This window comes from Crotalus tigris, unplaced genomic scaffold (genome assembly GCF_016545835.1).
Source record: "Crotalus tigris isolate CLP2741 ecotype Arizona unplaced genomic scaffold, ASM1654583v1 scf7180000021616.87939, whole genome shotgun sequence".
NCBI lineage: Eukaryota > Metazoa > Chordata > Lepidosauria > Squamata > Viperidae > Crotalus > Crotalus tigris.
In genome coordinates, this window is record NW_024098592.1 from 1 (window position 1) to 72,089 (window position 72,089).

Below are 72,089 nucleotides of genomic sequence, written 5' to 3' on the forward strand. Positions count from 1 at the left end.
GGATTTGCACTTCCAGCAGAGTGATGGCTGTTCATGAATGCTTTCAGGTTGAGAAGGAGGTCTTGAAGGCACAAATGATCCCAGGAGCTTCTGAATGGCTTTTGGCATGCCCCATCTATGCTCTGCCATTCTCCTCTTCAAGTGAGCTTCCAGTATGTCTTTGATCTTTTCACTGAGGAAGGAGAGGTTTGGGACAATCACCTTCACTTCTTGCCTATTCCATCCATGTGTCTTGACTATGCGCTTCCTAGTGCTCTCGATGCGTTTTTTCCTTTCAGAGGAAAATGGGGCAAAAGCTTGCAAAGACTTCAAAACCATGGAGGGCAAGCTCCATGCCCGCTGAATTTTCTTCTGCTGGATGTGGAATTCCAGATAATTCCTGACCTCATCTGAAAGAAAAGAAAGACTTGGCTCTGAGAACAACAAGAATTGCCTGCTAGATCTCCCAGGTGATGTAGACCTTCTCTGGTTCCTTGGCTGGAAATATTCCTTTTTCCGTCTCTTCCTTCTCCTATCTTTCTCTGACTGTTCCAGCAAGTCTTCATCTTTCTCCTCCTTCTCAGTTTGGGAATCATCGGTAGTCTGAAGGAGCAATTTGCACTGGCGACACAATGGAGTTTGTTGATCAATGTCCTTGGGTTGGAAATGGGGTTGGGGAGTAGATAATGTCCCCAGTGTCTGCTGAATGCGTTTGGGAATAGACCATTTATGTTCTGCAATCCTCCTCTTCATATGAGCTTCCAGAACCTCTTTGGTCTCCATACTAAGGAAGAATGTGAAGGGGACAACCACCTTTACTTCTTTGATAGCCCACTGGTTAGCCCTGAGCCTCTTCTTTCCTGTACTTTGGATCTTAATCGGAAATGGGAAGAAAGCATTCAAGGATCGGAGCACCACCAAAGGCACACCCCAAGCATGCTGGATTTTCTTCTGCTGAATGTGGAATTCCAAAAGATGCCGGTTGTCCTCTGTAAGGAACAGCAGCTTTGCCAAAGCTAAGCTTTGCCTTTGATGGCTTATAGTGTTGGGTATTTTTGAGGCTCCCTTCGTAGAGGCGACTTGCCGTTGTGATGTCTTTCTCTCATGGTGGGAAAAGATTTTATGTGGTTGGGTGGGTCTGCTATGCTGCCTGCGAGGCTGGTGCATTCCAGATTGGGATTCAGGTTGAGGAGGAACAATAGCCCTCAGTGAACTCCGAATTCGTTTGGGGAGCTCCCATTTGTGCTTCATGGTCCAATTCTTCAAGTGGGCTTCCAGGCTATCCTTGATCTCTGTACTCACAAAATGTAGATCCAAATGAGGGATTGTTGCCTCTACCATAGCAAGTGACCTATGAGTTGCTCCTTTCCTTCGGCTCTTGATAGAGATGCGCCCTCCTGATGTTGCAGTTGTGCTGTGCAGCTCTGGTGGATGGTGAGCAAAAGCATTAAGGGATTTCTTGACCATAGAGGGCAGTCCCCAATCATGTTGGATCTTTTTGCGTCTGATATGGAATTCTAGAGCATCCCAAGCTTCCTTTGTATAGAATGTTGCAGCCCAGCTCTCTTGGTGAAATTTAGGAGAAATGTTTCCACTTAAAGTTGGAATTTGGTTCATTATGTGTGGAGAGGGAGATTTGGGACGTCTTCCTGCTATCATTGGTAGTTGCCTGCCACCATATTCCTCTATCTGGCTCCTCCATTTTGGGGCTTTTCTAATTGTAGGCCGATGCCGAGCTCTAGCTTCTGAAAGCTCCTTAATTCTAGCTGGATAAACTTGATCATGGGTAACCAATGGGATTCGCTCTGTAAGATCTTCAGGTTGGCGAAAATATGTAGGGGGCAATAAAGTCTTCATTGATTCCTGTACTTGCTTGGGAAGACCCCATCGGTGTCTTGTGATTTGTCTTTTTGTATGCGCTTCCAAGTGTTCCTTTGTGACTGGATCCAGGAACAGCAGCTTGGGAGTTGTTGTGACTCTCACTTCACTTTGCAGACTTGAAGGGGCAGCAATGGCCAATCTGGCTGAAGCTTTTTGTGGATCTGGAGGCAAAGGAGCAAAAGCACGAAGGGACCTTTGAAGGACAGAGGGCAGCCCCCATTCATGCTGGAACTTTTTATGTTGGATGTGCCTTTCCAAAAGATCTGCACTTTCATCTGTGAGAAAGGCGGCCTTCTTTGGTTGACCATCTACAAAACTAGCCTGTGGCAATCTAGTGATACGTTGTGCTTTTTTGAACTTAGGTCCACTGACCAGAAAGTTTCTGAACTCCCTTAATTCTTCATGATCTCCTGGAGGGGTGGGACAAAAGCCACGCAGAAATTTATGTAATCTTTTTGGCAGCCCCCATTGGCTGTGAATGACCATCTTTTTAATGCTAGATGCTAAGTTCTGTTGAACAAACTTAGAAACAAATGGCAGATCCTGCACTGAAATTCTAATTTCCTGCCTTATTCTCTGTGGTGGATGGGGGACAATGGATAAATAGGTTGTAAAGGCTTGTAAAGAGCTTTGGATGATGAATGGCAAACCCCAAAGATGATGAAGTCTCTTTATCTGGATGTGATACTCCAACATTTCTCTTGCCTCTTTCTGAACAAAAGGGGCCTTCGGCTGTAGGAATGCAATGCTTGCCTTTTGGGTTCGTGCTGGGAAAGGTCTAACTGGGACCACTATAGTTAAGGATTCCATATATTTTTTGCTAACCCCCCACAAGAACGTCAAATGTTTATGTCTTAAATTCTGTTCCAACATATTTATATTACTTGGCGGCAGAAAAAGTAAGGACAATGGTCTGTTGGTGGGGGATTTCTTCCCAGCCTCAATCAACTTGGGAAGGTGCTTTGGTGAAATAGTACTGGATTCTTTGGAGGACTGTCTCACCAGTCTAGGGAGTGTCTCCAGCTGTACCTGAATGTATTTTCTTCTGATGTGTTCCTTGAGGAGATCCAATTTCTTTGGAGTCGAATGCGTGGACTCAACCGATTTGCAACAAGCCCTTTGATTTTCTCCAGCACCGAACCTTGCTTCTGTTAATTTAGTTTTCTTGTCACTTTGGGGGAGCTGAGCTTTTCCCAAAGGAGCAGAAGGGCGGAAATATTTCAGTGACTCAAGGATTCTCTTTGGTAAGCCCCAAAGCCGTTGTAGTTTCAGTTTTTGTACATGAAACTCTAAGTAGTTGCAAGTTGGCCAAGGGAGAAATGAAAGCTTTTGGGGCAAAGCATGGACATTGATTGTGGTCCTGTGGGTGGTGGAACTTGGGGGGAAACCTTGCATGAAGACCTTGAGAGAGCTCTGGATGAGTGCTGGGAAACCCCATTCATGATGCAACCTTTTTTTCCTGATATGCAGTTCAAAAATCTCTTGTTCTTGTGGTTGGAGAAATGGTATCTGCGTCTCTGAGAACATCACAATAGGAACACTCTTTCTCTGGAGGGGTGAGGCATATGATCTAGGAATCATTGCATCAACAGCTTCCACATATCTTTTGGCCAGACCCCAGAGGGAACTAAAATAGTGAAGCTGTACTGCCATCTCCAACCTTTTTGCTTCCTGCTTTTGCATAAAGGGTAGGAAGCTCCGTCGGGGCTGCAAAATCTTAGGACCATGGGAGATTAATTTGGGGAGTGGTTGCCTTGTTGCCAACACATTATGTTTCCAAGAATCCATAACAATGTCTGGGAAAACCTCCAACTGTATCTCCACGTATTTCTTAGACAGGTGAAGGCAAATCTTCTCCAGATAGTTGGATCCTTTTAAGGGAAGTTTGTGAGGAACATGTGGAGGAATCGCCACCATCCTCTGTTTGCAGCACATGGTGCATAGAACAGTCTTAGTTTGGAATAGAGGGAAGGTCTTATAGGTGGATATTGTTCTTCTTGTCTGGTACACCAGTGTTTTTGGCCTTGGAGCATGAATGTTTACTGCTGGCTGTAGCTTCTTCAGAGATGCAAGAACCCTTTGTGGCAACCCCCACTGGCGATATAATTTTGTCTTCTGCACATGAAGTTCAAGGTTTTTGCAGATATCCTGGGAAAGGAACGATAGCTCCTGAACCAGGGTATGGACACTGATTTTTGTCTTTGTTAAAGATGAGGATGAAGGTGGCTGATAGATGAAGCTCTTGATTGATTTTTGGATAAGGACCGGAAAACCCCATTCATGTTGGATTCTCTTCCTTTTAACGTGCAGCTCTAAAGTTTCCATGCTGAATCCTGGAGGAAGCACCCACTGAATTTTAGTGAATAAGAAGGCAGTCCTTTTCTGACCTCTTAGGGGCTGGGACAAAGGTTTGGGCATCAATTGTTCAAGTGCCTTGACATAATGAGTGGTCAGCTCCCACAAGGAAGCAAAATGATTACGTTGCACAGTCATTTCTATCCTATCAATGGCTTTCCTGCATGCAAAGGGCAACAAGGTTCTGCGGGGAAGCATTGGCTGGTGACTCAAAATGATCTTAGGGAGAGGGATTCTCAAAGAGAAAAGCATGTGCCTCCAGGAAGTTCTAACAGTTACCGGAAGAGCGTCCAAATAAATTTCCAAATGTTTCTTAGCCAAATGGAGCTGCAGTTTGAGATGAACCTCAACCTGGCTTCGGGCATGAATCCGTGGAGGTGCAGCAATCTCAATTTTGGAGAGTCTGCTACCTTGCTCTTTGTTAATTCCACCCACTTGCCAAGGAATGATGGGTTTTAGATAACTATAACTTGAGTAGAACAGCTTCATAGATTCCAAAATTCTTTTAGGTAGCAACCATCGCTGGTACACTACCCGTTTCTGCATGTTTCTTTCCAGTTCTCGCTTGATGGCATTACTAAGAAAGGAGACCTCTGATGGTAAAATAATCACCTCTCTGTGCAATTTCTTCTGGGGATGAGCAGAAGGGGTAGCTGGAAGAAGATACTGGACAGATCTCCAAATAAGACCTGGGAGACCCCAAATATGATGAAGAGTCTTCTTTCTCACATGCCATTCCAGTGCTTCTCGGACTTTGGGGCCAACAAATGGAGTGTCCTTTTCAGTGAAACTAAATCCAGCAGATTTTCTGGGTTGGTAGTGAATGAAAGCTGATGGGCTGATATTCTGAATCATCAGGATAAGTGACTTACTAATTAATGTGGGCATTTTCCACTTGTAGGCCAGGTCTTTGTGTATAATGTTTAATTTGATATGACTAAGAACTTCTTGGTCCACAAACAGAAGCTGCTGTGATCTTGGTTTCGGAGAACATGTTTGAGGTGGAATGATTTGAGGAAGCTTAACCCTTTGGTGCCGAGCTGTGGGAACAATAGGACTCAGATGTCTCTCAAGGACTCTCTTGGCCAAGTTTCTCTGCAGTACTTGACCCTTTGAACGTTGAACTGATCGATGCTTTTCTGGTTTCGTACTATAACTGACCATTGCTGTGGAAGGTATCCCCTTCTTAAATTCCCTTCCAAAGGACTTCCCATCTACTTTGGGACTCCTGATCAGCATGGAACCAGGTGGAACAAACATCTGCAGGGATTCAAATACTCGTTTGGGTAAGCCCCACTGCCTCTCTATGATTTTGCTCCTGAGGTGGGTCTCTAATTTCTGTTTTACCTCAGACGTGGTAAAAAGGAGTTGGCTAAAGCCAGTGAATATTTGAACTTCATACTGATCATAGGATTTGGTCTTAAGATGAGCCTGTGATGGTGGAGCTGGTAGAAGGAACTCTCTCAGGGACCTGAACACCAGGCGAGGCAATCCCCACTGGTGCTGAAGTCTCTTTTTCAGAACATGGGTCTCCAAGTTCGTTCCATCACTGGAGATCATCAAGGCAGGTGTTGTAAAACCAAATTCAATCAAGGAGTGTGCTATAGTGAAGGAAATTGGTTGAGAAGGAGGACTAGGGACAAACTTGCTCAGGGATTTCATATAAAGTGTTGGAAGCCCCCATAGGAAGTAGATGCATTTACTCTTAACATTCATCTCCACAGTATCTGCTTTCTTTCGAAGACTTAATCCCAGCTTGTTCCTCAGTTGAGGATGAATCTGACCAAGTGGAATAAGTTTAGGCAGAAGCCAATTTCTCGCCTTTGTGGTACTTATTTTCTGAGAAAGCCTCACGATTGAATGAAAAGTCTCCAACCTCATCTCTAGGGACTTCTTCGTAATGTGCACTTGTAGTTTTTCTTGGAGAGCTGGCGTGATTTTGGAGTCCAAGACCGCCACTGTGGCTGATTGCTTTGTGATAGGTTTTCCTATCCTCCTTGCACTTTTAATTTGACCTATGTCCTTGTGCTTATGTCGCCAGCCTGCTGAAGAAAACTTCTCTGTCCTTGATTGAGAGTAAGATTTAATGTGCTTGAGGGCATCTTGTACCTTCTGGGGTAGCTGCCAACGTTTTTGCTGAACCATTTTCTTTAAGTGTCTCTCTAGCTCTTTCCTGATACCTGTGGCCATAAAGGAAAGGATCTGAGGCCTTGTAACCACCATAACTTTCTTCTTGTGCTTCTGAGTAGGGGAGTCTGGAGCAGAAGGCATGAACTTTTTGAAGGACCTCAAGAGGGCTAATGGCAATCCTATGAGATGGTGCATTCTTTTTGTCATCATGTGAGATTCCAAGCTTGCCAGCATGGTTTTATCCATAAAAGAAATGGGCATGCCACTGAATCCAGCTGAGCCTGTCTTGCTGGTCTTAGCCGGCTCTGGTATGGATTGGGTCTTTCTACTAGATCTTTTCTTGAGTTCAATCCCTGTGATAGCCTTTCCTGAGGAAATCTGGGGTGAGTCTTTGTAGATTTTGTGATGTACTTTGGAATAGTACTTCTTGACCTGCTTAGTTGATGTGTGCACCTTCAAGCTGGTAGATGAGATCTCAGAAAAGCTGAAAGAGGAATTTGAGCAATGGCTAGAAGCGCTAGGTGTGAATGACATTGACCTGAAGGAGTCTTCCTTCAGAATATCCTCATTGACAGAAAGCTTGCTGCCTTCTTTCCAGTCATAGGGAACTCCATGGTGTGGAGTGGAAGATGCTTTACCTTCGTCATCCATTGGCAACAACTGTGAGCTTGATAAAGCAGGTGTCTTTTGGTCAGGAAGAGTATGTTTAAATAATGGTGTAGGTTCACTGGCACTCCGCGGAACTGAATCAGGGCCTTTAACGAGAGAGCCACAAGGTGGGACAGAATATTTCTTGCAAGACACAGGAGGCTCCGGGCTCCTTGAGTCTTTCAGTCTATCCTGCTTTGTCCCCCAGGTGTAGATAAATGCCTGGGCTTCCTGAGCAGCACGCCCACACACCATACAGTCTGCATCATCACACAACAGTTGACGGACAGAACTTCCATAAGTGTCTGGATGAATGCCATCTTGGGTTTGGGCAAATACTTGCTGCTTGATATCTGCAAGGAGAAAGAAGACCTGATAAACCAGAATTGGCTCTCATATCATTAAAACACGTTATCATTTGCTGTTTCTTAGCTGATTCTTCATAAATATATTACTAGCTAGGGAGACCTGCATGCATTGTAGGTTTTCCCAGGAAACCAAACATCCATAGTCACCCAGAGTTGCTTGATAAAGAAAAAAAAGTAAAAACAAAAAGCAACAAAGATGATTAGAGGACTGCCGGCTAAAACGTACAAAGAACGATTGCAGGAATTGGGTATGTCTTGTTTAATGAAAAAAAGGACTAGGGGTGACAAAATAGCAGTCTTCCAATGTCTAAGAAGAGGGAAATCAACCTTTTCTCCAAAGCACCTGAAGGCAGGACAAGAAGCAACGGATGGAAACTAACCAAGGAGAGAAGCAACCTGGAACTAAGGAGAAATTTCCTAACGGTGAGAACAATTAATCAGTGGAATGGCTTGCCTCCAGGTGTTGTGGGTGCTCCATCACTAGAAATTTTTAAGAAGAGACTGGACAGCCATTTGTCTGAATTCCTGCTCAAGCAAGAAACATCATCAGAGTAGTGATAATGTAACCTGTTGGGTAATGAAATATCTTCAAGAAAACAAACAAGCTCAGAGAGCAACACTGATTCTCCATTTGTTGTTTGTTTATTTTTTCAGTTTGTATAGCTGCTCATCTCATGGATGGCCCCTACAGCTAAGCAATCAATGAATAAAGGACCAATGAATAAAGTGCAAAGGTCAATAACAATGATAAACAAATAGCCCCTTTAAAACCTAATTAAAACCAAAAACTCAGGCGTCTACCAACATAGTCATCTAGCAGGTTTCAAACTCTTGCCCAGATCCCCAGTCACATTGATAGAGATAAGTCTTTAGAACTTTTCACAAGGCAGTTGGACGTCTGAGGAGATGATATTCCAAAGGATTGATGCTGCAGCAGCAAAAGCTTTCCTTCTAGTGATAGCAATAGTATTTAGACTTATATACTGCCCCATAATGCTTTACAGCACTCTTTGGGTGATTTACAATGTCAGCATATTGCCCCCAGCAATCTGGATCCTGATTTTACTGACATTGGAAGAATGGAAGTCTGCGTTAACTTTAAGCCCCATCAGGATTAAACTCAAACTAGACTCAGAACCTCTTCCACTCAACCCTTAAGAGCTGTAATCTCTGAAAAAGAGATATTAAAGGCCAAATAGAGAAAGAAGGATCTGCTCAAAGAATTCAGGTCTGATGAAGACTTCCTTAGGTGGAGCCTAAGACTGCTGTTTTTAGAGAAGAACCTGGTTCCACCTAAATTGTTGGATTGTGAAAAGTTTCCATGGATGTTTACCTTAGAATTCTTAAGTGCCAAGATGTTTTTATTTGGATCTGACTTGGTTTATCTTTGGGTTCTCTCTGTCTTGTTTTCCTTTGCCTGGTGACTCTGCTTATGTACATATGACTTCGACAATACTGATATAAACTACATGGATTTATTGCAATCTTAATCCACTTATGGAAGAATCTCTATGGAGATTCTCAGTCATCCATGGTGATCCCAAAGGTGCTTTTTCCAAAAGCAACTGGACTTTCTTTGTTTTTCCTTGAAGACATTTTGCTTCTCATCCAAGAAGCTTCTCCAGCTGTGATTGAATTCTCCACCATTCAGTGAGAACCGAAGAAGCTTCTTGGATGAGAAAATCCTGTTGCCTTTGGAAGAAGCACCTTTGGGACACTGTGCATTAGGCTGGCTAAGACAAATGCTTTCTGACCACATTGCTCACTTTGACTACTAATGTAGCTCATAGGATTAGAAGAGGCCTCTCCTGTTGCAGTGCTTTTGCAATGGAAATGCTGGAAACCGAATGGGGCATCTTTTGCATAAAGGTAGATATTGTATAAGAGCTGTGGTGGCGCAGTGGTTAGAATGCAGTATTGCAGGCTAACTCTGCCCACTTCCAGAAGTTCGATCCTGACCAGCTCAAGGCTGACTCAGCCTTTCATCCTTCTGAGGTCAGTAAAATCAGGACACCAATTGTTGGCTGACTTTGTAAACTGCTTAGAGAGGGCTATAAAACGCTGTGAAGCAGTGTATAAGTCTAAGTGCTATTGATATTGTAACATTGAGTATGGAGTGGAGGGATTGCTACCTTTTTTCCTTTGTGTATTCTTCTGCTGCCTCTCTGCTGTTCTTTGGTGCATCAGCTATGGAGGGCAAAGAAGACAGAGATGTGAAGTTGTCAAGAAAATAATGAATGACATAAAAGTAATGAGGTACAAGCTGAGATGACCTTCTGGTATACATGGTGACATTGTGATACAAGTCTTATACTGATGTGCTTATGTTCTGTTACCTGATGCATGTATTTGCTCCATAATATCATGATGGCCATTTGGTCCCTCTTCTCCACCTTACCATCTCATCGTCAGATCCACCTGGCAGGCTTCCTGCATGCAGCTCATCCAAGGACAACCTAAAGCTATATGAATCTGACAAATGAGTGGTCCGAGAGTGGCGGGGCAGGAAAACAGTTAAGTAGTGGCAGTACTGGCAGGTCGCACTATTAGGCTGACTAGTGTTCAGTCTAGGTCATGTGGTTCAAATCTCACTCCGGCTTGCAAGGTGACTCAGGCCTTCCATACTTCCAGAGCTTAGGTACAATGAGGACCCAGATTGTTGGGGGGGCTAATGTCTATATATATATATATAATACACACATGCTTACACACACACACACACACACACACACACACACACACACATTGCTTACTGGTGTACAGTAAGTCTCATAAATAAATAAATAAATCAATAAATGATTCCATGGCAGTCTAACATCAGTCAATCATAGTATTCATCTTCTGGTTCCAAGCTTTACTTTTAGCAGATGCACATTGTGGGACCTTCTTATCTCCTTGCTAGAATTATTTATCAAGAACTGTTCGGGCCCTTTTATAATTCTTAGCATCACCAACTCATTCCTTCCATTTGTCTCAGGTTCATAACACTTTCACAAATCACAGGCAGTATCTTCATACACTATGATGACCCAGAAGAAATTACACATTCATGGAAATATTGTGCTAATGCTTCTCTTATCTTTGATACAAGAATGTAAGTCGTATTATTTGTGTTATAATGTCATCATACATAGATTCACATCATCACACATTTAAACAGGAATCCAGAATCTATTACCTAAGGTCAACAGTGCAAATCCCCCCTCTCCAATTTTCTGCTTTCTTATGATAATCTCAAGAGTAACTCAAAATTACAGACAAACCACTTTGTTTCCATCTCTACTTCTACTCTACTCCAGAAGTTGGGGTGATCCAACACTGGAGATTTTTAAGAAGAGATTAGACAACCATTTGTCTGAAATGTTATAGGCTTTCCTGCTTGAGCAGGGGTTGGACTAGAAGACTTCCAAAGTCCCTTCCAACTTCTGGTATTTTGTTATTTTTTTGTCAGATTGTGTAGAATTATTTAGAATTCAGAACGAATAACAATCTGATCCAAAGGGGGAAAAAAACAGCAAAAAGAGTGTGATTGCCAAATTGGGTCTTACTTAGTGGAAGCTCTTGATTTCAAAGAAATTAATCATGACTTTCAAAGATTCCAGTGAGGTTACTCTAAATACCAGAAAGCTTTGACCCAGTGAAACACATTTTATGTTTCTAGCAATATGTTGATTATCAGCCTTATGTGTATTTTTAGGAAAATTAAAGAACTTCTATATTCACTAGTGAATATTAATCAATAGTGAATTTGCCATTAATTTGTTCTCCATTTTTCTTAAATTGTGAGCCTATCTGACAGAAGGTTTCACATATGTGTCATGTAGTCCATGTGTTTTTGCCTGGAGCATTGACTAAGAGCTTCCCCAACCTGGAAGGAACAAAGCATTCTGCATTCACAAGTTACACAAATTCTTCTATCCTGTTTTCAGTTAAGCTGATTTATTTTTGCGCTGACTTTATGGGCCCATTAAAAACTCTGGTACATTGTATAAAATAATAGTTACCTTTTTAGCTGCAGGTGTAAATTGGGGGGATATTTCAGAGAAACCACAGGAATAGATACAAGGATTCCAGAACCTGTTACAAAACTCATCCAATACAAAAAAGGTGAAGTAGAGAATCCAGGTAAACAAAACCCCAAACAAACAACTATAAAAAGTCAACTCCATTACTGCCAAAGAAATTCAAGGACACCTTGCAAACAGGGCAACATCCTCTAAACAAATGGCTGGTTGTGCTTCCAAGCAGGATCCTAGGAATTTCCCAGATTGCATCATAAAGGAACAGAATTATGGGCTCTACCTCATGTGTAAAACCAGAAGTCAAAAAAGAATCCTCATGAGTCTCTGTTCTCATGGCTTTCACTAGTTAATGCTCTCTGGAAAAAAGTTGCAAATCTCTTAAAAATAAATAAAATAAAAGACATCCAAGCAATGTTGAAAACCATGATCACTAACAAATCAGGCTTATGAATAAGAAGAATAAAAATAGACTGAGGGAAACGAAGATTATAGCAAAATATTTAGACAACTGACCTCTATAAAGGAAGTCTTTGAGAAATGATGGACCTCTTTCTGTTGGGTCTTATCACCAACAGGTTTTAACTTAAGATCTTAGTCTGTTGTATGGGAATTGTCAGATGAGAGATGTTAAAAATTTGTTATGTGAAATATTTTATCTTGAGAAAGAAGATAGAAGATAGAAAAATGTGGGTTAGACAGCATCACCAGCAGATGGATCCGTAGCTGGCTGACCGGCTGTACTCAGCATGTGGTCCTCAATGGAACTGCATCTACATGGAGGGAAGTGTGCAGTGGGGTGCTCCAGGGCTCTGTTCTGGGCCCAGTGCTCTTCAACATCTTCATCAACGATTTGGATGAGAGGATAGATGGGGAACTCATCAAATTTGGCAGACGATACCAAGCTGGCAGGAATAGCCAACACTCCAGAAGACAGGCTTAAGATAGGGTGGAAAAAGTTGTTGAGAATGAGACGTTGAAGATCTTGTGGGACTTTCAAATACAGACAGATCGCCATTTGGAACACAATACGCCAGATATGGCAGTTGTAGAGAACTGAAGCATATAGCTGATTAATATCACTGACCGATATCACTCTGGAGATGCCAGAGTCAAAGAAAAAGAACTGGAAAAAATTACGAAATATCGCGACCTGGCCATCGAAACTGTGCGATTATGGATGAAACGTGTAACAGTGGTACCCATTGTCATCAGGGCACTGAGAACTATGTCCAAAAACTTTGCAAAACACATCAAGAAACTGCAGCTTCCTGCAATAATTCCAGCAATGTTACAAAAAACTGCGCTACTCAGAACATCTTATATTTTAAGGAGATACCTGGTTGACACCTAGGATGCTGGTAGCGCCAGCCAATTTGAATGTTCAGTTGACTGAGGTTCATGTTTAATGAATAAAAGTATAATAATAATAATAAAGTTGGAAGGGACCTTGGAGGTCATAAAGTTCAACCCCCTGCTCAGGCAGGAAACCCTATACCATTTCAGACAAATGGCTGTCCAGTCTCTTCTTCAAAACTTCCACTGTTGGAGCATTCACAGATTCTGGAGGCAGGTTGTTCCACTGGTTAATTGTTCTAACTGTCTGTAGATTCCTCCTTAGTTCCAAGTTGCTTCTCTCCTTGATTTGTTTCCATCCGTTGCGTCTTGTCCTGCCTTCAGGTGCTTTGGAGAATAGCTTGACTCCCTCTTCTTTGTGGCAGCCCCTGAGATATTAGAACACTGCTATCATGTCACCCCTCATCCCTCTCTTCATTAAACTAGACATACCCAATTCCAGCAACCGTTCCTTATATGTTTTAGCCTCCAGTCCCCTAATCCTCTTCTCTGTACTCTTTCTAGAGTCTCAACATCTTTTTTACATCGTGGTGACCAAAACTGGATGCAATATTCCAAAGGCGTTGTAAATGGTATTAACACTTCACGTAATCTTGATTCTATCCCTCTGTTAATGCAGCCCAGCACTGTGTTGGCTTTTTTGGCAGCTGCAGCACACGGCTGGCTCCTATTTAGGTGATTGTCCACTAGGACTCTAAGATCCCTCTCACAGTTGCTAGTATTGAGCAAGGTACCATCTATACTATACCCGTGCATTTGTTTTTTCTTGCCTAAATGTAGAACCTTACTTTTTTTACCATTGAATTTCATTTTGTTAGATAGCACACAATGTTCAAGTCTGTCAATATCCGTCTGTATCCTAAGCCTGTCTTCTGAAGTGTTGGCTATTCCTGCCAGCTTGGTGTTATCTGCAAATTTGATGAATTCCCCATCTATCCCTTCATCCAAATAATTGATGAAGATGTTGAAGAGCACTGGGCCCAAAACAGAGCCCTGGGGTACCCCACTACACACTTCCCTTCATGTAGATGCAGTTCCACTGAGGACCACATGTTGAGTATGGCTGATCAGCCAGCTGTGAATCCATCTGGTGTTGATGCTGTCTAACCCCCATTTTTCTATCTTATCAAGTAGTAGGTTGTGATCTACTTTATCAAATGCCTTACTGAAGTCCAAGTAAATTATATCCACAGCATTCCTCTGGTCCACTAATTTTGTCACTTGGTCAAAGAATATAATAAGATTTGTCTGGCATGATCTGTTTTTGAGAAACCCATGTTGGTTTTTGGTAATGACTTCGCTTGCCTCTAGGTGTTCCCTGATTCATTGCTTGATTATCTTTTCCAGAACCTTCCCAAGTATTGAGGTCAGGCTGATAGGTCTGTAGTTTCCTGGGTCCATTTTTTTTCTCCTTTTTTGAAGATGGGAACTACTTCAGCTCTTTTCCAGTCCTCTGGTAGTTCCCCAGTGCTCCAGGATCTTTGAAATGTATAGTTCAGTAGTTCTGAGATCACATCTGCCAGTTCCTTGAGAACATTGGGATATAAGCCATATGGTCCAGGTGACTTGAACTCATCTAGGGTGGACAGGTGCTCACTTACCATTTTCTTGCCTATCTTAACTTGTGTTTCTAATGTGTTTTTTTGGTACTGTTTTTGATAGGTTGGACTGTTTTTCCCTCTTTGTATAAATACGGATGCAAAAAACGAGTTGAGTAGTTCTGCTTTCTCCCTGTTGTCACCTTCTTGCCACTTTCTCCCACTAATGGACCAATCATTTCCTTAACTTTTTTCTTGTTTTTTACATATTGAAAGAAGCTTTTTTTGTTATTCTTGACTTTTGTTGCAAGCCTTATTTCATTTTGAGCCTTAGCTTTCCTCATTTCATCTTTGCAGGCTCAGACTATTTGCTGATATTTTGCCTTAGTTATTTGCCCCTCTTTCCACTTTTTATACTTGTCCTTTTTGTCTTTCAACTTATCAGAGAGGGCTTTATGCAATCATGTTGGTTTTTTTTAAAGAGTTGTTATTTTTCTTCTTTGTTGGTTTTGTGCTAGACTGGGCTTTTATAATCTCACTTTTCAAAATTTCCCAACCTTCTTGAGTTGTTTTTCCTAGGGTTGTTGAAATTAGCTCTCTTAGCTCCAAGACTCTAATTTGACCATGTTCTATTGCTTGTGCTTGCATAATGTTGAATTCCAATATTGCATGGTCACTCCCCCCAAGGTTCCTGTGGTTTCAACACCTTCTACCATTAGGATTAAGTTGCAGCAAGTCTGACATACAGTTTAAGTTGTGTAATGACTCCAGGCTCATTCCTCCCTTAACCCCTTCCTTTAGCAAAGCTGGCAATTCCACGACAGAAACCTTGGTAGCCTCATGTTTTCTACCACAAGTGACCACAACATCAGTCTGTTTTTATGGCCTGCTACAAAACTCATCCAATACAAAAAAGGTGAAGTAGAGAATCCCAGGTAAAGAAAATCCCACACAACTATAAAAGTCAACTCAATTACTGTTAAAAGCATCAGATTTCTTACATGCAATATTTTATCTTTAGAAAGAAAGTTCACTGGAAAGTATTTGTAGGTTATCTGGGAAAATACAGCAGACCTTCAATGAATGTTTAAGAATCAATATCTAACTGAGGAACAAAACAATTGGATAGATCAGTGGTTCTCAACGTTTGTGTGACGGTGACCCCCGTCACACAAATGTTCTGCGCATGCGCGGCGCTGCCCCCATGCGCGGCGCGCATGCACGGCACCGCCCCCTGAGGGGAGAAAATGGCGGATCGCCTTCTTTGGCGACCCCTGAAAAATGGTCGATCAACCCCAAATGGGGTCGTGACCCATAGGTTGAGAACCACTGGGATAGATGAATGTATTTTTCTAGGGCATGTGGGAGCTATCGGATTATTCATGATTTCCTAAGTCTAACTAGGAGCAAGGAAATATAGGTTCAAGTTCACTTTAAGGCTTATTGGGTGATTTAATAGAATTCATACAAAGGGAGAGCACCATGAAAGCTCTTTCAACTCCTTAGAGGAAAGCTGGAATAGGTGTACAAAAAAAGCCAAATGAAGGGCCAACCAGGACAAGCAAGTATTATTCATGGACCAAGTTTACAGTTCATATCAATATCTTTACAAAAAGAAGAAGAATAAATAATAAGGAAGCTGCCCAGAGTTCTCTTAAAGGGCTGATGGGCACCATAAAAAAAGGTAAATAAATAAATAAATATATATCCCTAGACCATTATCTTTAGTGACTTCTTTGAGGTATATTGTGCTCAATGGTTGTCTACAGACTTATATTTGGAGAACATAGAGATTGAGCCGAGGTGGCGCACCAGTTAGAGTGCAGTACTGCAGGCCACTTTAGCTGACTGTGTTCAGCAGGTCAGCGGTTCAAATCTCACCGGCTCAAGGTTGACTCAGCCTTCCATCCTTCCGGGGTAGGTCAAATGAGGACCCAGATGGTTGGGGGCAATGTAAATATATATATATATATATATACATTGCTTACTGGTGTACACCGCTTAGAGAGTGCTTGCACTTAAAGCGGTATATAAGTCTCATAAATAAATAAATAAATAAATTTCAACCGTAAATATTTGGTTTGGGATGAATCCCATGACCAGCTGGGTGACTTTGGACCATTCTCTCTCATGTCCAACCCCCCCCCCCACGTGGTTGTTGTTGCAGGGAAAATAGGAGGAAGAAAGTGTGTTGGATATCCCAAGGTGCTTTTTTTCAGGGGGAAATCCAACTTTCTTGTTTTTCTTGTTTTCACCTTTGGGATAACCATGACCTGGATGACTGGGAATCTCCATTGACATGTGTTGGATAGGTTCACTGCCTTGAATTATTTGTAAAAATAATAAAAGTAAGATATAAACCATCAATCAAAAACATAATTGATTTATCTGTTACGTTATTGAAAACAAAATAATAGCTCTACCCCAGGAGGTTCCATTTGGCAGAAGTGACTATTGACAATTAAGCTAAATGACTTAATTGTTAATGACACAAGCTTTCCCCAAAATATTGAGAAATAATTCAAAAGTCTGGAAAAGGTTATAAGATCTTTCACATATCCAGTTGCGCAAAAAGTGAAAGGCAAGATATGGTCCCTTTGAGTTGTGCTGGTGATTTCCATTGATTGGAATTTCCTCGTCCATCAGAACAGGCTTTGCTACATTATCCTTGTTGACGTCAACCCATTGGATGAGAAAATTGATATCATTATGAGCTTTAGTCGAATGTCTTCCTAGATTTTGCTGTTGATGGAAAAGAATTACTCAGCATGTGCAATAGTGGGACTGTGGAGAGGCACAAGAAAGTCTCCTCTAGAGAAAATGCTGAAGGTAGTGATCATACTGTGGTTGCTTGACCTGAAGTGTCAGACACATGCCATAACATGCCCCAGAAGTGATCCCTCTCCTATCCATCATGAATGGTATAAGCCAGGAAACCTCCTCATTGGTGGGATCACAGCTCAGGTTGTATATGTGTTTGAGGAACTATCCTTTGAGGAGCATCCTTCACAGAAGTCAATTATGCCTCCTCTGTAAGTAATTGTCTTTTCCTTTTCCGTTTTCTCCACATATTGTTGGAGACTGCAAAAATCTAATCTGTCTGTCTGTCTATGTATCTATCTATGTATCTACTGTATCTATCTATCTATCTATCTATCTATCTATCTATCTATCTATCTATCTATCTATCTATCTATCTATCTATCTTCCATCCATTCCTGACTGTTTTTATAATTTAAGCAGGAAATATTGTAAGGTTTCACACTCACTATTTTACCAGCTGTATTTGTAATAAGAAGTTTGAAAGCATAGACAATGTTGCAGTCAGATCTTCAAAGTGTTTGAGTTCTTTAAGACCCCCCAATTTTATTATCACACTTGCTACGGTGGATCAATTTGACTGATTCATAGAATATTATACAGTAATACAATAGTTCACAAGGGTCTCTGTTGATGACTACATTTCAGAGTATTAGATAACTTATGTGGGGGGTTAGGAAACGATAGTGACAGGCTGTTTGCTAAATCAGCTGTTGCATAAAATTATGGAAAACCTTCCATGAAATTCATGTTGACCTCTACTGCAAGTATAAAGCACTACCTTTTGGCTAGTGGTTCATCACATTTTCCCCATGGAATCACCAGTCCCTTCCTTGTACTCAAATCTCACTATGACCATTGTCCGCATCAAAACTTGCCAATTACACACTCTAAATGAATCACTTTTGTAATTTCCAAGAACCTGCAGATGTCACCCTGCATCTTGGAAAATCTATGCAAGTTTGCAGAGAATTGCTTTCTATACATATCTTCTCATTTAATATTGAATGTAATGAGCTGTTCTGAGATTTCCAGTGTGAACAAAGGAGGTACAATCCCAACCCTTAAAAAAGATACCACATTGGAGAACACAAAAGATAAAGCATCATTCATAGAAATTAGTTGGTATCTTTACAAAAGTAGTACACCACTGCCCTAATCTAGGATAAATGTTGACTTCCCTATCTAGTCTTCAAATATGAGATTTTTTGATGGAAATCTATTGTAGTATCAAATCCTGGAATCAATATATTCTAAATTCCCATTGGGACAGTTTAGATCCGAAGAGTTCTCCTTAAATAGAAGAAACTCTAATCAGCAGGGCCAATCTAAGGTACTGTATGGGTTTGTATATTTTATTTATATATTAAAGACTTTTATAAGTCCCTTCCAGCTCTATTCTGATTGATTGAGATTTAACAGGAATAAATAATGCACTGTGAGAATGAACTCAAAGTATTCCCTCAGGCTTCAACTGGACCTTGCATTGATAATAAAAATAGTCACCATCTGCCTGCTTTCTAGCTCTGCAATGAAATTGCACAGCATATTTTCTCACAAGCTAGTCCAATTGTAGACCTTTGTCTCACGATGCACGAAATGTTTCTCATTGGTTTTTATACAGTATTGACTGTCTATCACAATTCGCAAATTTTGTATTTTTACTATTGCTTCACTGAATATATTCTTCTTGCCTCAATCAGTTTAATTTCACTTATCTGCAATTATGTTGTCAGAGCCATTTTAAAGTTGTATCAGCATTCCCTGAGTTTGGCATTTGGTGTGAAACAGATCAACTCAAACCCAACATTCTTGTCTAACGTTACCCTGGGATTTTTCATCTGTGATAACTATTTTGACGCCTGGCTGACTTACCGTTCCACTTTGGAGCTGCTCTTCCGATCTGATCAGTTGGTTATCAACTACAGATGTGATATCAAGGAGAATCTCCTTGTGGCCATTATTGGGGGATTTGGTGCTGATATTTCATTCTTCATGTCAAATATCATAAGCCTTTATAAAATCCCACAGGTAAGATGTATGTATTGACACGTATAAAAATTTATTCCTAGGGCAAAATTGTAGGGAATTGGAAATAATCATTTATCAAGTAGGGATTCGATTCTACTTGAAGGATGCATAAAAAATCTTGATGAAAATTGGGCATTAGAATGGAGCCGTATTTGATGCATCACGTTGCAGAAGGTGAGAACTTACAGTCCTGATCTTGGTGTAAATTCTTCCTGGACCATGGAAGCTACTGGGTCCCTCACCCTGTCTCAGTCAAATCTATGGGTTTGCCTAGAGCACTATCTCCTGTTGACTGAACCTAATAAAGAAATAAATAAGGTAATGGTCAAAGCTTTATTTAAAATTGAAAATGGAATCCATGCAAGAAAAGAGTTTGGAAAAATGCATGTATTTGCATGGTCATTAAGAAAATATATTTTTCAGGTTAGTTGAGGCATGCCAACCATAAGAACCAAGTGTACCTTGTATTTTAGCTTGCCTATGGCTCTTTTGCTCCAAAGAAGCATGGGACAAAGATGGATGCGTCCTTCTACTGCATGGCTCCCAATGAAAGCCTTCAGATTGTGGCAATAATCTTTTTGCTAAAACACTTTGGATGGACATGGATTGGCCTTTTAATTCTGGATGATGAGAGCGGAGATAATTTCCTCCAAGCCTTGGATCCACTTCTTTCAGAGAACAGGATCTGCTTTGCCTTTGTGGAGAGAATGCCCAACCAAGCCTTTTTTCATGTGTTTCAAAATAAAATTGTGGATAGGATAAATATTTATTTGGTGGACATCAAAATCAATACATTTATCTTCTATGGGGAAAGCACTACAGCAATGCTTTTGTTTATGTTCCTTAAATATACATATTCTTTGAAAATATTGGGAAAAATGTGGATTCTCACAGCTCAAATGGATTTAACATTAACAAGCCTTCATCGCCCCTCAGACCTACAATTGTTCAATGGAGCAATTTCTTTTGCTATCCACTCCAATGAACTGCCAGGGTTTGATAAATTCCTTCAGGCCATCAAACCATTCCAGACCCAACGAGATAGTTTGTTCAAAGAATTCTGGGAGCAAGGCTTTGATTGCTCCTTTATGGGGAATAATAAACCAATGGACAGTGATGAAGCATGTACTGGGAGTGAAGAGCTAAAAAACCTTCCTGGGCATTTATTTGAAATGAGTGGCCACAGCTACAGTATCTACAATGCAGTCTATGCTGTGGCACATGCTGTTCATGGTGTGAACTTACTTAGGTCTAAATACAAAAGAGTAGCAGAAAGTAGAAGGGATGAACTTCAAGATCAAGACACTTGGAAGGTAATAACTTGTGAATCAAAGACTTTCATTGTCAGCATGAAAGTAGAATAATAGACTGGACTAGACTAGACTAGACTAGACTAGACTAGACTAGACTAGACTAGACTAGACTAGACTAGACTAGACTAGATTAGGCTAGGCTAGGCTAGGCTGGGCTGGGCTGGGCTGGGCTGGGCTGGGCTGGGCTGGGCTGGGCTGGGCTGGGCTGGGCTGGACTGGACTAGAATATTCTTTATTGGCCAGGGTGTGATTGGACACAAAAGGAATTTGTCTCTGGTGCATAAGCTCTCAGTGTACAAACAAACAACAAAGTAATATAATCATAAGATATCAATAGGAGAGGGTAGTAGACTTCCAGTTTTGCACCCGCAGTGCATGGCCACATGAGAGCGACCTCCATTCCCCATGGCTAGTTTCTTCTTGTTTGGGGAAACCTAGATGGTCTGAAGTTGCCCCGGAGTGGTGACCGTGAAGGAGGGGCGCCCCGTTGATCACAAAGCGATGGCAATCGCTTCGTTTGATCTGGGAAAAGCCCTCTGAACCCGACAGGAGAAAGGCTAGTGTGAGATCAGCGTCTAACCCAAGCTGCTTGCAGCCGAAGTCCCAGAGCATGAACCTAAACCTCCGAGAGGGACCTCGGAGTCCTGGAGTGTGCTGCAGCTGCCAAAAAGGCCAACACAGTGCTAGGCTGCATTAACAGAGGGATAGAATCAAGATCACGTGAAGTATTAATACCACTCTACAATGCTTTGGTAAGGCCACACTTGGAATACTGCATCCAGTTTTGGTCACCACGATGTAAAAAAGATGTTGAGACTCTAGAAAGAGTACAGAGAAGAGCAACAAAGATGATTAGGGGACTGGAGGCTAAAACATATAAGGAACGATTGCTAGAATTGGGTAAATCTAGTTTAACGAAGAGAAGGACGAGGGGTGACATGATAGCAGTGTCCCAATATCTTAGGGGCTGCCATAAAGAAGAGGGAATCAAACTATTTTCCAAAGCACCTGAAGGCAGGACAAGAAGCAACGGGTGGAAACTAATCAAGGAGAGAAGCAACCTAGAACTAAGGAGAAACTTCCTGACAGTGAGAACAATTAATCAGTGGAACAACCTGCCTCCAGAAGCAGTAAATGCTCCAACACTGGAAGTTTTTAAGAAGAGACTGGACAGCCATTTGTCCGAAATGATGTAGGGTTTCCTGCTTGAGCAGGGGATTGGACTAGATGACCTCCAAGGTCCCTTCCAACTTTACTACTATTACTATTACTAAACATCGGTGAATAGTGTGCATGGAATTGGTGAGAGTACGGATCTTCTTTCTTCTATCTACTATCTAAATCCTTGAAAAGATCCCCAAAGCAAGAAAACCTGCAGAAGTGAAGGGAGAGGACTATATCCCCGTTCCCTTACAGATGGAAGCAGCGAATTAATATTAAAGGAGGGAAGAAATATATTAAAATTGGATTTAAAATACTTCAGTCTGGACAAATTTAGGAACTAAAAAACTGTCAAGATTATACTCTAAATTTTTTTGGATGGAATTATGAAAAATATATTACAAAAATAACTTTTTTTAAAAAACAAAATTTATTTTCAATTTTACATTACATTCATAAAAATTAACTTCAGATAAAGAGTAAAATAAATTTATACACACAACTTTCGGTATTGCTCACCCATTTCCCCCCAAACCGCATCCACCCTCTAACCTCTTCTCTCACTTCCCTCTTTCCCTCTTCTTCCTCACTCTCCCCCTCTCCTCCTTCTCCTCCACCTTCCTACTTACTTCTCCCCTTCCTCCTATCTTCTCACTCTGGATGCATGCAGAAAAACTGAAAAAAGAAATAATTGCTGACATCTAGTGGAGACTCAGAGAATAGAATACTAACAATAAGGGCTCAGAAATTGACAGAGTGCCTAGAAACGAAGAAAAAGTTGTTCCTTTGAATTACAAATAACCTTGAAGACAGATGGGAACAAAGGAAGAGCCAGCTATAAGATTAAAAAGTATTTAAAAGGAAAACAACAACAAAAACACCTGGACTATTTTTAAATCTAAGAACTGTTTATGGAAAAGAAAAAACTTGGCTTTTTGGCTAATCTTTTAGAGGAGAATCTGTAGGATCAGGGGTTGGGGACCTCTGTACTAAGGAGCATTTTGAACCTTGAAAGCAATGTGTCCAGTCCTAGTCACTAGAAAATGAGACGGATCCTGAGGCACTGGAAAAAGTTGAAAATTGAGTGACAAGGTTATAAGAGCTGTGTAGCTTAAATATTATGAAGTTAAATGAACTGAGTTCATTTAGCCTAAAGAAGAGAAAGCTAAGGGCAAGTTGGTAACAGCAGTTGAAGGGCTGTTACCTAGAAGCATGCGTAGATTTATTCTCCATAACATCTGAGGGAACCCCAGAAATGTATCCATTGGAGTAATTTCTATGTCCATAAAGTTCCCATTTTTTCCTCTGCTTTGCAACTTAAGGAAACTACAATTTCCACTACCAAAAGATAGCTCTCATAGGTTAGGTGATATGGCAATATAAGCAACAAAAATGCTTGATTCCAAATCTCATTATAAAGTCTTCCATGGATTGGATTTTGATATCATTCAGCTCCAGAAGTCATGCTCAGCCCTGGTGTGTCTTATTTTGCTTTTAAATCTAAGTTTGTGGACTGTAGGTATCCAGTACAAACCATTATGATATCAATATGGTAAAATGGGCTTATATTTGTTTCTCTTGTGGAAGCCCATAATGGTGAATTTTGCAAGCTGAGATGGGTCAGTGATAGTTTTGGTTAAAACTGACTGATAGAAAAGTCATGCCGTTTTCATTTCTCTAGATATGAATTTCAGGAATATAAATGTCTTGATGTTATCCATTGATTTTTTTCCTCTTATTTGTTTCCTGATCTTTTAATTTAGCTTCACTGGTTTCTTCAAGGCCTTTCATTTAATAATTCACTTGGAGAATCTGTGTCCATCAACCATCATGGAGAAGTGCTTTCTGGATTTGATATTACAAATGTGGTCATGTTTCCAAACAACTCCTACCATAAAGTGAAAATTGGAAAGATGGATCCCAAAGCAATTGAAGGAGAACAATTTATAATTCAGGAACATTTAATTGTGTGGCATAAAGATTTTAAGCAGGTATGGATTTTGAAGTATTTTATAATTCTGGGTGAAAAATTTGAAAATCAAAGATCAGCTGTATTAAAGAATCTGTTTCAGGACTTCCGGTTTGTGCTTGTAGCACATGGCTGCGCAAAGCAGACCTCCGCTCCCCACAGCTAATTTCACCTTGCCAGGACCCTAGATGACTCTGAAGTCGCCCCATAGAGGTGACCGCAAAGGAGGGGCACTGTTGATCACAAAGAGATGGCAATCGCTTTGTTTGATCCAGGGAAAGCTCTCCAAACCTGACAGGAGATAGGCTAGCCTCATGCCAGCATCTCTAGCCCAAGCTACTGTAGCCGAAGTCAAGAACACTACCAAGAACAACAGTGAACAGCGTGCTTGGAACTGGTGAGAATATTTGATCTTTTCTCCCTTATTTTACAACTAGTCCCTGGGAAAGATCCCCAAAGCAAACGACCTCTGAAAACGAGGGGAGGGGATTACATTCCCATTCCCCCATAGACGGAAGCGGTAAATTAACCTTTAAGGAGGAAGGAATCTCATTGAAATTAAATTCAAAAAATTACAATCTGATCAAACCTAGAAACTAAAATAAACTACTAAGATTATATTCTAAAGGATTTTGATTGAATTACATAAAAAAAGAAAAATAATAATAACTTTTTGGCTGAAAGAGCTGGAAAATAAATATTTGCTGACATCTAGTGGACAATGAGAATATAGCACATTAAAGACAATGCCCAGAAACAAAGAAAAAAAATCTGTTCCCAGGAACTCTAATAACCTTTAAGAAGATAGTTGCTAAGGAACAGATAAGAGATTGCATACTGGGCTGGCTGTAAGATTGGAAAATGTTTGAAGGAAAAGAAATACTTTGATTGTGGTTTAAATTTATGAACTTTTTAAAAACTTTGATCTATGATAAATTATTGAGAAGGGAAGTTACAGGAAGGATTTAAGTTGGCTAAATATATTGAATTGACAATTGATTCCTGAAAGAAAGAATTGTTATAAAACATTGATTTTACTGAAACCTTGACAACTGAAAATTACAGTGGATTACACAGATTATATATAAAAACAAGAACTATACAAAATTGGACTGTATGGATTTTGAGTTTTGGTTAGCTTGACAAGGATAATTACAGGGACTATGGCATTTATGATGGACTACTCAAAGAGGGAGACAACATGGATATGACATACTCATCAAAAATGATAGAAAGTCAAACTTAATATCTACTCCTGAAAGATTTAGCCTGAAAGATCAAATACCTTTAGAAACACTTCAAGACGAGACAAATACTTTCCAAGATGAAATTTATGCAATGCTACGACAGATACAAACTACAATAGACCTAAACCATGAGGAGATTAAACATAACTTTGATATTATAAGTGAATATACTTCTAACCTAAATCTACAATCAAAAAACATCCAAAGAATGATGGTAAAGAATGAACAAACAATCCAGACAACAGAATGTGAACTAGAAAAAAATGACTTAACTGGTGAAGTTTCAAATGAAGGGAATTATAACTTAATACAAACAAGAAAAAACTTACTTGGATACAATAATAAATATGGAAAAGATACCTTATGCATTAGAACGTCAAAATAAACCTGAGAAGAAAGAAGACTTAACAAAATAGACACTGTTAGGAGAATCATTGTTTGGGAGACAAAAAGCATACATCCTATGTACTATGTATCCTCTACTCCTAACAATAACTACAAAAATACAAGAACTGGACAAGTTGAAAATATTAATTTGGAAAACAATTTGGCAAAGAAAAAACATTAGAGATGGGCTGAATAGACTGGATTCATCCTATCAGATGGAATATTATATGAGTAAACACTTGTTTGACTATGACAACATAAGCAAATAACTTTGGCCATAAAGGGACTTTAGAATAAATGGGATAAGAGATATAAAATAATATAGTAGTTTTTGATAAGATACAAAATGTAAAAATATTAGGATGTTGTAAGTGAAGGAAAAGTTTGAATTTTAAAGACAAATTAAGTTTGAAAAGATTTAGGATTAAGGAATGATTAAAATATTGAGGGGAAATTGGGCTTAATAAGAACTCTGAAAAAAGGATATATAGTGATTTAACTAATTTTTACAAATAGAAGTGAAATATAAATTGAATAGAAAGATGTTATGGATAGATGTTATGATAGATAAGTAGTATAGTATCTCTATAATATATGAAATTGAAAATACTGGGATGATATATTTAAATAGAAAATTTGGATATTTAGATGTTAAATATTGTTTGAATATTATGGAGAAATTGAGCTTAAACAAGATTTATGAAAATAAGATATATGGTGAATCAATAAGATGATTCTTATGAAAATAACATAAGCTGATAAGAAAAAATGCTATATATGGACCCTACTATTGTTGGTATAAATATAGAAGAAAATGTTTTTACTTAATCATTTAAATATGGAAAATATCAAATATTAGAAATTATTTTTGCTTAATGTTGTAGAAGGATAATACTATTGGGTGAAGAGAAGATCGAGGAAATATATTATCAATTGATATACTAATTATGGAAATATAAAAATTAATTATTATTGATTGTTTATATTATTAATTTTATATTCTTTTCTAAAACATTTATGAACCAAGACAACAGGCTGTACACCAGGCACTAAGGTTGTTATTGTAAAAAATCAATACACCTTTTACAAAAAAAAGGAATCTATTTCATATTTTTAATATCAGTTAAAATTAAGTACTCAAAATATGGGATCTATCTCCTGATGTGGGACAATTATAATTGGCAAATAATTTACATACTATTTAAATAATTTGGGGGCTTGAGAAGATGGGTTTTTTTTGCTGAGCTTCTTACTTAGTTTTAGTGTAAAATAATAATAATAATAATAATAATAATAATAATAATAATAATAAAATAATAATAATAATAATAATAAAATAATAATAATAATAATAATAATAATAATAATAATAATAATAATAATAATAATAATAATAATAATAATAATAATAATAATAATAATAATAATACTGGAGAGACCAAACTGGCCTACAAGAAAGACCAAATGAAGAACAGAATAGAGGCATGGGAAGACAAAGCACTACATGGCCAATACATGAAAAAAATAGCTGGGAAAGCAGATAATAATAAACCTGGCAATGGCTAAGAGCAGGAAAATTGAAGAAAGAGACCGAGGGACTAATTCTGGCTGCACAAGACCAAGCCTTAAGGACAAATGCATACAAAGTCAAAATTGAGAAGACAGCAACAGACAGTAAGTGCCGCCTATGCAAAGAAGCTGAAGAAACAGTGGACCACTTGGTAAGCTGTTGCAAGAAGATTGCACAGACTGACTACAAGCAGCGGCATGACAAAGTAGCAACAATGGTGCATTGGAAGATCTGCAAAAAATATCATTTGCCTGTAAGCAAAAACTGGTGGGATCATAAAATAGAGAAAGTCATAGAAAATGATAAAATTAAACTGCTCTGGGACTTCAGAATTCAAACAGACAAGCACCTGCAACATAACACCCCAGACTTAACAATTGTCGATAAGAAAGACAAAAAAGTCTGGATAGTGGAAGTGGCAGTGCCTGGAGACAGCAGAATAGACGAGAAAGAACTGGAGAAGATAACAAAATACAAAGACCTACAAATAGAAATAGAAAGACTGTGGCAAAAGCAAGCAAGGGTAGTACCAATAGTCATAGGCTCCTTGGGCGCAATCCCAAAACAACTGGAGCACCACTTGAACACCATTGGCATTGACAAATTTGCTATTAGTCAATTGCAAAAGGCGGCCTTATTAGGAACTGCTTCCATCCTGCGACGATACCTGTAATACCATCAAACATCCACATCTGCCTATCCCAGGTCCTGGGTAAGGACTCGATAGGTAGACAAAATGCCAAATCCAGTCTGAACATCCTGGCTGACTGTGCGATGATAATAATAATAATAAATAAAAAATTGGGTATCCTTCAAGCTGACAACATCAAGCACACTGAAGTCAAGAAAAAGATTAGAGGTGAATACATCAAGAGAGTGAAGAAGATCTTAAAGTCCAAACTCAATGGAGGAAATACCATAAAGGCAATCAACACCTGGGCAATCCCAGTCATTAGGTACACAGCTGGAATAGTGGACTGGACTCAAGCAGAACTAAAAGCAATGGATAGGCAGACCAGAAAAATAATGACAATGAATCATGCCCTTCATCCACGCAGTGACATTGATAGACTTTATCTACCAAGGCAAATAGGTGGGCGTGGAATGCTACAAGTACATCAGATGGTTGAAGAAGAAAAAATGGCTTTGGAAGAATATCTGAAGAACAATGATGAAGATGCACTGAAATTAGTATATCAGGAAGGCTTACTAACTACTGGAGAGACCAAACTGGCCTACAAGAAAGACCAAATGAAGAACAGAATAGAGGCATGGGAAGACAAAGCACTACATGGCCAATACATAAAAAAATAGCTGGGAAAGCAGATAATAATAAAACCTGGCAATGGCTAAGAGCAGGAAAATTGAAGAAAGAGACCGAGGGACTAATTCTGGCTGCACAAGACCAAGCCTTAAGGACAAATGCATACAAAGTCAAAATTGAGAAGACAGCAACAGACAGTAAGTGCCGCCTATGCAAAGAAGCTGAAGAAACAGTGGACCACTTGGTAAGCTGTTGCAAGAAGATTGCACAGACTGATTACAAGCAGCGGCATGACAAAGTAGCAACAATGGTGCATTGGAAGATCTGCAAAAAATATCATTTGCCTGTAAGCAAAAACTGGTGGGATCATAAAATAGAGAAAGTCATAGAAAATGATAAAATTAAACTGCTCTGGGACTTCAGAATTCAAACAGACAAGCACCTGCAACATAACACCCCAGACTTAACAATTGTCGATAAGAAAGACAAAAAAGTCTGGATAGTGGACGTGGCAGTGCCTGGAGATAGCAGAATAGAAGAGAAAGAACTGGAGAAGATAACAAAATACAAAGACCTACAAATAGAAATAGAAAGACTGTGGCAAAAGCAAGCAAGGGTAGTACCAATAGTCATAGGCTCCTTGGGTGCAATCCCAAAACAACTGGAGCACCACTTGAACACCATTGGCATTGACAAATTCGCTATTAGTCAATTGCAAAAGGCGGCCTTATAGGAACTGCTTCCATCCTGCGACGATACCTGTAATACCATCAAACATCTACATCTGCCTATCCCAGGTCCTGGGTAAGGACTCGATAGGTAGACAAAATGCCAAATCCAGTCTGAACATCTGGCTGACTGTGCGATGATTGATAATAATAATAATAATAATAATAATAATAATAATAATAGGCAGATGTGGATGTTTGATGGCAGATGTGGATGTTTGATGGTATTACAGGTATCGTCGCCTTATTAGGAACTGCTTCCATCCTGCGACGATACCTGTAATACCATCAAACATCCACATCTGCCATCAAACATCCACATCTGCCTATCCCAGGTCCTGGGTAAGGACTCGATAGGTAGACAAAATGCCAAATCCAGTCTAAACATCTGGCTGACTGTGCGATGATCCATAATAATAATAATAATAATAATAATAATAATAATAATAATAATAATAATAATAATAATAATAATAATAATGGCTTTGGAAGAATATCTGAAGAACAATGATGAAGATGCACTGGAATTAGTATATCAAGAAGGTTTACTAACTACTGGAGAGACCAAGGTGGCCTACAAGAAAGACCAAATGAAGAACAGAATAGAGGCATGGGAAGACAAAGCACTACATGGCCAATACATGAAAAAAATAGCTGGGAAAGCAGATAATAATAAAACCTGGCAATGGCTAAGAGCAGGAAAATTGAAGAAAGAGACCGAGGGACTAATTCTGGCTGCACAAGACCAAGCCTTAAGGACAAATGCATACAAAGTCAAAATTGAGAAGACAGCAACAGACAGTAAGTGCCGCCTATGCAAAGAAGCTGAAGAAACAGTGGACCACTTGGTAAGCTGTTGCAAGAAGATTGCACAAACTGATTACAAGCAGCGGCATGACAAAGTAGCAACAATGGTGCATTGGAAGATCTGCAAAAAATATCATTTGCCTGTAAGCAAAAACTGGTGGATCATAAAATAGAGAAAGTCATAGAAAATGATAAAATTAAACTGCTCTGGGACTTCAGAATTCAAACAGACAAGCACCTGCAACATAACACCCCAGACTTAACAATTGTCGATAAGAAAGACAAAAAAGTCTGGATAGTGGACGTGGCAGTGCCTGGAGATAGCAGAATAGACGAGAAAGAACTGGAGAAGATAACAAAATACAAAGACCTACAAATAGAAATAGAAAGACTGTGGCAAAAGCAAGCAAGGGTAGTACCAATAGTAATAGGCTCCTTGGGTGCAATCCCAAAACAACTGGAGCACCACTTGAACACCATTGGCATTGACAAATTCGCTATTAGTCAATTGCAAAAGGCGGCCTTATTAGGAACTGCTTCCATCCTGCGACGATATCTGTAATACCATCAAACATCCACATCTGCCTATCCCAGGTCCTGGGTAAGGACTCGATAGGTAGACAAAATGCCAAATCCAGTCTGAACATCTGGCTGACTGTGCGATGATCCATATATAATAATAATAATAATAATAATAATAATAATAATAATAATAATAATAATAATAATAATAATAATAATAAAGTTGGAAGGGACCTTGAAGGTCATCGAGTCCAACCCCCTGCTAAGGCAGGAACTAACTCCTAAAGTTATGATTGGGCATTCAAAATTCCATCAACTACATAAATAGGAAGCAAATTCTGAACTTTAGAATTTTAAAATTTCCTGGAGCAGGAACTCAGAAGTAAAATTAAGGCTGTGATTTTTATTTGTGTTCTACTTGTATAAAGCTAAATATTAAATCTCACAGTGGGTATTTTTTAATTCCAGAGTGGTGAAGGGAAGGGAAAGCTTAGATCAGTGGTTCTCAACCTGCGGGTCGGGACCCCATTTGGGGTCGAACGACCATTTCATGGGGGTCGCCAAACAACGCAGTCCGCCATTTTTTCCCCCTTTTCCTTAGCTGTGCTATTCCCTTTTATTCTATTGGCTTTTGAAAGCCAATAGAATAGACTCTCTTGAATAGAGTCTAATTCTATTGGCTTTCAAAAGCCAATAGGAATTGTCCAGGCTGTCTCTGCCCTGCTGAGCCCACCAAAAGTCCCATTCTGCAAACGGTGCTGCACCAGTTGAGTAGTCCTCGACTTACGACCGGTTGAATAGTCCTCGACTTACGACCGGTTGGGGGTCCCGGCATTAAAAAGGTTGAGAACCACTGGCTTAGATGAACCCAACTGAATTATTTAGGAAGTGTCAGAGAGATTTCCAGGTGCTGCACTGTATTTCATGATCCTCTGACTTCTGCTACTTTATATATGCAGGTAGATTAGAAGATACCAGTATTACTCAAATCCTTAGTCCTGAATTCCACCCTGGTTTATCAACAGGTCTTGCCCCGTTCAGTGTGTAATGATCCCTGTCCTGCTGGCTATCAGAAGAAAAAGAAAGAAGGGCAGAAATTTTGCTGCTATGATTGTGATCCATGTTCTGATGGGAAGATGTCAAACATGTCAGGTAAATTAGTCTCTATTTTACTCTGCTCTGCTCTGCTCTGCTCTACTCTACTCTACTCTATGGCATATTACATTTTTCACTGCAAACTACACCAGATGGTAAATTACTTTTATTTACATATGAAGCTGATTTGCTTGCTTCATTTATTCTAAATCTTCATACTAGAAGATTTCAATTGGCTGGATAAAATTCAGTAATACTACAGAGAAAAGCTTTAATTCTTAAAATGAAGAAAAAGAACATTAGATAGAGGTCCTGGATCAAACTGTGCCCATACAACTCTCTCTTCTCTAGGATTCCAGCATTCTGTCTGGTTTAGAGGATCTGAGAGAATTGAAACAGGAGAAGAAAGATCTAGAATGCTGCACTGAACAAAGAACGAACTTGATCAAACAAGGGTTAGAGTTGCAATGAAGGTTTACCTTATGATGTTAGGGCTGTGAAGTGCCAGTACATATCCACATTTACTGCATCAGCAGATTGCCTCCCCCTAAACTCAGTCCTGTTTCAGAACATACAAGTCCAACTGGTAAGGAGAGCATGAAGAAAATATTGCAGGAGTGTGCAGAGGAAATTGTGTTGCATTTGTCAGATGCAATTGCTTAGATTTATTCCTGATTGGACATTGACCTTGATGCAGGTCCAGAGAAAATTCCTGGGGAGAATTCTTGCATGATTATTTAGGAATGGCTGGAGCTGAGGAAGTGGAGAGGGTTCTTGGGATTGTGAGCTTAATCACTTGTTTTCTATTTTTTTATAAGTTTTATTGATTTTTTTAATACAGTTCAACAGTGCTTATTCAACAAATGTGTTATCTGAGTTTGTCATTCATTAATACAAATTAGATTCCTAATCCCTAGTTCACTTCTTCAACCATTGATAAAATAAGTCCCAAGTTTGAAAATATTCTGTTTCTTCTTTTTCTTTCAATCTCAAAGTAAGTCTGTCCATTTCTGCACAGTCTAATATTTTTTTAATTATTTCTTCCTCCGATGGTATTTCTTCATTTTTCCAATATTGTGCAAATATAAGTCTTGCTGCGGTTGTCACATGTAAAATCAAACATATACTTTATCAAGGTTTTCTGGCATTATATCTAATAAAAAAGTTCAGGTTTAAAATCTACATGGTTACCCAGCATCTTTTCTAACCATGTATGCATTTTTGTCCAATATTTCTTTGCTTTAACACATGTGCACCATACATGATAATCAGTACCTGGTTTATGATTACATTTCCAACATTTATCTGATATATTTTAAAATATTTTTTGCTAATCTTGCTGATGGTAAGTGCCATCTATAAAACATTTTGTATAGGTTTTCTTTATAAGAGATTGACATTGTCACTTTATAATTTTTTTCCCCACAGGCTTTGCCATTTCTCTAAATCTATATTATATCCAAAAAATTTTGCCCATGTTATCATTGTTTCTTTTACTTGTTCATCTTCCATTATCAAATTCAATAGAAAGTTATATATTTTCTTAATTAGTTTTTCATCAGAGGTTAATGATATTTGATCAAACATAATCTGCTCTTTATAGAATCCATACAATTTAATATCTTTATCATATTACCTATTTTCTAAATCTATGCCCAATTTGGGTTGTAAAAGTGGCCCAAAGACAGATAGATAGGAAGGGAAGGGAGATGGAGATTGAGACAGAGAGAAAGAGAGAGGGCGGGAAGGGAGATTGAAGCCCAGAGGGAAAAAAAATAAAGTTTGACTACCATATATGCTGGCGTATTAGGCGACCCGGCGTATAAGACGACCCCCGTCTTTATTGCCGAGTCGCCTTCCTAGAACATCATCTTATATGCCGGAAACTACCAGTATTTCCAGCGTATAAGATGACTCGGCGTATAAGACGACCCCCGTCTTTGGCGCCAAGTTTAGCGCTTCCGGAAGTCGTCTTATATGCCGGCATATACGGTATATGATTGAAGTCCAATAACATGTTTTGCATGCATGTAATAGATATGATATCATTTGAAAATGTGCAGGATTTCAGCAGCAATATTAAAAATTGACAGGGCTTCAATCATATTTTTGTGCCTACCATTTGACATTTTGAAATATCTCTCATATGCATTCATGCCTAAGATTTGGAGAAGGAAAGACTGAAGAAAGTTTATGGGATATTGCTTTTGTGATGCTATGTAAGTGTGATTACCACTAACACAGAACATTCCTATCTCAAATAGTTTACCTTTATTCTCATCTAATGATTGAATCCAATCCTTTTCAAAGTTAACTACTTTAAGAGGGGAGGACCTCAAATCTGAGAAGTCCAAAACTAAAATTCTGAGATTTCTAGTGTAGACTTTTTGTGGTTAGGTTTGAAAACTACTGATCTCATCTAATATTATACTCAGTGCTGTATCAATCGTTATGATTAGATTACATACTTCATAGACTCTGCTTTATTTGCAGACATGATTGCCTGTTCTGAATGCCAAGAAGATCAATATCCAAGTAAGGACAAAGTTCGATGCATTGCCAAAATCATAACTTTTCTAACTTTTGAAGAACCTTTAGGGATCAGTTTAGTGGTGGTTGCTGCTTTATTCTTAATCATTACCACGTTCATACTTGCAATATTCATTAAGTATAAAGACACTCCTATGGTTAAAGCTAACAACAAGGACCTCACCTACACTCTCCTCATTTCCCTTCTGCTTTGCTTCCTCTGCTCTTTTCTCTTCCTTGGAAAACCTCTCAAACTGATTTGCTTCCTTCAACAATCCGTGTTTGGCATTATCTTCTCTGTGGCCATTTCTTCTGTACTGGCCAAAACCATCATGGTCATTGTAGCATTCATGGCCACCAAACCAGGGTCTGGCATGAGAAAATGGTTGGGGAAAAGGTTGTCCATCTTAATTGTTTTTTCTGGCTCCTTCATTCAAGCAAGCATTTGTCTGGCATGGATGATCACCTCTCCCCCCTTTCCAGAGCTTAATATGCAATCAGTGGCCGAAGAGATCATAGCAGAATGTAATGAAAGGTCTGTTGTGATGTTTTATCTTGTCTTGAGCTATATGGGATTTCTGTCATTGGTCAGCTTCATGGTGGCTTTTCTAGCTAGGAACCTGCCAGACACATTCAATGAAGCCAAGTTCATCACTTTTAGCATGCTGATGTTTTGTAGTGTTTGGTTAACTTTTGTTCCCACCTATTTGAGCACCAAAGGAAAGTATATGGTAGCTGTGGAGATCTTCTCCATTTTAGCTTCTAGTGCTGGGTTATTGGGATGTATTTTCTTCCCCAAATGCTACATTATTTTGTTGAAGCCTGAACTCAACAGTAAACATCAACTTGTAAAGAAAAAGCATTTCTGACTATTAAATGGTGGCTGCATATATTTATACTGTGAAATGGAATTAACAATCCTTTTCTGAGAATAAAAAAAGGCTTATTAGTTCTGGCAATTTTACCAATATTTTATATGCATAATATTATAACAGTGTTTGTCAAATTATTATAGCAACAGCAAAAGTAATATCATTTAGACTTATATACCACTTCACAGTGCTTTTAAGCCCTCTCTAAGTGGTTTACAGAGTCAGCATATTGCCCCCTAACATTCTGGATTTTCATTTTACCGATTTCAGAAAGATTAAAGGCTGAGTCAACCTTGAGTCAGTCAGGATTGAACTGCTGGCAGTGGGCATTGTAATACTGCATTCTAACCATTGTGTTACCATAACTCCTCTTTATGAACAAAAATGGAAAATAAAATCTTTCACTGTATAATGCTTTTAATCAAGTATTTTCTTTTAGTTCTGATTATTTCCATGACCAATTTAAAAAAAAAAATAGATCTTCTTCAAAAGAGATGTGTAACCAGGGCTTTTTTTGTCATAGAACACCCAGAACAGAGTTCTGGCACCTTTTTTGGATGGAACTTTGTAGGGTAGGCAAGGCGGGTTATATGACGTGTGAGTTCCATCACCTTTTTTTAAAAAACACTGTGTGTAACTATATATATAAAAAAGATGTAATATCTGAGTAATATACTCTGGCTTTTATCTTCCTGAAACAGAGAAGAGAAAAAAGGAAAGGAAGGGAAAAAAGAAAAGAACATATTATAAAAAAGAGCTTCCAATCTCCTTAACAGCAATTAAAAGTAAATTCCCAAGATAAATGTACAATATACATTTCTCTGTCTATAATTGCAACATTCAAATAATTCCCAATTTATGACTATTCATTCAGTGACAGTTTGAAGTAATGATGGTGTTGAATGAAGGGACTTATGACCCATGCTCAAAGTTATGGTCATTGCATTACCCAGTGGTCATATGATCAGAATTCAGGAGTTTCACACCCTGCCTCCACTTAATGGACACAGAGTCATGTTAACCTACTGATCCCTCCAACAGCATAAGCCCTTTTGACTCTCCCTTTTGGCTTTAGCCTCTTGTTGCTCCTGCTTTGGCACTTTTGACTGAGGAAAAATGAAAAATCCCCCTTGCAAAGAGCTCCTATGGGGTTAGGACAAAAGAAGATAATAGTACTATGGTTTCAGTAAAGAATATTTCTTTCTAGTCTGGGGTCAATATAAAATCTTGGAGACTGTAAATCAAATCAGCCTCATTTATAGTGAGTTAATTAAAGTATAGTTTATTTGAATGAATGCAAAGCATTCTTTCTATCTGGACTGAGGTCGCCTTTTACGAGATTTGAAGATTCTACCAAAATGTTGGATCACTGATCTTTATAAAGAAATTATTTGAGAAGAGATAGACCTCTGCATGCTGGGCCTTGTGATCAATATGTTTTAATTTGTCAATTCTGCAATGAACCTGAATGAAGCCATTTTGATTCATTTTCGATTGCCACCAGACTGGGATGAGGGTGGTGGCATTTTTGTTCTAGCTTAAACAATTCTCTGTCCTGTGGGAACCAAGGTCATTTCTGTTCATTAGATTGGGGGGGGGGCTGAGCCTAATGTTAGAAAGCCCGCCAAATTATTCTATTGGGGAACATAGTTGATTGCATAGTAATGGGGGGGGGAGTTTAACTTTGTAATACTGTAACTTTTTGGAGGGAACTTTAGTCTTGTTTTCACTTTTGACTGTGCTGATACTTTATAGCCAATAAACATGTTCTTCAAGAAAAACTCAATCCTTGGAGTTCTGTTTTATTGGTTTCATCTATCAGAACCATGACGCTTAGTTTATTGTATGGGAATCATCATACAAACTATCAGATTTATTGTGTGAAATATTTTATCTTTAGAAAGAAAGTTCATTTCAAATAATTCATAAGAAGTTATCAGAGAGAAACAGCTGATATTCAAGAAATGTTGAATGATCGAACACCATCTAACTGGGCAACAGAAGAACTGGATGGATGACTGTTCTGTATTTCTGTAGGGCATGCTGAACTTATAGGATTATGCATGATTTCCTAACTCTAACCAGGATCAAAGAAATGAAGGTTCAAGTCTACAATAAGGCTTACTGGTTGACTTAACAGAATTTGAAGAAAGGAAGAATACCATGAAAGCTCCTCCAGCTGGGTTAAGTCTTCAAAAGAAGAAAGAAAGAAAGAAAGAAAGAAAGAGAGAGAGAGAGAGAGAGAGAGAGAGAGAGAGAGAGAGAGAGAGAGAGAGAGAGAGAAAGAAAAAAAGAAAGAAAGAAAGAAAGAAAGAAAGAAAGAAAGAAAGGAAGGAAGGAAGGAAGGAAGGAAGGAAGGAAGGTGAAGGGTCAACAAATATAATATTTTTTTTTAAAAAAACAAGGAGTACATCATCCTCAGGAACTCACTTGAAGTTTATTGTACTCAATGGTTTCCTACAGAGATATATTTGAAGAAGGTAGAGATTTCAGCCATAAGATAAGTATATATTTTGGGAAGAATCCCATGGGTAATGATTAAATTTACAGAAATAATCACATATAATTATATATGTGGAAACTCCTTAAAAAGCTAAGAAGATGGTTGTCTCCAAAGTTATAATGTGAAAGTAAAATAATAGCTCTCCAAATCCAGAAGGTTCCATTTGGTAGAGATGACTGGTTTCTGGCAATTAATCTAAATAACTATCATTGATGCTTTATGATACAACTGAAGCAGCTTTATAGAAAATACAGAGAAATAATTCATAATTCAGTGTGATAGAGATGATAGAGATTTCTGCAGTTAAGGGGAAAGAGTAGGCAGGCTCTTGTCCTTTTTGATTCTGGTCAGGATTTCCATTTACTGAAAGGTGCTTGTCCATCAGGGCATGCTTTGCTCAGCTTGTTGATGCCAACCTTTTGGATAAGAGAAGTGATATAATTACATATGTGAGATGAATGTATTCCTACATTTTAAACTTGATGGAATTATGTCACCATATGCAAAAGAATTGAGGCCTTTGAAGTATGGTGCTGGAGAAGACTCCTGCGAGTCCCTTGGACTGCAAGGCGTTCAAACCGGTCAGTCCTAGAAGAGATCAACCCCGACTGCTCTGTAGACAGCCAGATCCTGAAGTTGAAACTCAAGTACTTTGGCCACCTAATGAGAAGGAAGGACTCACTGGAGAAGGGCCTAATGCTGGAAAAGATGGAGGGCAATAGAAGAACGGGACGACAGAGAATGAGATGGCTGGAAGGAGTCACTGAAGCAGTAGGTGTGAACTTAAATGGACTCCAGAAGATGGTAGAGGACAGGAAGACCTGGAGGTTTTGTTCCATCTTGTTGTCCATGGGGCCGCGATGGGTTGGACACGACTTCGCAATTAACAACAACAACAATGCAATGGTGGGATTCTGGATAGCCAAAACTAAGACTCCTCTAGAGAAAATGTTGAATGCACTCATCATTCTATGGTTGCTGGTTGACATGAAGTGCCAGACAGATGCCACACCTTGCCCCAGAAGTGATGCCTCTCCTATACTTCATGAATGGCATAAGCCAGGAAACCTCATCATTGGTGGGATCACAGCCCAGATTTTATATGTATTTGAGGAACATTCCTTTGATGAGCATCCTTCACATAAATCATTTCTTACACCTCTGTAAGTAAATTATTTTTCCCCTTTCCTTCCTCTACAATGTCATTGGAGACACACAAAAGAGAAATCCCAAGTTGTTGTAAATTAAGCAGAGAATATTGCAAAGTTTTCACACCAATATTTAACCAGCTTTATTTGTAATCAGAGTTTCCAAAACATAGACAATGTTTCCCTCAGACCCTCAAAGAATCTTTTGGAATTTTAAGGACCCCCCAATTTTATTACTGCATATATTTTTGTGGATAGATTAACTAATCTATCAAAACTTCCTAAGCAAACCAAAAGACCCAGCAACCCCAGAAGAAAAAAACAGGAGTCATCTACAACATACAATGTAAGAACTGCAATCACCACTATGTAGGACAAACAGGCAGAAGACTGGCAGAACGATCCATGAACACCAACTGACAGTCAAAAAGCATGAGGAAAATTCTTTAATTTCACAACATATAGGCAGATTTAACCATAGTTTCAATTAGGAAAAATGTGACAATCCTAGACCAGGCCAAATCCAAAAATTCCAGGGAATTTCTAGAAGCTCGGCACTCTGACAAATAAGCCATCAATAGACACATAGACATTAACAACATCTATAGACTATGCAAAAGAGACAATCAATGAGCCCCAAAGAGAAAAAGACCTCTCCACCAGTAATCAGCACTCAGATCAGCATAGATTAGCTTCAAGGTCAACTTCAGACCAAAATTCAAATAAGTAGCACCCCATCAAGAAACTGCCAAAGAACCATTAGTAAACAGTTCAACAACAACAAAAAATCCCTAAGACTGCCCCCACCCACACAGACAGACAAGACACCAGACTACAAACGGACAGCAAACAGCACTCCTTACTAGCACTGATGATGTTACCTAGTTAGGATAATGAAATATCTGCAAGAAAACAAACAAGCTTACGGAGCACCGAGGACCCTTCATTAACTAACCTATACTATAGTTAGTTCGCAAAGGATTCCTTTCATGAATATGATCCAAGACATTTGATCTGTTGTGTGTGGTTTTGGGACATGATAGTGACTGGCTAGCTGTTGAATCAGCTGTTGCATAAAATTACTGAAAACCTTCTATGCAATTCAGACAATATTGCACGTACAGAGCAGTGTCTTTTGAATAGTGCTTCACCACATCTCCCACATGGAACCTCCAATTCCTTCCTTGTACTCACATTCCAGTATCCTCATCAGGCTTTAATTGTCCATATCAAAGCTTGCCAATTGAATACCCGAAGTGAATCATCTTTGTTCTTTCTAAGAATCTCCAGATGCCATCTTCCATCTTGAAAATCTATGTGGGCTTACAAAGTCAGAGTTAGATTCCTATGCATCTCTTGTCCTTTAATGTTGAAGGTAACAGAATAATTTTCAAAAATATCTGATGTCCTAAATGCAGTATTATCTGTATGGGAAAAGATAAAACCTAAAATTTACATGAAAATCCCAGGATGGTTATCGACAATGGAAGCTTTCACATATCCAAATTTAGTTAAATTTGAAAAAATTTAAACATATAAGGATATTCTGAATACAGATGGGAAATTAAAATCTAAACAAGAGCTAGAAGACCAGGGTCTAACCCTAATCCTAACCCTAATCCTAATCCTATCATGGTGGCCCCTGTTGCAAATGAAATTAAGGTACGACAAAGATGTTAAGGCATACAGCTTTTATAAAGATCAGACAGTGTTTGACCAGATGTTGTTGACTTCTGATAAAAAAATGATTAAAAAATTGCATAATTTTCTGTTGAATTTAAAAAGGGAAGACGAACAAGTAAAAGAAACAATGATTATATGGGCAAAAAACTTTGGGTATAACATAGAATTAGAGAAATGGCAAAATCTATGGGAAAGAAATTACAAACTGACAATGGCTACTTCATATAAAGAAAACTTATATAAAATGTTTTATAGATGGCATTTTCCACCAGATTAGCAAAAATGTTTAAAAACATGTCTAGCAAATGCTGGAAATGTAATCAGAATCCTGGTACATATTATCACTTGTGGTGGACGTGCAAAAGAAAAAAAATTGTAATAAAATACATATGTGGTTAGAAAAAATGTTAGGAAAACATACAGATTTTAAACCTGAACTTGTTTTACTAGGCATAATTCCAGAAAAGTTTGATAAACAAAATGTGTACTTAACATTACATGTATTAACCACAGCGAGGATCATATTTGCACAGCACTGGAAAAATGAGACAATGCCATCGGAGGAAGCGATAATTAAGAAAATACTGGACTGTGCAGAAATGGACATACTTACATTGAGAATCAGAGGAAAAGAAGACACAGTGTATTTTCAAACATGGAACTTATTTTACCAATGGTTAGAAAAACAGGATAGAGAGTAAGAACTTAATCTGTATGACTAGGCAAAATCAATCCAGACAACACATTGTTTAGTAAGCACAGATAAATTGTAATGATAGAAAACAAAAAAATATTTTAAAGAAACAAATATCTGATCTCTTTCAGAGGTTTTGAGACTGCCAGTCTGGCCAGAAGTGTTGCAATCTCAATCCGTAAAATATGATCCCAAGTTGGAGATTTTTTTTAAAAAAAAAATCAATAAAAAAATCAATCAGAGATATGATTTCTATGGATCTCTTCTCATTTAATGTTGAATGTGAAAATATGTTTTGAGATTGCCAATGTACAATCCTTAAAAAAGATACAAACCCTTAAAAAAGATACCAAATTGGAAATTGCAAAAAGGTAAAGCATCGATCGTGGAGATTAGTTGGTATTTTTATGAAAATAGTGTAACACTGCCTTAATCTAGGATAACTTTGACTATCCAATCTAGTCTACAGCTTTCTTGATGAAAATTTATAGTAGCATCAAATCCTGCAATCAATATATTCTAAATCCCCATTGAGACTGTTGAGATATAGAATAGAATAATAGAATAGAATAGAATAGAGCTGGAAGGGACCTTGGAGGTCTTCTAGTCCAGCCCCCTGCTCAAGCAGGAGAACCTATACCATTTCAGATAAGTGACAGTCCAGTCTCCAGTGATCTGAAGAGTTCTCCTTAAGTAGAAGAAACTCTAATCAGCCTGGCCAAAGTAATGCAATTGGGTTTATCTCATTTGTCACAGATGTTCATTTAAAACATCAGCAGAGGTGACATTGATGTAATTAGATACAAGTATGACAAGATAGCAAACCAATATAAGAAATGTTATGTGAGGATAAGGGCAAACAAGAGGTAAGATTTACCAAGAACAAATAGGACATTATAAAAATGAACTCAAAGAATTCCCTCTGGCTTCAGCTGGTCCTTGCATTAATAATATAAGAAAATGAACAATCAATCTACTTGCATTCTTCCTCTACAATTTTTCTTCAAGTTAATGCAGTTGTAGATCTTGTTTCATGATGCATCAAATGTTCTTCATTTGTTTTATATGTGGTGCCTGTTACATTTTGCAAGTTTCATACTACGATTGTTTTTGTTCCTTCACTGGAATATATTCTTCTTGTCTCAATCAACCTGTATTTCACTTATCCCTCAATTGTGTTTTCAGAGCCATTTTAAAGCTTTATCAGCATTCCCTGACTTTGGCATTTGCAGTGAAACAAATCAACGCAAACCCAACATTCTTGTCTAACGTTACCCTGGGATTTTTCATCTCTGACAACTATTTTGATGCCCGGCTGACTTATCGTTCCACTTTGGAACTGCTCTTCCGATCTGATCACTTGGTTGTCAACTACAGATGTGATATCAAGGAGAATCTTGTTGTGGCCATTATTGGGGGATTTGGTGCTGATATCTCATTCTTCATGTCAGATATCATAAGTCTTTATAAAATCCCACAGGTAAGATGTATGTATTAGCATGCATGAAAACTCATCCATAGGGCAAAATTATAGGGAATTGGAAATGATCATTTATCAAGTAGGGGTTAGATTCTACTTGAATGATGCATCAAAAATCCTGATGAAAGTTGGGAGTTAAAATTGAGCTATATTTGAAGCATCACATTGCAGAAGGTGAGAATTTGCAGTTCCGATCTAGGTGTAAATTAATTTGATCCATGGAAACTAATGGGGGACTGTGTCCGTCAGCCTATCTCAACCCAAATTGTTGTTTAGAGTGCTGTATATATGCTTTTTTGTGCTTGAGCAAAGGGCAGGATATGAAACTAACAAAGAAATAAATAAAAGATTTGGTGCTGATATCTCATACTTCATGTCAGATATCATAAGTCTTTATAAAATCCCAAAGGTAACACACACACATACATGTATATCAAGAAACCATCCATATGGAAAAACTGAAAGAAATGATGAACAAATCTTTCCCAAGTAGGGGTAAGATTATGTGTTAAAAATGCATTAAAAAGCCTAGGATTTGGGAGTTGGAATTTAGGCATATCTGATGCACCACATTGGAAATACTTGTTAAAAAGTTGGATGTTACCTGTGATTATGTTCATCACACTCACTCAGCTAAATCTACTCAGTTTGTGAGAATGCTGCATATTTCTGCTTGAATGCCTGGAGAAAAAGCAGACTATGAATTTAATAAAGACATAGATAGTGTTCCATTTATTTAGCAGTTAATGCATAGCAATCATAATGGTCAAAGCTTTATATAGATTTGAAAATAGAAGCTCGCCCAAGAAAAGGGCTTAGATAAAATGTACATATCTGCATGAACTTTAAGAAAATGCAGGTAGTCCTCAACTTACAGCCATAACTGAACCCAAAGTTTTTGCTGCTAAATGAGATATTTGTTATGTGATTTTTTTCCCCCTTGTATGACCTTTCTTGCCACATTTGTTAAGTGAATCACTTCATTTGTTAATTTAGTAACAGGGTTGTTACATAAGTGAATCTGGCTTCCCCAAAAGGAGATAACATCACCCGGAACACTGCAACCAGTGGTGGGATTCAGCCAGTTTGCACTGGTTCAGCAGAACCGGTAGCTAAATTTTGTTGAGTTTGGAGAACTGGCTGAATGCACACTGATTCCTAGAATGGCCCACCAGAAGTGCATGGATGCCACTTCTGGAAGTCTGTTCTAGGCCTTGGAGGCCCAGGCCTGCATCCATGCAGAGAACCAGTTGTTCAGGTATTTGAATCCCACCACTGACTGCAACCATCATAAATATGAGTCATTGCCAAGTCTTTGAATTTGGGTCAGGTGATCACGGGTACGCTGCAATGGTTGTAAGTTTGAAAAATGGTCACAAGTCACCTTTTTTTGGTGCTGTTGCAACTTAGAATGGTCACTAAATGAATTGTTGTAAGACAATCTGTGTACCTTTCTCAACTGAGTCATGACATTCCAACCATAACCAACTGCACATATTATTTTAGCTTGCCTATGGCTCATTTGCTCCCAAGAAACATGGAACAAAGATGTCTGCCTCTTTTTACTGCATGGGTCCCAATGAAACCCTTCAGACTGTGGGGATAATCCATTTGCTGAAGCATTTTGGATGGACGTGGGTTGGCCTTTTCATTCTGGATGATGACAGTGGAGACAATTTCCTCCAAGCCTTGGATCCACTTCTGTCTGAGAACAGAATCTGCTCTGCCTTTGTTGAGAGGTTTCCCAAACAAGCATTTTTATTTATGTTTCAAGGTGATATAGTGTACAGGATACAATTTTATTTGAACCACCCCAAAGTGAATACATTCACCTTCTACGGAGAAAGTATCACAGCAATCCTTCTGTTTACCTTTATGAAATATATAGAGGTAAGCCGTGGGAAGATGTGGATTCTGACAGCTCAAATGGATCTAGTCTTAACAAGTCTTCATCGACCCTCAGATCTGCAAGTGTTTGATGGAGCAATTTCCTTTGATATTCATGCCAATGAACTGCCAGGGTTTGATGAATTCCTTGGGGCTATCAAGCCATTCCAGACCCAAAGAGGTAGTTTGTTGAAAGAATTCTGGGAACAAGGCTTTGATTGCTCCTTTTCAGGAAGCAATAAACCAGTGGAAAATAATGGAGCATGTACTGGAAGGGAAGAATTGAAAACCCTTCCTCAGCATTTATTTGAAATGACTGGCCACAGCTACAGTATCTACAATGCAGTCTATGCTCTAGTGCATGCTGTTCATGGCATGAACTTATTTAAGTCTAAATACAAACGACTAGCCGAGAGTACAAGAGAAGAACTTCAAGGTCAAGGCACCTGGAAGGTAATAATCTGTGAATCAAATGTCTTCATTGCCAGGAGCAGATTAGTACCATGTACACTAAGCTTCTTCTTTCTTAAATTAGTGAGGAGGCAGTGGAGGAAAGTGATTTTACTCATTACTTGGAAAGAGGCTGATGATGAATGTTGACATGATTCTCCTCATTCAAATAAGGCAGTGATATGATTTACTACCACAAAGCAGTTCACACTGTTGTGAGTGACGTCTTTTCTTAGCCATCCCCAGCAATATTGGGTGAAGATGTTCAGTGCTGGATGGGTTTGACACAAGTGTGGGATTCATTCTCTGAGGGATTTTGAACTTGGTTGTTTTCTTGCAGACATTCTGCAAGACATTCTATTACCCAAGCTAGGTAACATCAACCAGTGGTAGTAAGGGGTTTGCTCTCTATTTGTATTCCATTGGGTTGCTCTATCAATGTTGGCGGGAGTAGTCTTGAAATTTCTTTGATTGGACTGTTTATTGTTAGCTCAGTGTTTCTCAACCTTGACAATTTTAAGGCATGTGGACTTCAACTCCCAGAATTCCACAGCCAGCAATGTTGGCTGTGGAATTCTGGGAGTTGAAGTCCACATGCCTTAAAATTGTCAAGGTTGAGAAACACTGCGTTAGCTTGTTTGGCAGTTCCTTGATTGGGGTATTGTTTTTTCTAAATTGTTGGCCTGATGTTAAATCTTGATGTTAATCTATGTCATCTGGATGTTGATTGCTGATGGGGAGGGGCTTTGGTCTTTTTGTTCCCCTTTTGGCTTGTTGATTGTTTCTTTTGCACAGTATGTACTGTAGATATTGTTTATGTCCGTATGTCTATTGATGGACAAGTCATAGTGCCAGGCTTCCAGGAATCTTCTAGCATTTTTGGACTTGGCTTGGTTTAGGATGATCACAGTTTCAGGTGAAACTATGGTTAAGTCTGTCCATATGTTGCAAAATTAAAGAGTTTTCATCATTTTTCTGACTGCTAGTTGGAACAGACCACCCTGTTGGTTTTCCGCAAGCTGCTTAAGACCTGGCTTTTCCGGAAGGCCTGGGGTTTATAAAATCTGACCCCTGGATGAATGTTACTGTATTGTTTGTCTTGTTAAGTTATATTGTGTTTTTATTGTTAGCCGCCCGGAGTCCTGCGGGAGTGGGGCGGCCTATAAATTTTAATAAATAAATAAACAAATAAATAAATAAAATCAAAGTACCGACAAGACAAACAACTAGAATATAAATTGGGAGAAATTACAAGCCACAATAGTGGTAACAGATGCCCCAGATTTGTCTCTCTTGTAAAAGCTCACAAGTATGTGTTATGCCATGTGTCATGGTTTAATGATAATCATACTTAATTATTTTAAAAATATCTTCATTAAAAGTTTTTTTCCTTAATACAGAATAAAAATAGAAATAAAGGCAATGAAAAAGGGGAGATGGATAATTTATTCGCATTACATAATTTTATAAACATTCTCTTTATGATTATAATTCGATGTGTATTTCAATCCTTTTTAAAAACACATTTTCATTAAAAGGGTTTTTCTTAATATAAATTAGGAATAGAAACAAAGACAGTGGGAAAAGGGGGAGATGGGCAATTTATTGGCATTACATCATTTTATAAAACTTCTCTTTAAGATTATAATTCAATGTGTATTTCAATCCTTTGGTCAACATTTTTTTCCTACTGATCCAACATTACATTAAAATCAAAAAAGTTTCTTATCTAAAATAAATCTTTAAACTGTAACTAGGTACATCACTGGTGGCCATGTCCTTCTGATTCCAAGTCTTCTTTTGATTTAAGGATGGTTTCACTTTGAATAAAATATATTATTTTACCATACATCCTCCACTTCCAGCTCACAGTTATTTCTTTCTAAAGAAAAAGTTCTGGGAAGTTAAATAATGCTATTTTTATTTTTACAGAGATCACTTCAGGAAATCTTCATGTCACCCACTGCTTTATTTCATCTTATATATTCCCTTTCATTTTGATTTAGCTTAACTGGTTCCTTCAAGGCCTTTCATTCAATAATTCACTTGAAGAAACTGTGTCTATCAACCACCATGGAGAAGTGCTTTCTGGATTTGATATTACAAATGTGGTCATGTTTCCAAACAACTCCTATCGTAAAGTGAAAATTGGAAAGATGGATCCCAAAGCACTTGAAGGGAATGAATTTGTGATTCGGGAACATTTAATTGTGTGGCCCAAATATTTTCAGAGGGTATGGATTTTGAGCTATTTTATTATTTTGGATTTGTAGCTCAGAGATGAGTTTGATTGTGCAGCCTACTTTCTGATCTTTTAATCAAATTTAGCATTCTGTATTAAAAGTATTGCTGTTTTTTTCCTGCTCTGGAGAAATCATAATTGGCAAATAATTTATATGGGTTTCTTTCTAAGGCAGGTGAGGAAAGTTAGCCCAGAGAAGGAAATATTAAAAGGGCAGAAAAATATATTTTTCCTCAAAAGGACTTTTGAAAACCAAACCTGGCCCCAAATCTATTTCTCTGCCCCAAGCAAGAGCTAGCCCCATACAAATGCAGATGTAAAACCATCAGAGAGTTGAAGCCAGAGCACTCAAGAAGACAAAGAGAAGATCTACATGCCCCACCCAAACTCTAGGAGTCATTAGCCCCATCACCTGGGAAGCAGGATATGATAATAGGATTAAACCCCAGATATCAAGGCCTAGAAAAACACTCAGAAATAACCTCAAGGTTCATGCCACAGGAACAGGAAACTATTCCAAACTAGGCTAGAGGGGGTATAAAAACCTACTGCCCATGTGCTCAACTCCTCTTTCCTCTCCTCTGCCCTTTCCTGCAAGGACCATCTTTCTGCTTCTCCAATAAACTGTAACCTTCTTCCCAAAGCAGTCGCCATGTTGCTTATTTATTCCTTGATTGGATGAACCAGGATGAAGACTTACTTCTGACACAGGGGTGTCAAACTCACAATGTCATGTGACGTGTTGTGACGTATTGTGAATTTTTTTTCATTGCTGGCAATCGGGTGGGCGCAGTTTCGGCATGATGTATCCGGCACATGGGCCGGCAGTTTGACACCCCTGTTCTAAGGGAAGACGGGGAAATTGGCTATTACTCCAGCCTCAAGAAAACAGTGAAATAAAATCCAGAACAATTAAATAAATATTAAAAAGACTGGACAGCCAATTGTCTGAAATGATATAGGCACTCCTGCTTGAGCAGAGGGACTGGACTAGAAGACCTCCAAAGTCTATCCTGATTCTGAAAAAGCAATTCAGAAGAACATAAAAAGTGCTCCCTCTCATGTTTGACTGGTCATAAGAATTTTGAGAATCAGTGGACTACGAAATGTTGTAAATCTTGGCTTTATTGGGGTTGAGAAAACAAAGCTTCTGATTTAGTTGTATGAATAATAGGGTAAAAAGTAAAAAAAAAAGGATCCTCATTTTTATCCCAAAGTCCATCAACTAGAAAGAGTAGGAGGAAAATACTCAACTTTAATCCCTGGAGCTCATGCTCAGAAGCACACTTAAGGTGGTGATTTCTTATTAGTTGTCTCCTTTTACTAAACAAGTATCAAGGCTTACATCATGCATTTTTAAACAAATTCTTCTTTATTTCAGTTAATCCAGAGAGGGCAAGGGAGGAAATACATTGGGTATTAAACATCTCCAATATTTAGCAAATATTATAGAGATTTCCAGATGTGGCATTTCATCTTATAATCCTATGACCTCTGCTACACTAGTTGTGTAAGTAGATTAGAGGAACAACTGCCCAGGATTACTTAAATCTTCAGTCCTGAATTCCATCCTGGTTTATCAACAGGTCTTGCCCCGTTCAGTGTGTAATAATCCCTGTCCTGCTGGCTATCAGAAGAAGAAAAAAGAAGGGCAGAAATTTTGTTGTTATGATTGCGATCCATGTTCTGTTGGAAAAATGTCAAACATGCCAGGTAAATTATAATCTATTTTAATTAACATTACTATACACTGCACTGTCATAATATTATATTTTTTTCACTGCAAAATTGTCCAAATAGAGAATTACTTTTTTTTTCTACATATGTAGTTGATTTGCTTATTTTGTTTATTCTAATGCCAATTCTTATTCTAGAATATGTGAAATTGGGTAATACCAGAGTGAAAAACTTTCAAATAATTCATAAAATGAACAAAAAGAATGTTAGATAGAGGCTCTGGATTGGATATTCCTCCTGCAATCTTTCTCCTTTAAAGAATCACAGTACTCTTTGTGGTTTCTGGAGAAGCTTAGGGAGATGAAATTGGAGAAAGGTCATCTAGGTTGCGCTCAGCAAAGGATGAGTTGGACCAAATATGGTTTATAAATTCTATTAAGATCTATTTTCTGATAGTAAGGAAGGTGAGGTTCCAGTAGTTCTCTCTCCTTACTGCATCCACAGATTGCTCCCCCAAACCTCCTGGGTAAGGAGGGAACAGAGAATGTCTTACAGTGGGAACAGATGAAATTGCCCAACACTTATTAGATAAAAGCAGTTTTGTGACCTTCTTATTCCAGTGGGTGGAGGCTGTGAATGTCAGGAGGGTGAACAATAGGTTTCTGCTGAATCCTGGAGAGACTGAGTGGCTTTGAATTTGGGGGATCCTTTCCTGGTTCCATGAATATGCCATTTTTGCCACTGGATAAGCTTGTACTACCTGGGCAGACATGATGCACAATCTGGGGGTGCTCCTGGACTCATAACTCCTTGATGAACAATTCACAGTGTTGACCAAAAGGGCCTTTGCACAGCTTCATCTTGTGTGCAATTGTTCTTCTGGATGGATTGGCAGGCTCTACTTACATTCATTCATGTCCTAATCACTTCCAGATAGGTCTACTATAATGTCCTTTACTTGGGGCTGCCCCTGAAGAACATCCGGAAGCTCCATCTCTTTTTATATTCAGAAAAGGACTCAATATCTGATTATTTTACAAGGTGGGAGGTTCCAAAGGTAGTAGAGACTTACTGAGATGGTTATATTGTTGAAGTAGTAATTTTTATCCCTCTTATCTTCTAGGCTTTATATATATATCTTTTACTGTATCTTTTGATATGGAATTTTACATTTGGGCTATTTATATTTCGATTATTTATATTGTTATTTTATGTTATTGTTCTGCACTGCCTGAGGTGTTTTTAGTGAAATGGGCACCTATATAAATTTCTTAAATAGATAGATGGATGGATGGATGGATGGATGGACAGATAGATGGACGGACGGATGGGTAGATGGATAAGTGTATAGATGATAGACAGTCAAAAATATATATCCCTACATATTTTCGTTCCCATAGAAAAAAGCCAAGCATGATCATTTGATTATATATATATATTAATCACTTGGTGCTACATCAGTCATGATGATTAGATTCCATACTTTATAACCTCTCTTCTTACTTGCAGACATAATTGCTTGTTCTGAATGTCCAGAAGATCAATATCCGAGTAAGGACAAGGTTCAATGCATCCCCAAAATCATAACTTTCCTAAGTTTTAAAGAACCTTTAGGGATCAGTTTAGTTGTGGTTGCTGTTTTATTTTCAATTATTGCTATATACATACTTGGAATATTTATTACATATAAAGATACCCCTATTGTTAAAGCTAACAACAAGGATCTCACCTACACGCTTCTCATCTCCCTTCTGCTTTGCTTCCTCTGCTCTTTTCTTTTCATTGGAAAACCTCTCAAACTGATTTGCTTCCTCCGACAATCCGTGTTTGGCATTATCTTCTCTGTGGCCATTTCTTCTGTGATGGCTAAAACTATCATGGTCATTGTAGCATTCATGGCCACCAAACCAGGGTCTGGCATGAGAAAATGGTTGGGGAAAAGATTGTCCTTCTTAATTGTTTTTTCTGGCTCCTTCATTCAAGCAGGCATTTGTCTGGCATGGATGATCACCTCTCCCCCCTTTCCAGAACATAATATGAAATCAATGACTAAAGAGATCCTAGCAGAATGTAATGAAGGGTCTGTTGTGATGTTTTATCTTGTCTTGGGCTATATGGGGTTTCTGTCTCTGGTCAGCTTCATGGTGGCTTTTCTAGCTAGGAACCTGCCAGACACATTCAATGAAGCCAAGTTTATCACTTTTAGCATGCTGATGTTTTGTAGTGTTTGGTTAAGTTTTGTTCCCACTTATTTGAGCACCAAAGGAAAGTATATGGTAGCTGTGGAGATCTTCTCCATCTTAGCTTCCAGTGCTGGGTTATTGGGAAGTATCTTTTTCCCCAAATGCTACATTATTTTGCTGAGGCCTGAGCTGAATAGCAAAGAGCAATTTGTAAAGAAAAAGCATTTCTGACTATTAAATCATGGCTACATGTATTTCCAGTATAAAATAGAATTAGTAATCCTCTTCTAAGAGTATAAACAGAGTTTGCGTTTTAACACTGCCAACTTTTCCAACACTGTACATTCTTGGCATGTATAAATGCATGTGTTAAACTCTCATGTATGGAAATGGAAATAAAATCTCTCACTGAATAATGAGTGACTCTGATTTTAATAAAATATTTTCTTTTAGTTCTGATTATTTATGTGACAAATTTAGTGAAGATAATAATTTGATCTTCTTTGAAAGAGAACCATTAATAATGATCTAATATCTGGGTAATATTGTTTGAATCTTATGATCATAAAGCAGAAAGGAAAGAAAATCCTGGATTCCAGTATAAGTCATTGATCTGAAAAGATATCAGAATGTTTCAGCAATTACAAACATATGTGACATGTTTTCTCCAAGATTAATTTATTCTTATGTCCTGTTTGATTAATTTCCAACTTTCTGAGTTTTAAGAAAACCCATCTTCTTTATAAATACATTTATATTGTATATACATTTCTCTCTTTGGTTACAACATATGTTTGTTGCTCAATGTACCACCGTTAGTTCAGTGAATGTTCAAAGTTTTGATAGTGCTGACCAAAGTGACTTATAACCTATGCTCAAAGTTATTGCGATTGCAGCACCTTGGAGTCAGATGATCAAAATTCAGCAACTTGGCAACTTGCTTGCGCTTAACAACCACAAGGGTGCCTTGACTCCGTGCAACCTTCTATTTCCCCCCTTCCAATATGCCCCCTTTTGGTCCTCTCTTTGGCTCCACTGCTCCACCTAAACTTGTCTCATTGTTCCCACTACTGTCAATGTCAACTACTTGGTGTGCACTTTGAAGAAAAACAAAAAGCAGTGTTTTTGCAAATGCTTCCCATATTTCTTGTCATCTTGGCTGAGATCACCTTGAATGAGATAAGCCACCAACTGAATGGTTTGCTCTCACTTCTCTGTTATCTGGTCATTCTTCTATTCCATTACTATCCCAGAATAGAAAGTGATCATGGAGACCAATTAGTCCAAATTTCTGCTCCATACATGATCCACCAAAACATCTCTGGCAGATGACCATCAAGCCTTGGTTAGAAAAATTCCACCAAAAATAACTCATAACTGTTAGTGGTGACTCCTGTTTAGACCATCTTCATATGAATAAAGAGAGCACCATGAAATACTTTCTGAGTCTGTTGTGGAAAGGGCTTAGTCTTGTAGCCAGGATGAACCATCAAGATCATGTAATGTGTTAATACCACTTTACAAAGACTTGGTAAGGCCACACCTGGAATACTGCATCCAGTTTTGGTCACCACGATGTAAAAACGATGTTGAGACTCTAGAAAGAATACACAGAAGAGCAACAAAAATGATTAGGGGACTGGAGGCTAAAATATATAAGGAACGGTTGCTGGAATTGGGTATATTTAGTTTAATAAAGAGAAGAATTAGGGGTGACATGATAGCAGTGTTCCAATATCTCAGGGATTGCCACAAAGAAGAGGAAGTCAAGCTATTCTCCAAAGCACATGAAGGCAGGAAAAGAAGCAATAGATGGAAACTAATCGAAGAGAAAAGCAACCTAGAACTAAGGAGAAATTTCCTGACAGTTAGAACAACTAATCAGTGGAACAACTTGCCTCCAGAAGCTATGAATGCTCCAACACTGGAAGTTTTTAAGAAGAGACTGGACAGCCATTTGTCTGAAATGGTATAGGGTTTCCTGCCTGAGCAGGAAACATTCCATCATCATCATCATCTGGTATTGGGTCTTTAGACCAATATGTTTTACATTCAGAACTTACTCCATTGTATTAGGATTATAATATGAGCGATGTAAGAACCACCATTTATTATATGCAATACTTTATCTTTAGAAAAAAGGTTCATTGCAAAGAATTTTTAAGAGATCATTAGAGAAAATAGAGTGGACCTTCAACGTTCAAAGATCATCACCTAATTGGGGAACAGAGGAACAGGACTGATCAATTCTCTCTCTATATATTTATGCATTCTTCATGCATAAAAAATTATGCATGTTTTCCTAAACTAACTAGGACCAAGGAAACAAAGATTCAAGTGCATCTTAAGACTTATTGGATGACTTAATACAGTGGTTCTCAACCTTTTTAATGCCGTGACCCCCAACCGGTCGTAAGTCAAGGACTACCCAACCAGTCATAAGTCGAGTACTACTCAACCAATCGTAAGTTGAGGACTTTCCCTGCCCGGGAGAGCCACGCATGCGTGGTGCCACCCCCTGCGCCGGCTGAGGCGTAGCTGGCAAGCGGCAGAGACGGCGCAGGCCAACCACCGGCTGGGCCACCAGCTGGCCCAGCCCAAGGGAGGTAAGGCACCCGCCGGGCCCCATGCATGCCAGCAACCCTCCCTGTGCTCACTGGCCTCCCACCTCCCACCCCTGGCCCTCTTTTACTTATATTTTTAGTAGTTGCTCAGCAGGGAGGGGTGGAAATTCCAGATAGCTCGCCTTCGCTGCAGACAACTTGCAGCATCGTTTGCAGAATGGGACTTTTGGCGGGCTCAGCAGGGCAGAGACAGCCTGGACAATTCCTATTGGCTTTTGAAAGCCAATAGAATTAGACTCTATTCAAGAGAATCTATTCTATTGGCTTTCAAAAGCCAATAGAATAAAAGGGAGTAGCACAGCTAAGGAAAAGGGGGAAAAATGGCGGACTGTGTTGTTTGGCGACCCCTGTGAAATGGTCATTCGACCCCAAATGGGGTCCCGACCCACAGGTTGAGAACCACTGTTCTAGAATTTGTAGGTGCTTCATCTTGTGGGTGGGGCAACCTCCCTATCTCCCTGGTTGCCCCCCTTCTTTGATCCATTCTCTCCCTCAGGTTTGTGTAGTGGTTTGCATTTCCCTTTCCTCTTTTTCCAATCCACATCCATGCAGCTATTCTCTCTATGAGTGCTTGAGGGGCATGATGACTATGACCATACTTACGAGGCTTATCACATGGATAAACAGCTTACCGAACTACCCCAATTTACTGCTGTAACCCAGGCAGCCCAGAATGTTACACATGACCATCTTAGTAACAACTGGGCACTAGGGGGAGGCGTTAGGGAAGAAAGGGAAAGCACTCGTAGAGAGAATAGCTGCATGGATGTGGATTGGAAAAAGAGGAAAGGGAAATGCAAACCACTACACAAACCTGAGGGAGAGAATGGATCAAAGAAGGGGGGGGGCAACCAGAGAGATAGGGAGGTTGCCCCACCCACCCTAGAATCCAAGGAAAAGAAGGCAAATGAGGACATACACGTAGATAAGGGGTGCAGGAAGAAACGGATCACCGGAGTACAATCTATCCAATTAGGTCCGATAACAAGATCAAGGAGCCGGGCGCAGACTCTGGCTTGCTTATAAGAGACTCTCCCACTCTCTGGCGTTTTAAGCCCTGATGATGCCGGCAGGTGACGGCGAAAGCTAAAATAAAATGAACACCAAGGTATTAATTAAAACTATAAAAGTTTAATTTAAAAACGCCAAGCTTTCGCCGTCACCTGCCGGCATCATCAGGGCTGGGCCGCCAGGGTGTGAGAGAGTCATTTTATAGGCAGATCGAGGTCTGCACTCGGCTCCTCGATCTCGTCACCGGACCCAATTGGTTGGATTGTGCTCCGGTGGTTTGTTTCTTTCTGTCCTTCCTAGCTGCGTGTGTATCTTCATCTACCTTCTTTTCTTTGGATTCTAAGGTAGGTGATGTAAACTCCTCATCTACCTTAGAATTCAAAGAAAAGAAGGTAGATGAAGATACACATGCAGCTAGGAAGGACAGAAAGAAACGAACCACCGGAGCACAATCCAACCAATTGGGTCCGGTGACGAGATCGAGGAGCCGAGTGCAGACCTCGATCTGCCTATAAAATGACTCTCTCACACCCTGGCGGCCCAGCCCTGATGATGCCGGCAGGTGACGGCGAAAGCTTGGCGTTTTTAAATTAAACTTTTATAGTTTTAATTAATACCTTGGTGTTCATTTTATTATATATATATATATATAATAAAATATAAAAATGAACACTAGGGTAATAAAAACTATAGAAGTTTTTAATAGGTTAAAACTATAAAAGTTTTAAAAAGCGCCAAGCTTTCGCCGTCACCTGCCGGCATCCTCAGGGCTGGCGTGCCAGAGAATGAGAAAGTCTTTTTATAGGCGTACCGAGGTTTGCGCTCGGCTCCTTGATCTTGTTACGGGGCCTGATTGGTTCAGCCGTGTGTAGTTGGCTTGCGCTTTTTTTCTCTTCTTAATTGTATTTTTATCCTCGTCCGTCTCCAGTTCTCCCAACCTCAGATTAGCTGAATGGCAATTCCAGTTATTTCGGTTGCTTTCATGTTCCGATCTCCCCTCAGGCTTAGGTGATGGTGGACAATCCAAGTTCCTTTCTCCACCCCGTTCTGTCCGGTTGTTATACAGGTGGCCCATAGACCCAACCAAACACTGCGAGCGGCCATAATGCGCCCTAAGGACCCGCTCCCCAGTACAGAAAGATCAGCAGCCGTCTATAGGATTGACTGTACGGACTGCCAATGCAATTATACTGGGGAGACTGCTAAACGCATTAAGACCAGGGTCCATGAGCACGAATTAGCAGTGAGAAGGAGGGACTGTCACTCCCAAATATGGGCCCATATGGTGGATCTAGGCCATAAGTTTAACTTTAGTGACGTCAGTGTATTGGCGAACGATAACACCAAAGGGGGCCGCCTTCTTAGAGAGGCATGGCTCTCAGACAGCAAGTCTATTAATAGGCACATTGACCTATGCCCATCCTATCTAACCTTAAGATCATGGAGTGCTAATAATAAGCGGCAACACCCCCGACGGCCTTATAACAATCTGGGTAGCACCCGCACTGCCCAACGAACCAAGCGCAATTCGAAAGAAGGGAAACAAACGCGAGGCACCTCGACCATCCCCGCGGGACTGCCGCAATCCCAGAAGATCAGGGGAGGGACAGGAACCAAGGTCCAGACCCCCGGCTACAAAGAGGAGATGAGGGAAGATACGGCAGGTGGAAATGCGGATGAATCACCAAACGCAATAGCCTGCCCACACACCAAAAGAAACATCGTAGCTGGTCGGAAAAGGAGGAGGAGACCCCCCCACGCAGTTGGAACGATCAGCTCCTACGAGGACAAACCACGGGAGGTGGTGGATGATGACCCCCTACATACTGTTAGAGAGGAGGAAGGAAAACCGGAGAGCGACAAGGGGCGAGAGATCGAGCTGTCATACCCCCTACCTGATGATCCTGAGGACTCCCATAGAACATACGCGAGTGCTTTCAACAAGGTAAAAAAGGGGGGGAACTGAAGAAGAACACTGTAACCAGGAGGGACGCGCCTCGATGGCTGTGCACACACCCCCAGGATTGAGCACTCGGAGTAAGACACGCGCGAGACAGCTGGGCATGACAACGAACAAGAGACGATCCCTCCACCATGCGGAATACCCTCCCACGCTACACCAGACTCGTAACAATTTATGGGACTATCAGGATGATAAACATATTAAAACCGAAAGCATTGAGACCGGAAATATATGGGACTCTAAACATAACAACCGGACAGAACGGGGTGGAGAAAGGAACTTGGATTGTCCACCATCACCTAAGCCTGAGGGGAGATCGGAACATGAAAGCAACCGAAATAACTGGAATTGCCATTCAGCTAATCTGAGGTTGGGAGAACTGGAGACGGACGAGGATAAAAATACAACTACGAAGAGAAAAAAAGCGCAGGCCAACTACACACGGCTGAACCAATCAGGCCCCATAACAAGATCAAGGAGCCGAGTGCAAACCTCGGCACGCCTATAAAAAGACCTTCTCATTCTCTGGCACGCCAGCCCTGAGGATGCCGGCAGGTGACGTCGAAAGCTTGGCGCTTTTTAAAACTTTTATAGTTTTAACCCATTAAAAACTTCTTTAGTTTTTATTACCCTAGTGTTCATTTTTATATTTTATTATGACTATCCCTAGGGTTCACATTTTTAACCTTTTTAATCGTGAATATATATATATATATATATATATATATATATATATATATATATATATATATACACAGTATCTGCATGTTCTTTAAGAAAATATACCATTCTCAGTGAGTCAAGATGTTCCAACCATAAGCAACAAATTGTCCGTTTTATTTTAGCTCTCCTATGGCTCTTTTGCTCCAAAGAAGCATGGAACAAAGAGAGCTGCTTCCTTTTACCACATGGCTCCCAGTGAAACCCTTCAGACTGTGGGGATAATCCATTTGCTGAAGCATTTTGGATGTACGTGGGTTGGTCTTATAATTCTGGATGATGACAGTGGAGACAATTTCCTCCAAGCCTTGGACCCACTTCTGTCTGAGAACAGGATCTGCTCTGCTTTTTTGGAGAGATTTCCCAAACAAGCATTTTTTTCCTATGTTTCATAGTGATATTGTGCAATGGGTATGTTATTATTTGAGTCAACATATTCATCTTCTATGGGGAAAGCATCACAGCGATGCTTCTGTTTCTGTTCATGAGATATATCGAGAACACCCGTGGAAAAATGTGGGTTCTGATTGCTCAAATGGATTTAACATTAACAAGTCTTCATCAATCCTCAGATCTGCAAATGTTTGATGGAGCAATATCCTTTGGTATTAAATCCAATGAACTGCCAGATTTCAATGAATTGCTTTGGTCCATCGCACCATTGTGGATTCAACGAGATAGTTTGTTGAAAGAATTCTGGGAGCAAAGCTTTGATTGCTCTTTTTCTGACATCAAAAAGCCAGTTGAAAGTGATGAAGCATGTACTGGGAGTGAAGAGCTAAAAAACCTTCCTGGGCATTTATTTGAAATGACTGGCCACAGCTACAGTATCTACAATGCAGTTTATACTGTGGCACATGCTGTTCATGGCATGAACTTACTTAGGTCTAAATACAAAAGAGTAATAGAAAGTAGAAGGGATGAACTTCACAATCAAGGCGCTTGGAAGGTAATAACTTGTCAATGAAACACCTTCATTGCCAGAAGCAAATTAGTAGCATCTACAGTAAAGGTAGACTGAACCTCTTCCTATTTCTCAATTTAGTGAGGCAGTAGCAGACAAAAGTGAGTTATGACTGTTTAAAAGACCTGTGTAATTCACTTCTGCAAATAGGTTGGCACTGAATGTTGATATGATTCTGTTTGTTCAATTAAGGCAGTGATAGGGATTCACTATAACAAAGCATTCCTATTGCCCTGAACGCTGTTTTAGTGCTGCAGAAGTGTTTTCTCAGCCCCCCCCCCCCCAGCAGTTCTGATTGAAGGTCTTTAATGTTCGGTAGTTTGATACAAGCATGGGATTCCCTCTCTGTCGAAGCCACATAATGCATAACAGCTTCAGCATGTGCCTAATAGTAACCAAACTGGGGTTGATATTGCAAAGGCGAGGTAGGGTGCATCAGAGGATGGATTCTATATCACAGGAATTCCCATCTTGAAGATCTTTGGCAGAGGCTAAAGACACCATGTTTGCAGAAATTTTGTAGCACAAGGCTGAGAAATTTTTTTAAAGGGAGCAGCCCAAAACAACATAGGAAGTTCATTTCAACCTTGCAAGGTCATAGCTTCACAAACCAGCTTCTAAGGGGCATTTTGAACCCTGGAAGGAATGTGTCCAGTGCTGGTCACTAAAATTTGAGAAAGATCCTGAGGCACTGGAAAAAGTGCAAATAAGTGTGATAAGATCTTGTGAAGCTTGTAGTTTAAACCTTATAAAGTTAAATTAACTGAGTGCATTTAGCCTAAAGAAGAGAAAATTAAGGCAAGATATGATAACAGTGTTCCAGGAGATGAAGGGCTGACACCCAGAAGAAAGTGTGGGTTTAATTCTCCATAACACCTGAAGGAACCACCTTACCAATGGAGTAATTAATACTTTTCTAAGTCCCATTTCTTCCTCTACTTTGAACCTAAAGGAAACATCAAGTTGTCTCTTCAGTTGGGTGAGATGACAAAATAAGCAACAAAAATACTTAAAACTGATTGACAGAAATCAGTGCAACTTTAGTAATGTCACTTTTATTTCAATAGAGATAAATTTCATGAAATCTTGAAAGTAATCCACCGCTTTATTACCTCTCCTTTTTATTTAGCTTCATTGGTTTCTTCAAGGTCTTTCATTTAATAATTTCCTTGGAGAAACTGTGTCCATCAACCATCATGGAGAAGTGCTTTCTGGATTTGATATTACAAATGTCATCATGTTTCCAAACAACTCTTACCGTAAAGTGAAAATTGGAAAGACGGATCCCAAAACACTTGAAGGAAATGAATTTGTGATTCATGAAAATTTAATTGTCTGGCCCAAATATTTTCAGAGGGTATGGATTTTGAGGTGTTTTATTTTTTGAAATAAAGGATCAGATGTAGCTTCCAAATGCTTTTCAAGAGTAGCTTCATATAGAATGCATTACAATAGTCCTGTTGTGAGATGGCTAGGGACTGAACGACTGAGTGCAGGGAATCCTGGTCCAGGAAACGCCAGAACTGTCACATAACATGAAGTTGTGCAAAGGCTCTCCTAGCTGCAACTGCCAACTTTTCACAGGTCCAGGAGAGCCCTCCCCCCAGTTGTAGACCGGGTCTTTTTGGGGTAGTACCACTCCATTCAGAGACAAAGATGACAAAGTCCTCGATCCTAGAGCCCCTCAAATCCAAAGCCATTCAATCTTTCCAGGGCTCAGTTGAAGCCAGTTGTTCCCCCCCCCCTCCAGGCACCCTGAAAGGGCAGCCACGGTATTTACCAAGAGTGGAAATATAGAGTTCCATGTCATCAGCATATGGAATATAACTCAACCCATGGTGATGGATGATCTCACTTAGTGGTTTTATATATTTGTTGAAAAGGAGAGGAGAAAATACTGACCCCTGTGGTACACCATAGAATAGTGGCTGAGGGCTGGGCCTCTCACTCCCTATCAATATCAATTGGAACCTGCCACAGAGAAAGGAGCTGTACCAGCGCAGAACAGCTCCACCCCAAGTTATGGTGGTATTGAATAATGGGACTTATGATCCATACTCAAACTTATGGCCATTGCAGGGCTCCTGTGTTCAGTAGAAAGGAAGATTCCACCAAAATATTTAGATAACTTACTTTTATAAAGAAAGTATTTAAGAAAAGACAAGCCACTTTGAGTTGGTTCTCATAGCCAATATGTTTTAACTTACAAACTTAGTCTATTATATTGGAATCGTTAGATAAGAGATGTTGAAATCTCCAGATTTATTATACAAAATATTTTATGGTTTGAAAGAATGTGCATAAGAAAATATTTGTTATCAGAGAAAATACAGTTGACTTTCAGGGAATGTTCAAAGATCACCAGCTAACTGGGGAACAGAGGAATTAAATAAGTGAATATTCTGCATTTCTAGAGCATGCTGAAGCTATAGGATTACAGATGACTTCCTAACTGTAACTAGGAGCAAGGAAACATACATTCTAGTCCATTTAAGGCTTACAGGGTGACAATAGAGGTCAAATGAAAGGAGAGCAGCATGAAAGCTCCCTCAAGTCCTTGGTGGAAAAATGAAAGTGAAGGAACAAGGGTAAGCAATTTGTCACCCATGGAATAAATTTACACTTTATGTAAATAATTTCACAAAAGAATGGGGAATCCTTAGAACAGCGTTTCTCAACCTTGACAATTTTAAGGCATGTGGACTTCAACTCCCAGAATTGCTGGCTGTGGAATTCTGGGAGTTGAAGTCCACATGCCTTAAAATTGTCAAAGTTGAGAAACACTGCCTTAGAGTATCAACTCTCAGTGACTCTTTCAAGGTTTATTGTGCTCAATGGTTTCTTAAAGAAATATATCTGAAGAACATAACAATTTCATCCATAGGTATCTGGTTTTGGAAGAATCTCATGGGTAACGATTACATTTACAAAAGTAATCATATATAATTCTTTTATTTGGAGTCTCTCACAAAGGCTGAGAAGATAGTTGCCACAAAAATTATTATGTGGAAGTGAAATAATAGTTCTCCAAACCCAGGAGGTTTCTTTTACAGAGATCAGTGTTTATTGGCAATTAACCTAGTTGACTATCACTGTTGTGTTATGACACAGCTGCAACAGCATTTCAGGAAATACTGAAAAAGAATTCACAAATCAACCTGAAGAGATTATAAAACCTTCCATTGTGTGGTCAGAGGAAAAACGTCAGGATTTTGGTAGTGATTTCCATTCACTGGCATTATGCTTGTCCCTCCGGGCATGTTTTTTTAATCTTGTTGATGTCAATCTACTGCATGAAATAAATGATATAATTAACTGACCATGTTCCTGGATTTTGTAACTGATGGAAAATAATCTCACTAAATAAACTCCTGGAAATGTGGATAGGCACAAGCAAGCCTTCTCTAGAAAAAATGTTGGGGATAGTGATAATACTGTGGTTTCTGGTTGAGATGAGGTGCCAAACAGGTGCCACATCTTGCCTCGGAAGTGATCCTTCTCCTATCCTTCATGAATGGTATCAGCCAGGAAGCCTTCTGATTGGTGGGACCACAGCTCAGATTTTACATATACTCGAGGAATATTCCTTTGATGAGCATCCTTCACAGAAGGTGTTTATGCCTCCTCTGTAAGAAATTATCTTTTCCTTTTCCTTCCTCTCCACCTGCTGTTACAGACTGAAAAATCTCTCCAGGGTGTTCTTGTAAGTTGAGAGAATATTGGAAGGTTTCACTCCAATTTTTTTTTACCAGCTCTATATGTAATCAGAATTTCTAAATCATAGTCAATATTTCAGTCAGACACTCATGAGCTTTTTGGAATCTTAAGGAGTCCCAGTTTCATTATTGCACATGTTTTTGTGGATAAAGTTGAGTAATCAGTAAGATCTTATACAGTAGGACACTAGGGCATTTTTCATTGAATATGGTCCATGACATTAGATCTATTGTGTTTGGTGTTGGGAAGTGGTAATGATTGCTTTGTTGCTGAATCAACCTTTACATAAAATTACTAAAAACCTTATATGCACTTCATATTGCAAGTACAGAGCAGTGCCTTTTGGGTAGTGCTTTACCACATCTCTAGCATGGAACCACCAGTTCTTCTTTGTAGTCAAATCATATCAAAGTCTGCCAACTGCATAGTCTAAGTGAATTATCTTTATTTTCTCCAACAACCTGCAGAAATCATCCTGCATCTTTTAAAATTTGTGCAGGGTTACAAAATCAGAGATTTGATTCCTATCCATCTCTTTTTGTTGAACGTTGAATGCAATACAGTTATTTAGATAAGCATCTAATATCCTGTAGTTATTTTGAGTTTTCCAGTGTGACCAAAGGAGTTGCAATATCAACTCTTAAAAAAGATACCATGATAACTTGGGCAAAATACTTAGGGCATAATGTAGAGCTTAAAAAATGGCAAAACTTATGGGAAAAAAAGCTACAAAATAACGAGGGCAGCTACTTATAAAGAAAATTTATATAAAATGTTCTATAAATGGTACTTACCACCTGTAAGATTAGTAAAAATATTTAAAAATAGGTCTAGCAATTGTTGGAAATGCAGACAAAATCCAGGCATGTATTGTCATCTTTGGTGGACATGACCTAAAGCAAAAAACTATTGGTCAAAAATATATAGGTAGTAGAAAAAATGATAGGAGCACATGTAGACTATAAACCGGAATTATTTCTTTTAGGCATATTTTCAGAAAATTATGATTAGAAATGTGTATGCTTAATATTACATATATTAGCAGCAGTGAGAATTATATTTGCTCAATACTGGAAAAATAAAGAAATACCATCTGAAGAAGACATAATTAAGAAAATTTTGGACTGTGCAGAAATGGATAGGCTCACTTTGAAAATGAAGGGGAAGCAAGATTCAGAATACTTTCAAACATGGGAATTTTTTTATAAATGGTTAGAAAAATGGAATACAGGGTAGGAATGGAAATTGTATTACTATCCATGTTAAACACATAAACCCATACAACTTGTTGCTTATTAAATACTAAAGACTGTTACTATAAAAATTAATAAAGTATACATAAAAAAAGATAACAGGTTGGAGAAAACAAAAGTATTAATTAATTAATTAATTTATTTATTTATTAAAATTTATAGACCGCCCTACTCCCGCAGGACTCCGGGCGGTTAACAATAAAAACACAGCATTACATAACAAAACAAACAATACAATAACATTCATCCAGGGGTCAGATTTTATAAACCCCAGGCCTGCCAGAAAAGCCAGGTCTTAAGCAGCTTGCGGAAAACCAACAGGGTGGGAGCAGTCCTAATCTCTGGGGGGGAGCTGATTCCAAGACGTGGGCGCCATCACAGAGAAAGCCCTCCCCCGCGGCCCCGCCAAATGGCACTGCTTGGCCGACAGGACCTGAAGGAGGCCCAGCCTGTGGGATCTAACCGGACGAAGGGAACTATGAGGTAGTAGGCGGTCTCGCAAATAATCATTTAGTATTAATCATTTAGTGCTTCACCACTGCATTAATTCATGAAAATCTTTGACTACCCATTCTAGTCTACAAGTCTGTGAATTCTATCACAGGTCCTTAGGAAGGATTTGATAGGTGGATTAAAAAAAATCATACTCTGCCTGTGTTCTAGTTCTGTACTGAATTGAATGGAACCATATTTTCCCGCAAGCTACTCCAATTGTAGATCTCTGCTTCATGATATACCAAATATTGTTCATTGGCCTTTATCTGAGGCCTATCGTAGTTTACAAGTTTCATATTGTAATTGTTGCTTCATTATATATATATATATATATATATATATATATATATATATATATATATATTATATATATATATATATATATATATATATATATATATATATATATATATATATATTCTTCTCTCAATAACTCTGTATTTCAGTTATTTCTCAATTATATTTCCAGAGCCATTTTAAAATTGTATCAGCATTCCCTGAGTTTAGCATTTGCTATGAAACAGATCAACTCAAATCCAACATTCTTGTCTAACATTACTCTGGGATTTTTTATCTGTGACAACTATTTTGATGCTCGGCTGACTTATCGTTCCACTTTGGAGCTGCTCTTCCGATCCAATCAGTTGGTTGTCAACTACCGATGTGATATTAAGGAGAATCTCATTGTGGCCATTATTGGCGGATTTGGTGCTGATACCTCATTCTTCATGTCAGATATCATAAGCCTTTATAAAATCCCACAGGTAAGATACAGTGTTTATGACAACTCATCCATGTGGCAAAATGGAAGGGAACAGGGAATGATTATTTACCAAGTAGGGATTAGATTCTAGATTAGATTTTAGTGATGCATATAAATTTGGGAACTGGAATTAAGCCATTTCTGATGCACCACTTTGAAAATAGTGTGTTAAAATATGGTATCTGAAAAGGGAGCAGAAGCTGAGAACTTAAGGTAGTCATCTAAGTGTCATTTTATCCTCAGCCATGGAAGCTAACAGGGATTTATATCATAGAATCATTACTGAAGTCTAAAGTATACTATGTCCAGTGCATTTTGCTGTTCCACTAATTTAGTTACTTTGTAAAAAAATGACATAAGATTTGTTTGGCATGATCTGTTTTTGACAAACCCATATTTTGGCTACTGTTTATAACTTTGCTTGCTTGCAGTTGTTTGCAGTTGTAGTTGGGGTTTTTTTTAGCAGTTTTTCCAATACAATATTCAAAAATTGCTCCTTTGCTCCCTCTTGTGTTAGTAGTGAAATAATACTTAAAAGTTGGTTTTTTTTTCTCCTTGTGACTAGTGACTAATTTAAATATTTATATACTGAAGACAATGAAGGTGCTGTTTGTAAGCCACAGAAGGAAAAATAAAAAAGTCACCCAGATAATAGTTAATGTAAAAAGGCATAGAAAAATAGTAAATTTGCCTTCTTCTTCTTCTTCTTCTTCTTCTTCTTCTTCTTCTTCTTCTTCTTCTTCTTCTTCTTCTTCTTCTTCTTCTTCTTCTTCTTCTTCTTCTTTCTTCTTCTTCTTCTTCTTCTTCTTCTTCTTCTTCTTCTTCTTCTTCTTCTTCTTCTTCTTCTTCTTCTTCTTCTTCTTCTTCTTCTTCTGCTCCTTCTCCTCCTCCTCCTCCTCTTCTCCTCCTCCTCTCTCTCCTTCTCCTTCTCCTTCTCCTCTCCTTCTCCTTCTCCTTCTCCTTCTCCTTCTCCTTCTCCTTCTCTCTCCTTCTCCTTCTTCTCCTTCTCCTTCTCCTTCTTCTTCTTCTTCTTCTTCTTCTTCTTCTTCTTCTTCTTCTTCTTCTTCTTCTTCTTCTTCTTCTTCTTCTTCTTCTTCTTCTTCTTCTCCATCTCTGTCTTTGTCTTCGTCCTCCTCCTCCTCTTCTTCTTCTTCTTTTTCTTCTTCCTCTTCCTCTTCTCCCTTCTCAGCAACCATCATGCCATGCAACAATTTTCCTTCATCCTCTCTCAGTCAAACCTATGGGACTGCTTTGAGCATTGCTTAGGTCACCTTGAGTTCCTGAAGAAAAGGCAGGAGATAAATTTAAACTAAATTTATAAAGTTTATAAATTTATAATCTAAATCAGGGATAAGAATTAAATAAAGGATGCATTTCAACCATAACCAACCAACTGCCCATTTTATTTCAGCTTGCTTATGGCTCTTTTGCCCCAAACAAGCATGGAACAAAGATGGCTGCTTCTTTTTACCGCATGGCTCCCAACGAAACCCTTCAGGTTGTGGGGATAATCCATTTGCTGAAACATTTTGGATGGACGTGGATTGGCCTTATAATTCTGGATGATGACAGTGGAGACAATTTCCTCCAAGTCTTGGATCCACTTCTGTCTGAGAACAGGATCTGCTCTGCTTTTCTGGAGAGAATTCCCAAACAAGCTTTTTTTTCTATGTTACATTCTCCTGTAGTTGGTAGAATAAATGTTTATTTGAGGAAAACCACAATCAATACATTCATCTTCTATGGGGAAAGCAGCACAGCAATGCTTCTGTTTATGTTCACAAAATATACATACATAATCCTTGGAAAAATGTGGATTCTTACTGCTCAAACAGAACTAACGTTAACAAACCTTCATCAACCCTCAGATTTGCAATTGTTCGATGGAGCAATTTCTTTTGATATTCACTCCAATGAACTGCCGGGATTGAACAAATTCCTTTGGGCCCTCAAACCATTACAGATGCAACGAGCTAGTTTGTTCAAGGAGTTTTGGGAGCAAGGCTTTGATTGTGTCTTTTCAGACAGCACTAAACCAATGGAAAGTGATGAAGCATGTACTGGGAGGGAAGATCTGAAAAAGCTTCCTGCACATTTATTTGAAATGACTGGCCACAGCTACAGTATCTACAATGCAGTCTATGCTGTAGCACATGCTGTTCATGACATGAACTTACTTAGATCTAAACACAAAAGATCAGCAGAGAGTACAAAGGATGAATTTCAAGACACCTGGAAGGTAATAATATGCATATCAAACACCTTCATTTCCAGGAGCAGATTAGTAGAATCTAAAGGTATACTGAGTTTCTTCCTCTTTCTTAATTTAGTGAGGAGATAGTGGTGCATAAAATACTCTTCAAGTTATGAACCTAAATCTTTCTCATTAGGTTTGAAGTTCAAAACAATGGTAAATGAACTCCCTCAGGTTATGACCAGACATCCCCAAAAGTACACATATAGATTGGGTGAAACCAGGCTTAATAGCAGTAACTGTGAAAGGGATCTTGGAGTCTTAGTGGACAATCAATTAAATATGAGCTAACATTGTGTGGTGGCAGCCAAAAAAGCCAATGCAATTCTAAATTACATTAACAGGGATTCAATCAAGATCATGTGAAGTACTAATACCACTCTATAAAGCCTTAATAAGACCATTTGGAATATTGCAACCAGTTTTGGTCACCACACTATAGAAAAGATGTAAAGACTCTAGAAAAAGTGCAGAGAAGAGCAACAAAGAGGATTAGGGGATTGAAGGCTAAAACATATGACGAATGGTTACAGGAACTGGGCATGGCTAGTCTAGAGAAAAGAAGGATCAGGGGAGACATGATAGCAGGGTTTCAATACTTGAGGGGCTGTCACAGAGAGGAGGGAAGTCAACCTATTTTCCAAAGCACCTGAAGGCCAGACAAGGAACAAGGGATGGAAACTGATCAAGGAACGATTCAACCTAGAAATAAGGAGAAATTTTCTGACAGTGAGAACAATCAACCAATGAAACAGATTGCCTTTAGAAGTTGTGGGAGCTTCATCACTGGAAGCTTTCAAGAAGAGACTGGACTGCCATCTGCTTGAGTGGGGAGTTGGACTAGATGACCTACAAGGTCCCTTCTATTGTTCTGATTCTGCTCTCTACAAGGCTTTCTGTAAACGAATGCATAATTGTTAAGTGGGGGTGTGGGAGATTATTGGACGCCTAAATCAGGCATTAGCCTACCTGCCTCAGACTTCCCAAGACCTCCCCCACCATACTCCATGCTTCCCATGGGTGTCTTGCATGCCAGCTTGTGGCACAGCTGACTGTCTTGCCAGCGAGAGACAATGGGGACGGGAATTGCTGGGCACACCTGCCTTTCCTAATTCTGCACCTGCCATTTCTCCTGCCAAGGTGCCATGACAAAAAAACAAAGTTCCCTAGCCTTTAGAAGTTTTCTGTGCCAAATAGTTGTACACACATAAACGCATGCGCACACACACCCAATCAGCTGGTAAAAAGGAAGCTACAAAACCCTTCTTCTCTCTAGGCCAGTGGTTCTCAACCTGTGGGTCGGGACCTCATTTGGGGTCGAAGGACCATTTCACGGGGGTTGCCAAACAACGCAGTCTGCCATTTTTTCCCCCTTTTCCTTAGCTGTGCTACTCCCTTTTATTCTATTGGCTTTTGAAAGCCAATGGAATAGACTCTCTTGAATAGAGTCTAATTCTATTGGTTTTCAAAAGCCAATAGGAATTGTCCAGGCTGTCTCTGCCCTGCTGCGCCCAGCAAAAGTCCCATTCTGCAAACGGTGCTGCACCAGTTGAGTAGTCCTCGACTTACGACCGGTTGAGTAGTCCTCGACTTACGACCGGTTGGGGTCGTCGCATTAAAAAGGTTGAGAACCACTGCTCTAGGCTTTGGGAAGTGGCCCTTGCATAAAAGGCAGCTTCAGAATAAGCTTCCCAAAACTTCCCCTTGCTTAAAACACCCTTCCTCTCCCCTTCAGGCACTTTTCTTTAATAAAAAAACAAAAAAAAGAGCTGGGAGGGACAGTCTTGTTGATCTTCCCTCTCCCTCTCCCAATTAGGTGCTAAATCTAAACCCCTCCCTCTGCTCCCCAATCTCTATACCTTTTAGAAAACTTACTGAATACGTAAGTAGAGGAACCAAGCAAGCAAGGAGAAAAAAATCCTTTGCAGCCTCCAGCTTGCCAGATTATCAGGGCCAGCTGATAGTTATAGAAAGCTCAAAAAGCAGCTGCCATTTAAGGGTGCTGAAAATGGCAGCAGGAGATATGGGGAGCAAGCTTCTGGAAAAAGTGCAGAGAAAAGCAACTAAGACGATTAAGGGCCTGAAGACTAAACATATTAAAAACAATTGCAGAAATTGGGTATGTCCAGTCTAGAGAAAAGAAGGACTAAGGGGGGGGGGGACATGATAGTGGTATTCCAATATTGAGGGGCTGCCACAAAGAAGAGGAGCAAGACAAGAAACAATGGATGGAAACTCATCAAGGAGAGAAGCCAACTGGAATTAAGGAGCAATTCTCTAACAGTGAGAACAATTAACCATTGGAACAGCTTGCCTTCAGAAGTTGTAGGTGCTTCATCACTGGACATTTTTAAGAAAAAACTGGACAGCCACCTGTTTGAAATTGTATAGAGTTTCCTCCTTGAGCAGAGGATTGGACTAGAAGACTTCCAAGGTCCTTTCCAGCTCTGTTCTGATTAGTTGATTCACTATCTCTTCAAAGCCACCTGACCTGGAATACCTTCAGCATGTGCCTAGTGTTCCACCAATCTGGTATTGATCTTTCCAAGGTTGAGTAGGATGTGTTACAAAATGATGGCAGAACTGCTCAGACTTTTGCAGGAGAATGTTGAGAGGGAAATGTAATGGGAGCAACCTGAACCAACATGGTTCAGACCAATAGTGTTGGTCACCAGAATACGAGACACTGGAAAAAGTGCAAAGAGGAATGATAAGAATGATAAGATGGAGCTTAAATCTTATGAAGTTAAATGAACTGAATGTATTTCACCTAATGAAGAGAAAGCTAAGGGGAAATGTGATAGCAGTCTTCCAGGAGTTGAAGGGCTTTCACCCAGAAGATAGTGTGAGTTTCTTCTCCATGACACCTGATGGAACCACAAGAACTTTGCCAAGTAAAATAGTAAAGAATATAGAATAACAGAGTTGGAAGAGACCTTGTAAGTCATCTAGTCCAACTCCCCACCCAAGCAGGAGACCCTATGCCATTTTTGACAGATGGCAATTCAGTCTCTTCTTGAAAGCTTCCAGTGATGAAGCTCCCACAAATTATGAAGGCAATCTGTTTAATTAGTTGATTGTCTCACTGTTAGAAAATTTCTCCTTATTTCTAGGTTAAATCTCTCCTTGGTCAGTCTCCATCCATTATTCCTTATCAGTTGCTTTGGAAAATAGGTTGATCCCCTCCTCTCTGTGATAACCTCTCAAACATTGGAACCCTGCTATCATGTCTCCCTTAGTCTGTCTCTTCACTAGATTAGCCATGCCCAATTCCAGCAACCGTTCTTCATATGTTTTAGCCTCCAGTCCCCTAATCATCTTTGTTGCTCTTTTCTGCACTTTTTCTAGAGTCTCAACATCTTTTTTATAGTGTGGTGACCAAAACTGGTTGCAGTATTCTAGGTGTGGTCTTACTAATACTTTATAGAGTGGTATTAGTACCTCACATGATTTTGATTACTGAGTAATACTGCTAGTTTGCTTCCAGGCCCAATTCAAACTGTTGGCCATTACTCCTGAAGCCCTTCATCTCATGGGACCTGACTATCTGAGGAACCATCTTGTCCCAATTAGCTTGACCCATTCCACCAAGTCAAGCCAGGAGAGCATACTGGGTATCCCATTTTGACTTACAAGATCTAGGAAGAGGGCCTTTTAAAGTGCTGTCCCATGGAACATTTACCCTCAGTGGCGAGGCAAGCCCCCAGCCTTCTGGTTTACTGGAAGAGTATTAAAACCTGCTTTATCAAGTACCATGATTGTTTAAAAGTATGATTCAGCCCTGGGGATGGTTGGTGACTTTAGAGTCCAACAGCCTCATCAACTTTATAACCTTGCTTTATTCATCTCTTTGTTCCCTTTCATTGTTATTTAGCTTCACCGGTTTCTCAAAGGTCTTTCATTCAATAATTCCCTTGAAGAAACTGTGTCTCTCAACCATCATGGAGAAGTGCTTTCTGGATTTGATATTACAAATGTGGTTATGTTTCCAAACAACTCCTACCGTAAAGTGAAAATCGGAAAGGTGGATTCCACAGCACGTGAAGGAAACAAATTTGTGGTTCATGAAGATTTAATTGTTTGGCATAAAGATTTTAAACATGTATGGACTTTGAGGAATGGTATTATTTTCAGTGGAAGATTTGGAGATCAGGGATAAGTTAGTTTGTATACCTTGATTTTGGATCATTTAATCAGTTGAAATCGTACTCAAAGTCTGGCTGATTTTCCTGCTCTGGCAGAATTTTAACAGGCAAATAATTAACCGGGGGGGGGGAGGTCCTTGGGGGAAGATGGGGAATTTTGCAAAGCTTCTGACCTGGTTGTACAAACAATAGTATAAAATGTGAGTGATTGACTCCTAATGTCATGGTTGGCAAAGAACACTCAGAAGTCCATCAATTAGAAATATATATATATATATGAAGAGCTGGAGGTCAGAAGCATGCTTAAGAAGCATGCTTTATTTGGGGACTGCTTTTACTTAGTTAAGTAATCAGTCTCACAGCATGTATTTTTTAAAACTATTTCTCCTCTTTTTCAATTAATCCAGAGAGGGGAAGGATAAGAATAGCTTGAATGCAACCATATGCAATCTTTAGGAAGTGTTGAAGAGATCTCCAGGTCTGGCACTTCATTTCATGATATTACCTGATATTCTATTAAGATTAGAGGAGGGCGTTCCAGTATTGCTCAAGGCTTCAGTCCTAAATTCCATCCTGGTTTATCAACAGGTTTTGCCCCGTTCAGTGTGTAATAATCCCTGTCCTGCTGGCTATCAGAAAAAAAAGAAAGAAGGTGAACAATTTTGCTGCTACGATTGTGATGCATGTTCTGATGGGAAGATCTCAAACATGCCAGGTAAATTATTTCTTGTTTTATTCTATTCTAAACAGCCTGGCACAGGGGATGGTTGAGAGGGGATTACTCCAGAGAGTGGTAAATGGGCACACACATCTGCATAGCTCCATTTATGTGAGTGGCGGGTGCAAGCACCTGCCACTCACATAAATCAACATTCACACACATTCTGAGTTTGGTTGGTTTGACAAGGCTAATTATAGAGACTATGGCACTGATGAAGGATTATTTGAAAGGGGGAGATAACATGGATATTGCATACTTATCAATAAATGACAGAAAACCACATTTAATACTTACTCCTGAAGGACCTAGCCTGGAATATCAAAGACCTCCAGAAGCAACATTTCAAGACAAGACAAATACTTTCCAGGAGGAAATGTATGTAATGCTACATCAGATACAAATAACAATAGCTTTGAACCATGAGGAGATCAAACACAACATTGACAACATAAATGAGCACATTTCTAATTTAAACTCACAATAAAAAAATACTCAGAAAATGATGGTAAATAATGAACAAACAAATCAGAAAGCAGAACATAAACTAGAAGAAAATGACTTAATCAGCAAAGCTACAAATGAAGAGAATTATAATTTAACACAAACAGGAAAAAAAACTTGGACTTGGACATAACAACAAAAATGGAAAAGATACTTTATTCATTAGAACATCAAAATAAAAGTGAGGATAAGAAAGGAGACTTAACAAAATGGACTATAGAACTGCCAGGAGACCCATTAGAGTTTGGGAGTCAAAAAGCATATATTTTATGCATTCTGTCTTCTTCACTCTCAACAACACTTACAAACAATACAAGAACTTCCTGGCAAGTGGAATATATCAATTTGGAAAGAAGAAGGCCAGAGACAGATTCAAGATATTTGATTCACCCTACCAGATGGAGTATTACATGAATAAACAC

General features: G+C 39.1%; 2 protein-coding genes across 2 annotated transcripts; both read left to right on the forward strand.

Moving 5' to 3' along the window:
* Nucleotides 1–10,382: 10,382 nt before the first annotated feature.
* LOC120296848 (vomeronasal type-2 receptor 26-like) lies at nt 10,383–34,586 on the forward strand. Its single transcript, XM_039318875.1, has 7 exons — nt 10,383–10,455; nt 17,011–17,103; nt 18,719–19,125; nt 19,599–20,438; nt 23,363–23,590; nt 31,119–31,245; nt 33,682–34,586. Exons 1-7 carry the CDS (start codon nt 10,383–10,385, stop codon nt 34,584–34,586), a joined length of 2,673 nt encoding a protein of 890 aa, XP_039174809.1.
* LOC120296847 (vomeronasal type-2 receptor 26-like) lies at nt 31,146–50,885 on the forward strand. The gene is made up of 5 exons (XM_039318874.1): nt 31,146–31,245; nt 41,803–42,097; nt 46,441–46,668; nt 48,263–48,389; nt 49,863–50,885. Exons 2-5 carry the CDS (start codon nt 42,062–42,064, stop codon nt 50,765–50,767), a joined length of 1,296 nt encoding a protein of 431 aa, XP_039174808.1. The 5' UTR covers nt 31,146–31,245; nt 41,803–42,061; the 3' UTR covers nt 50,768–50,885.
* Nucleotides 50,886–72,089: the final 21,204 nt, after the last annotated feature.

Coding starts and splice junctions, on each gene's coding strand:
- LOC120296848 (XM_039318875.1), top strand. CDS start 10,383: ATGATGACCCAGAAGAAATTACACATTCATGGAAATATTGTGCTAATG. Junction 20,439..23,362: donor AAGATCAAGACACTTGGAAG/GTAATAACTTGT, acceptor CTTTTAATTTAG/CTTCACTGGTTTCTTCAAGG. Junction 31,246..33,681: donor GAAGATGTCAAACATGTCAG/GTAAATTAGTCT, acceptor CTTTATTTGCAG/ACATGATTGCCTGTTCTGAA.
- LOC120296847 (XM_039318874.1), top strand. CDS start 42,062: ATGTCAGATATCATAAGTCTTTATAAAATCCCACAG. Junction 42,098..46,440: donor GTCTTTATAAAATCCCACAG/GTAAGATGTATG, acceptor ATTTTGATTTAG/CTTAACTGGTTCCTTCAAGG. Junction 46,669..48,262: donor GGCCCAAATATTTTCAGAGG/GTATGGATTTTG, acceptor GTTTATCAACAG/GTCTTGCCCCGTTCAGTGTG.